Below are 65,889 nucleotides of genomic sequence, written 5' to 3' on the forward strand. Positions count from 1 at the left end.
ATAGCAGCAGGCTCCCAGCCAAATTTACATTGTCAAGTTATCTGCCTAAAAAATGTTACAAGGGCCATGGAGGTGCCCAGAGTGGGAGGCTGCCAATTAGGAGGAGTGTGAATGAGACTTACGGGGCTGGCCAGGGTGACAGGGCCGCAGTCATCATTTGGCAGGAGGCAATTAAAGATAGGTGTCTGACAGCGCGGCCGGGGTTCTCAGGAGCTTATGTTCGGCTCTTGGAACTGCGCTCTCTATTGTAAATTATTGTACTCAGATTAAAAGTGCCTACTGCTCACTCCAGTGTCTGACTTGCATGTATTTATTTATTTTTTTAAGGGAGCATTGGCAAGAACTGACAAAGATAGCTAGAGGAAAGTTTACAAACCGCAAATCATCGACAAGGTACAGGAATAAAATAAAACAAATTCCAAGATCAGCGTTAGTATGATCTTCATCTTTTGTTTTTCTCAACTGTAAAATAACACATTTAACTAAAAATAAGAGCTAAGAGTTTCATGCCCACCCTGTGCTAGTTTCAGTATGTTCTAAGTGTTCTCATTAACTCCTCAAAACCAACCCTGTGAGGTGGGCACTATTTTAATCCCCATTTTACAGATGAGGAAAATGGCGGTAACAAAAGTTAGAAAATTGGCTCAAGATTATATATTCAGTGTAAGTGTCAAGCAGGATTCAAATCAAGTAGCCCAGCTCCAAAGCTTGTTCTAAAGACATCACCAGCTCTAACAACGCAAGATCAACATTGTGATTGGTCATACACAGGTGCGAAATTTGCATTTCTTTTGGTTGAGGTGAGGTCAGAGGGATTGAAGAGAGAGAAGGAATATGGAAATAACTTTAAGCACCTCTCTTCCATTACCTACAGGAATTGAATTCAGAAGCCAACTCCAATCAGGTTATATTTATTTCAGAAATATTTTCCACCATTGGAAAAAAAATATATGTGCTTTAATTATTTACTATTCAAAATTTTAATGATTTAGATTTTTAAAGATGTGTTTACTGTTGCAAAACCATTGCCACAATAACATCATAATGTGGTAAATTATGTTTGTTTGTGTTTTTCTTTTTTAGTTCCCAGGGAAATAACTGATAAATAGCTCTGTCCTTATTTCAGGAGAGTTCTCCATAGACAAGAAATGATTGGAAGGTCTTACTTCTGGGTGGCCTAAGCAATCTAGAGTGGTGTTAACAGAATGATAGCAGTTTCTTTAATAAAACAAAGATAATCGTCATTCCTGGATCATTAGATGTATTTTTAACATACAGGACGAATATCTTGAGTTCATCCTTCCTGTCTAGGTAACTGATTAGTTTTACTAAGATAGCGTCTCAGATATCTTTCCAGCTTAAAGCTACTTAAGAGAATTCCCAAGAGCAAGATTTCCCTTGCTCATTGCATACTTTTCTTTCTTTCCCCTTAAGATCCCCAGCGATAGCTGGCAACATTGTAGACATGGCTGCAATTCTATTAATTCTCAGTGATGTCTGGTGCTCTGATTAGAACCTGTGGTCCTTGTTACACAAGCTACAAATGATAGTTCAACTTCAGAATTAAGCAGAAGCTTACTGGGAGGAGAACTTGCTGGAAATGAGAACTGGAAAATATAGGGGTTCTCCTATATGTGTCCTCATACCTTAAGCATTTCTTTCCTTTTGATCATCCCAAATTTCACCTGATTCCCTAGACCTCTACTTTAAAAATTTGAAAACTAATCACTATTCTCCTTCTCTTGACAATTATAGAGACTTTAATCTTAAGATAATCTCAATATATATATGCCTGCCTTTCCTCCAGACCCCTGCAGACCACCCCGGGTTTCTCTCTTTTGTGCCTTATAGAGGCTGATGCCAGGAAGCTACTCTGAACTGCAAAAGGAGATTGAAACTAAGCATAAATCTTTAATGAAGGAGAATCTACTGCTTCCTTATCCCTCTGGATCCTAGGCTATTCCAAATGTCAGGGAACATCAGAAATGTGAAGTTCAAGGAGGATGTGTCAGTTCTGATTTTGTATTTAGCAAAACTGGCAGCTCCAAAGCAGGAAGAGCTGCATACAATCGGCTTTGGCAAGTTTCTCTCTCTCTTTCTCTCTCTCTCTCTCTCTCTCTCTCTCTCTCTCTCTCTCTCTCTCTCTCTCTCTCTCTCTCCTCTCATTCTCTCTTCCCGCATCCCTCCCACTTGGGAGGAGGAGAGTTGGGACAGCTATGGGAATTTGGCTTTCGCCCTTGCTGTAGAGAAAAAGAGAAGTAAATAACCAATCATGACTAGCTTTGGCTTTGGATGTCCAACAATTATTAAATGCACTCAGGCCTTCAATAAATTTAAAGAGTTGATGACCCACGGGGCTATGCAAACCATTTATGATACTGACATGCTTGAGAATTAAGCTTGATCTTTGTAGCAAGTTTTATGCATATGATTGAGAGCATGTGTAAGAAGAGGAACATGATTCAGAACATGCACTTACTGGAGCCTGTGATTCTGACTCATGGAAACTCTAAACCTTAGACAAATGCTGATTAAATATTACACTCAATAAAGAGCAGGATCTACAGATTCTCCTCAGAAGGTAGTAGGCAGAACTTAGCCACGGAGAGCCTTGTCTGTCCCAGGCATTTTCTAGCACCATCTTTCCCCTGGGCTCAGAAATCCCCCAAGCAGAGCAGCTACTGAGCTTATGAAGTCCATTGCTTCTCCAAAAGGCCCAGTTCAAATGTGTGGAATGTTACCATTAGGAGGTTTCTGCACCTGAGAGAGGATTTTGTCTGATGGGCTACACCTGTTAAACTAGAGCGAAACAAAAACTGCTGAGCGAAACTATTATCCCCTGTATATCGCAGAATAATATTTTTTTCTACAAGTAAGCCTGAAGCTTTGGAGCAGATAATCGGCACCTGTTTGGATCAAATTTATTTCTTCCCTCAGTCTCCAATATTTAGTTCATTCATTGTCTTATTTCATCTTATTTCATTTCTTCCAATGGAAATGAGAGAACTATACATTGGAATCCTCAAAAATCTGAGTTATTTTCAGCGAGTCAAGATTTGCTAGTGAGAGAAAACAGAGACTGTTAGCCACTTCTCTGTACAGTGGGCTTCAAAAAGACTCTTCCGGACCCTTGGGTGGACCCCTCTTAGCGATGCAAATGCAAGGTAAGTAGTCCTATTTTGATATCTCAAGGCCCTTTGGGGAGATTTCCTTCAACGCCCTGAGGATAGGTGGGAAAATTTTTCTAAGGACCCAGGAGCACTAAGGTGATTTGGGAACAAGAACCGAGTACGTGAGGGCACAGCTGCTGCTGCCCGTGCTGACGCACAAACCAGCAAGCTCTGCAGGACAACGGAGGGTGAGAGCGGGGACTGAGGCGACCCTCGTTATTTCGGCTGCTGGCATTGGCAGGTCTCCTCTCGGGCCCTGCCTTAGCATGATTCAGGATCTACTATCTAGTCTCTGTGTCTTGCTCAGTTGGAATCCTTGAAAGAGAAAAAAAAATTTTTTTCGGTAGAACCAGGGCAGGTGTCCACATCTAGGCCGCTCAGCTATGACCAGACAGCTGGGCCAGCTTCTAGAAGGCTGCGAGGATTAAGGCGGGCAGCGTGCTATAGAAGCTGGAGAAACACCTCAATATGAGTCCTCTACCCCAGTCAGCACTTCTCAGCTGGATACTGTGTATCCAGATTCGTGGGATCTTGTTAAAATGCAGATTAAGACCCAGGGGGTCTGGGGTGGGGCCAGAAGTTTTGCATCTCTAACAGGCTTTCAGGTGATATCAATGCTGCTGTTCCATGGACCACACATTCATTAAATAGCAAGCACTACACTACAATATGCTACAAGCTTGTGTGTTTATAGCAACTTTCACAGAACATTTAACATGCACTAGGCATTACTTGAAGTGTATCACGGGCTTACTTCATTTAGGCCTCCTAACAATCGTAGAAGTGGATACATTAATTCCCACCGTACCCATGAGGAAGCTGAGACACAGAAACGTTACATAACCTGTCCAAGGATTGAGTGTTTTATGCTAATTCCATGCTAATATCACTTGCTACTCTGACCTAATGACTCCGAGCAGCCTCTGTACTTTCTGAACTCCAAGGACCTGTTTAGTATCTGGATACAGACCACTGTGGAAGAGCTATGTTTGGCCAAATAACATCAAAACTTTTTCACATGGAGTCAGCTTAGTAACTGTACTTCAGAATTGCACTAGTTAAATAAGTCGAGCTCAACAATATATTACAAAATCCAAAATATATTTTGTAATATATTACAAAATGCTAAAATAATAGGCTTACTTCTTTGAATATTCAACTCTGATGCACCTAAGTATTGTTTTATCTTTTTCTACCAGAACACTCTCTCATCATGAAATAAATACACAAGATTTCTTTTCAATAGTTGGTCAACGTCCAGAACATTTTATCTTGTCAGCACCTTACAGATGTTATAGCAAGCAAAGGAATATAAAATACTTATGAAATGTTCCTCCTGAGTCATAAGCTACGTAAGGTAGCAGTTCCAACTGGTTAGGGTCTAACTCTATTAAATGAATATCTCCTTTGCTCTTAAAACTGCTACAAATGCCTCATGGAGAAAAGTCCAGACATAACTTACACATTCTTAATTCTCTCAGTTGGATGAATAATTTCATTCATTGAGTTTGGTGTGGCTTTGGGTTTCTTTATTATTGAGGGTTCCTATAATTTATTCTTCCTAAATGTTACATAACCTGTCCAAGGATTGAGCATTTTATGATTTTTAGGGTAAATAGTTGAAAATTTCTTGAGTTAGAATACAAGTCAGTAGTACAACTTTTATATTACAATAATATAGCAAGTAACGTTTAGAGATCTAGTTTTTTTGATGGTTCCATATGACTCAACTTAGTTTTTTTTCCCTTCCATCTCATAATCAGTGGCTAATAGAAACTGATTGTACTTATGTAGGAAAATGTCATAGTCATACTCTTTTCCAGAATGGCTATACCATCTTATACTACCATAGCAATACATGACCATCGAGTTTTGCCACATCCTCACCTGCATTTGGTGTTATCACTTTTTTTTTTTTAATTTTAGCCATTCTGATAAGTGTGTTTTGATATACATTGTAGTTTCCATTTGCATTTCTCTAATGGCTAATGCTGCTGAACATTTTTTCATGCATTATTGTCTTTATACAGACAAACTCCTAAGAATGCCCGTTTAAGAGAAACTTAAATCATGGCCAGTGCCTTTCAAGTTGACACTCGCATTGCCTTAAAAAATGTTGTTAGACATGATCAATGAATTCTAACCTGTTCTGTTATTGCTAAAATAGGATTTGGGATACTTACTAATCATCGTATATAATGTGTGACTATGGGGAAAGTCTAAGTCCCAAATAGCTATCTTGGAAATAATACTTAGGGGGAAAAAATCCTAATTTTATTAACTTTTTTTCTGCTATCCCTTAATCGTTCCTCATAAAATTTCAGGAAGTTCAGTTTGTTCACATATTAGAAATTGCCTATTAATATGTTTTTTGCTCATTTCTAAGAAGTTGTATTTATTTGTTCAGTCATTCAGTGAGTATACAGGGAGTACCAGCTAACGTGCTGAGCCCAAGGCTAGGACCTAGAGATAAAATGCCAAGTAAGGCAAACAAAATTTTACTCTAAGAGTTTAGAGTCAGCAAAGTTTTTAAAATAGACAAAAGCAATCATTTCACATTATGTTTCTAAGTGATATTCACCTGCTCAGTTTCAAGTTTAACTTTAGGATATTATTCATGTTAAGTTTGTGAGTAGCTAAAAAAAATCAAATCGAGTGTCTGTAGATTTCATGACATCTTTGCAATAGACCATGGAGAAGAAAAGGTAAGGCTACGGGGCTTCTCTCTTCCGCCTTCAGATTTGCCTCCCCTTTCCACGTTTGACCAGCTACCAGAACAAAAATAAACAAGAGAGGGCTCTTTCTTTGTCCCCTTCAAAACTCTTTACATAGGGCTTGATCGAAGACTAGACCTCTAAAAACTTTCGAAATTAACAGAAGAGTTGCTACTCCTGAAACATAAAAATAATAATAATAAAAAAAGAAATAGCCAGTTTGTTTTATAAATTGAGCCATTAGAAAGTGTACTTTTCATCATAACGAAAAGATGTTGCTTTCTATACTGTACAATGTGAAGCAAGCTATAGAATAGATCTACTCCTCTTTTGATCCATTTAATGAAATTTGTTGTATATGTAGCTCTTATTATGTCATGCAGACTGTTCAAGGTGCTGGAGAGGTGAGGTGAATCATACACTGTCCCATTCTTCCAAGAACTCACCTTCTTGCAGGAAACAGAAATGTAAACAGAGAATTTGAATAAAATGCCCTAAGTGCTTCTGAGTTGTGATTGGTACAAAAAAAAAAGAAGAAAATAAATGTAGCTGGCTGCAGAGTAAGAAATTGGTGAGAAGGGGCTTTCACTATGACATTTTATAAACTATAAATATTTAGAATATGGATCAAACTTAAAGTATAGGTATTTTGTGATGCTCCCCCCTCCCCGCCATTTACAGGTATTTTTGATGTGTTTTTGTTTGCTTTGTGCTTTTAGTAAGTTCCCCGAAATTTACCTCCATGTGCCTTGAAATCCAGATTCTACTCTTATTTCCTGTTATTTTCCAAAATTTTACGTATCAGTTATTATACCCCATAAGAGTCATATGAGACACATATTTACATACAGGCTTTTCCCATTATCTCTAACGTTTATTCATGTCTTTTAGCCAGTTGTACATTTAAAGCAAATATTTCCTTAAATAGAATGGCAACCTGATTTTGTTTTGTTTTTATCAATCTTTGGTGTGGAACCTTGTCAAAACCCTTGTAAAAGTCTAAATAAGTTAGGAACACAGATTTCTCTAGTCCAAATGCGCACTTACCCCCTCAAAGAACTTTGGTTGGGAAATATTGGCAAGAGTTATGTTTCATTGCATAGAATATTCCACCACTGGCCTGTCTCCTTTCTATTCTTAGATTGAAGGGAAAAAAGAGTCCCAAGGCTTTTCTTGGTTTATTTGTATCTTTCTTACTGGTGCATTATTTTAATGAGATAAAATCAAAAGCATAAGTATTTTTAACATCTCAATTTCTTACAGTGAAGCATGTAATAGAATTTCGATAATGGTCTGAAGTTACTATCTTCCTTCCAAAAGTTCGTTAATCCAATTACACAAAAATGCTAAATCTGAGAGCGTAATTATGCATGTGTGCAAGCATGCTTTTGCGTTTATAAATCAACATTCAGATTATCCGAAAGCATGCTTAAGTATTTAATTTAACATAATGTTAAACCCTAGATTTTAATCCAGAGTCATGGACATGGATAAGTCATTTAAAATATATAATTTTAAACTTTAAAATAAAAATTTAGATATGAAGTTATTTTAACATCCTTATGTCAATGATGGCTCTTTTTATATAAGATTGCCTGAGAAACACATATACAAATAGAGAATTCATCGTTTTTTAATTTTTTAAAAAACACATTTATGTTTCTGAGTGATTATTTTTGTTGTGCTATTTTTAATGCTGAATTTTTATTAAGATAGGAAAAAGGCATGCCTTGGTGTTTGTTTATTTTATTTTATTTTTCTGAGCAATATGTTTGCTATTACTCATGAAGTTTTATGTCTTGCTCATTGGCTGTGTTCTGCTTTCTGAGCATAAGCAAATTTATGAAAATGTTACATTCAACCCATTTTGTATTTTCTTTCATGAAACATTCTTTCCTATCTATGTTCTTCAATGTTTATCTGAAGTCACATCCCATTATGTAAAAGAGGAAAGTATTTGGCTTATTTTCACATAATTGTTTGACACTTAAAGGATTAAAGAAAATTTGATTTATGATCTGTAACATGAACTCAAAGAACAGAATGAACAATTTTCTGAGATCTAAATTCAACTACTGATATAAGAATTCAGTTGATTTCCTTTGGTGATGTGAAATTCCTCTTTATCAAAAACAATCTAAAACTATTCTTATTTGTGTGATTTATGGACTATGGCATTAATATTGAAAAAGTAAATAATATATAATATCTTATGACAAATATGTTTCAAATGCCTATTATGTCCCATTTCCATGTTTTAATTATTAGCTTCATGTTTTGCTTATGAAAATCAAAGAGTAGTATTTCCATCATAATTTCTCTAAAGAAATTAATAGAGATCCAAAGACTTTCAAATTCATCTTTGAAAGAAAAAAATGGGTAGATGAAATATACTGAATACTTTCTTTAAAATAAACATAGAAATGTCTGGTGCCAAAAAAAAAAAAACTGATAGTAAAGGTTATATATGTTCTTAATTAATATGTTTATGACAATGACATAATGATATTTGGAAATAATTCTGAGAATAGAATATAAAATACTAGTAGATAGGAGACACAAATTATAGCATTATTCGGCTCCCTAAGAAGTAGTTTTCTTGTCCTCACTAAATCATGTGTGAGTATGCAATAGAGCTTACAGTTTGCTCATTTGCCCTAGACAATAGTTTAATATTCTGTTGAAAAGAAGGCTAAAGGAAAGTCAGTGTAACATTAAGATGACAAGATGGTGTATGTGATATGTCCAATCCTGACATATAACCTCAGACATCCTTTCCAGTGTTTTGTATTTTCAAGACAATCAACTAAAGAGTGTTCTCTTCTGTTGCCTTTTGGTGATAATACAGTTACACCATTCAGAAAAAAAAAAAAAGTATAACATATTTCTTTCTCTTAAAAATGTATTCATTCTTTCGTCAATAAAGAGATTAGTACAAATAATGAGGTAGCTAGTACTTATGGTTTACTTTGTGGCAGTTTTAAAGAGGTGAATTAACATCTCAAGATGAAATGTTTTACTGAAATGAAACCTAGGCAGACTCCAGGGACAATATTTCTAATTCCTTTATATTCACTAGAGAAGTAAAGATTAACAGATTACCGAAATGCTGTTTCTTCCTTGAGGGGTTCTCGGGGAAGTGAGGAAGACAGACAGAAAAGCAAATAATGCAGCAGCCTCGTAAAAGGCAGAACAGAGGTGGTGTAAGGCTCCAAGGGAGACAGGAAAAAGCATCTGCAGCCTGAGAAGGTAACATCTGAACAAAATCAGATGGATAGGAGTTTACCAATTCATCATGATTCAGAAAGGAAAAACCAGGGAAGAGAAGGTCACTCTAGGAGCTGATGAAAGAATAGTCAGAGCTAAAATGAAGGAAAAATGAGCAACGCATTCAGGGAACATATTCTGGCTGGAGTAAATGCTATGTTTAGGGGTGAGAATAGAGTGGACTTCAAAGAGGCAGACAGAGGCCCTGAGAGCCTTTTTCTAAGGCTTGGCTTTGTCAATTGAAGCCACTGAATGAGTTAAACAAAAGAATGAAATGACCAGACTTACATTTTAGGGGAAAATTTCTGACAGCCACGTTGAGAGGATGAGTGGGTTGGAAATAGTAGGGAGGTTAATGTAGCAATAGAAGCAAAATAGAATGAGTCCTGCCTAACAAAAGCAAGACAATGATAATGGGCAGGAGAAGAGATGTGACAGAGATTATGGAGACAGAGCCAACCAAATTTATGAAAAGAAAGGAGATGATGAAGAAAAATAATCAGTAAGATAGGTTCCAGGCTTCATGAATAGTGGCATTGATAAGAAAGACAGAAAACAAAGAATGAAGTAGAAGTTTGGGGGAACCGTTCATGATTCAAGGTGAGGACATGTTGAGCTGGAAGTATTTGTGGAATATCATAATGTTGGTGAGAAAATGGATTTTCAGGAATATGGCTTTAAGGAAATTTGACCATCCCAGCTTATCCCAATAAGAAAATATATGTGAACAGTCAATTTATAAAGAGGAAATCATTTGTAAGCAAGAAATCAAACAGGTTTATACATTATATCTGTACATTGTTATGGGCTAAATTGTGTCTACCTCAAATTTAAATGTTGAAGCCTTAAGCCTCAGTACCACAGACCATAACTACATTTGGAGATAGGACCTCTACAGAGGTTATTAAGTTAGAGTGGGGCCATTAGGGTGGACCCTAACCCAACTCGACTTGTGTCCTTGTAAAGAAGAGGAACTTTGGACACAAAGGGAAACACCATTGAAGCATGTGCACAGAGAGAAGACCACGTGAGGACACAGCAAAAAGCAGCCATCTGTTTATGAATGTTACAGATGTCTAACCAATGTACTTACTGTACACTTGAAACTAATTTAGATAAATAAATTTATTTAAAAAACAAACAAACAAATAAGAAAAACAGCCATCTGCAAGACAAGGAGAGAGGCCTGAGGAGAAATCAAACTTCTGACACCTTGATCTTGGACTTCCAGGCTCCAAAACGTTGAGGAACAAATTTGTTCTTTAAGCCATTCAGTCTGTGGTGTTTTGCAATGGCAGCCCTAGCAAACACCACGGATAGTATCTTGACCTTGTGTACCACCTCTGTGATGGGGCTATGGTTGCCAGGAGGACCGTCTCTTTTCCCTGGAGCATGCTGGAAGTACATGTCAACATCTTGTTCTTCGGGTTTCATTTTCTTGGCTCCATTCTGTCTACCCTATAATTTCTACAGAGAACATCAGCTAAAAAATAACTTTCTTTGTCACGTACACACATTCTAGATTTCTTCCTGAAGGCTGCACCCAGGATACATTTACTGGATTTGAGTGGTCATAAAATGGCCGAGACTCCTATGTTTTCTGAGCATGTATTATTCCAATACCTGACCGATCCATTGCTATTTCTTATCTTCCCTGTCAAAAGGTAACCTTATCTTAACACATTCCATAAAACTGCTCACGTCATCACCCACAGTTACATCTATATTTCTATAACGAGCTGGAACACGGATTTTCCACTCAGAAAAAGCCCACAGTTGTTCAAGTCATTGGTGAGAACAATTTTAGAGGTGTTATTTAAAGGATTAAAATAAATGTATCTAAAATTATTTTAATTTCTATAGATTTAAATATTATATCAGGTGATATCACTTAAACATTAATATATAGATTAGCTTAAAAAAAAAGTTCTCCAATAGATCATATTTGTAACAGTTCATTGGCCTCTTGAAAGAAGATTCTATCCTTGTTTTATGATTTAGAATCACATATTACTAGACAAATTATTACTATCTTCATTCAACAAATATTGATTAATTACCTGCTCTGTGTCTGGCACTGTGCTAGTGCTAGAAATACAGATAAACATGGACTCCACCCCTTGAACCCTTACAGGCTAGCTGGAGTTAAAGTAAAGGGAATCATTAACAGATTACAAAGAGATACTTGGCCTTATTCAACTTCATTCCATTTATTACCTTGACAAAAAACTGTACCTAGTTACAGCATCTTTAATCTACCTTCAAACATACAATGCAAGAAAAGCAGCTTTTGGAAGGCAAAAGTGCTCTTATAGCTTACGATGCTAGGAGTATGCTAGTGATCATATTTCTAATAGCTCTTTTACATTGTAGCTTTTACCACTAGAGATTCAAAATGTCAGCATTAGAAAATAAACATCTCTGGTGTTATGGGCTGAATTGTGCTCCCCCAATATTCATAGTTTGAAGCCCTAACTCCCAGTATCTTACAATGTGACTGACTCTAAATATAAGGCTTCCAAAACAGTGATTAAGTTCAAATGATCCTTAATCCGAACTGGCTGGTGTTCCTATACGAGGAAATGTGGACGCACAGAGGCACCATGCATTCACAGAGGGACAACCATGTGAAGAGACAGCTAGACGGGAGAGCCACCCGTAAGCCAAGGTAAGAGGTCTCAAAGGGAATCGATCCCACCAGCACCTTTATTTTGGATTTTCAGCCTCCACAACTGAGAAAATAAATGTCTGTTGTCTAAGATACCCAGTCCATGGTGTTTTGTTACGGCAACCGAAGCTGACTAAAGACAGCACCAATCAAGGCAAAGCTAGGCAAGATCCATAAAATGAAAACCAATTTGATAGTCCAGCCAGACCTAATTAATTTGGACATTGCCACATGTAAGATATTCAGATAACGCAAACCAATTCACAATTTTTCCTCCACTGTTAAATACAAATGAACACAGCACACTTTCTTATAATTATGTCCTGCTGTTTAAACAATAATAACTTGTACAGAGTGTAAAAATGTTTCACTAGATGAAACAGTACAAAATCTGTAACATTAGTAGCTCAGTTCCTTTTACTGTGGCCCTCTATTTCAATTCTTAATAAAAGTTTATTCAGCAATCTTTCCTTCAGTCTTCTCGATGAACCACAATTATTTCTGGCCCATATGTAGAACATAACAAACTTTCTTGAATTAATAAAATTAAGTCTGTCAGATTTAGGCCAGTTGGGTATTAAATTCAAACTAGACCAAATACTGGCTGAACATAGTTGCAGCTTGTATAGATCAGATTTGGCATAAAATTCAGTTTGTGATGTAATGTAAATTGTCCAAGTGATACTGCTTCAAATTTCGTGTGGTTTATTTTAAAAGTGATATATATCATACAGAAAAATAAAGCTTAACTTAATGTGAAAATAACTACTTAGAAGAACAATAGAATGAGAATGTAAGTTGAGCATTCATTAAAAACTGGCACGCGGCTCTGCATAGTAATCCAGGACTTCATTGTTTCCATTTGGATTGAGCAGTGAAAGGGAGAAGCCTCACTCAAATGCTACCTTCCCTTTTCTTTAATGTGAGAATTAAAAAAAATTTTTTTTTCACTTTCAGAATAGGCATCTTTTACTCTCCTAAGTATAAATTCCCATTGCATTTTTTATGATAAAAAAAAAAACTGATACAACAGCTCCAAGAGTGACTATGTTAAAATGAGCTCAATTAACTTGTTAAAATATATATGCCTTTTCTGTGACAAATTCAATATTGGAGTTTTAAATATCAAATCCATTTCATAGCCGCCATTTCAATGAAATAAGATTCTTGTCAAGGTAACTTTTTGCAGAAACCAGAAAATGAAATTCCAAATGTTCTATAAGATTATTTCAAGATACACATTATAAAGGGACAACTAAACAAGCAAAATGTTTGTGGGCCTAACCTTGAAACTAAAGAGTATAGAGAAAATATAGTCTAAAATTCAACACAAATAGCTATTTTTCTAATTACATCAGCAAGGTAACTATTCATATTTTTATGATTTTTGATGTCCAATTTCCAAGTAAATTTATTTTCATAGTTTCATAAAGTTTAAGTATGACATCAGACAATAAAAATCACTGATTTTGAGGCTTAATTAAAATAATAAAAATATTTATGTAGTCAAATATATTAAACCCTTTTAAATTACCATACTATTAGTTCATTCATTTATACATTCATTCAACAAATGATTTTGGCATGCCTATTACCCGCGGAGGACAGTAGTTCACAAACAGGCACTGTCATTACCCCCATGTGGGTTATAGCATAATGAGAAAAAAAAAGATCCCATAATTAACCTCAAATATAGATAAAAATTTGATGTGCCAGAATAATATGCAAAATACTTAAGTATATTCTCTCATTGAATCCTATTAATGCCCCTGAGGTCATTACTACTTTTAGCTCCATTTTATTCGTGAAGAAACTCAGGCACAAAAAATGAATAGCCCGTCTACAAATGGCAGAGCTGGGATTTGAACCCATGCACTCTGGCTCCAGAGCTTGTTTTCTTTACTACTACTATACTGTACACACTTTCAAATATAACATTGTAAATTATGATGAATGTTATAAAGAAAAATACCATCTCTTAAAAATATATATACACAAAGCCAAATTTAACTTGAGGCTGTCAAGGGAAAACACTTAAGAGCATTAATTTTGAAGCTGAGACCGAAAGTACAACTGAACATGGGGTTGGGGGGGAGACAGTGAGGGGGTGGATAGTATTTCAAGAGAATAAATAACATGTCCTAAGGTCCTAGTGTTAAAAAAAATTGAGAGGCTGCATGGTTGAGCATCCTCCCCGCCAATCTTTGTACTACAAGGGCCGAAGCGTATGCTGTAGTTTTACATTTTATATTTCATTCAAGAAATAAATTCAAAGTTTTAAGCAAAGAAAACAAGGCTGAAAAAAAATTAAAAGAACCAAAAACATGTAAAAACACAGTAGATTGAAAAATTGCTTTGCAAGATACTAATATTTCTAACACATGAAAAATTAATGGCAAAAAATGATAAATTTCAAATGTATTTCCACCAACAAATCAACTTGAATCAAATGTATCCCCCCAAATTGTATGTTTTCGATTCTGTCTTTGCAGTCAGGTAAAGGTGGCAGGTGGAGGGATCACTGCAGGTAAAAAAATAAAGGTATAAAATAGCATGGCTTGTTCTCAGAACTACAAAGAACTCAGATTTGTTGAGATGTGTGCTGAGGTGTAAGGAGGAAAAGCTCTCAGGGAGAAAGATAAGGTTGGACAGGAAAGTAGGAACCAGATTGCAGAGGGTATTATAAATCATATTAATAGTTTTATTCTTTAGGTAATGGAAAACTATCTATCAAAACTTTTCAATTGGAGATTTGCATTTTAGGATGTTCTTAAGAGAACTAGAAGCAGAGAGAAACATGAAAACCAGAAAAAATAAAACCAGACTGTCCAACATGTTAGTCTTTAAAATTCTGTTAATCGATAAAACAGTAAATTCATAATGACAGTATAAGGAGAGGAAAATAAAAACATGTCGTTGTCATCTTGATATCAATATATTTTATTGATTGTAATTTTTTGAAAGGTAATCAACATAGACTCTGTATAGTGACAGCAATGAACTCGATGAGCTAATATATGTAAAAGCACCCAGAATATGTCTGTTTTCCCATTTTCTACTACTAAAGAACTTTCAAATTTTAGCTAGCCATGTGTCTACCTGAAATAGCAATCATTTCTCTGTTTTTCTCTTACCTAAGTGTAGCTGCATGATTAAATTCAGGTCAAAAGAATATAAGAAAAAGTGTTATGTCCTACTTCTAGGATATGTCCTTAAAGAAAAGGGATACGACCTTTCTCTCGCTTTCTCCATCCTGCTTCCTGAAATGTAGACGTGATGGGGTGCCATCTTGGACCGTGAAGATAAGAGCACCAGCATCTAAGCTATGGATGATGGAGCAACAAGACAGAAGGCTCCCGAGTCCAGTTCTGGAGCTGAGCAGCCATGCCAGCCCTATCCACTTACCTTCATACTATTAGGTGAGAGAAACATAGTGTCTATCTTCCATAAGCCACTGTTATTTGGGGTCACTGAATGCAAGTACTCATTAACACGGAAGGAGCCCATGATGTGAGGGTTCTTGTGGCCCAGCTCATTCTCTCTTTCAATCTCAGGATTTCCTTCCTCCTAATAAGATGGAAGCCAGGAAAGTATTCACTGCAAATCAGAAATCAGTTTACATGTTTAACTGGGCAAGATAACTGTTGGAAGTAATTCTAAGTTCACTAAAACATTTATCTTCAAAAACTGGAATGTAATTTTAGCCAAATGGTTTTTTATCTTCTGTGTGACAAAACCAAAATATGCCAAAATATACATCACATTGGGTTCTTCTTGTTTGAAAAAGCATGAGATCAAAAGGCATTCTACATCTATATGCCTGCCTGCCTTTCTTTCTTTCTTTTCTTCTTTCTTTCTTTTTCCTTCCTTCTTTCTTTCTTTCTTTCTTTCTTTCTTTCTTTCTTTCTTTCTTTCTTTCTTTCTTTCTTTCTTTCTTTCTTTCTTTCTTTTCTTTCTATTTTAAATCTATAGAAGATGCATGACTTTGTGAACTAAGTCGACTAATGTCAAAACAAATGTTTTAAGTGAGGATAAAACAAGGCACTTTGCAAATGCCTAGGGGTTAGAATTCACATCCAATGTCCCAGATCATGTAGGATTGTTTTTACATATTCTTTGACTTCTAACTTCTGTTCTAGGCTCTATGTATATCAAATTTTTTAATAGAAATAAAATTAAATTGCATGCTGACATTTCTAATTTTTTATCCTTTTGCTGGCTATTTAAGAGGGTATGAATTTTGAAAAATTCACTAAAATAACCCCCAGTCGTGTCTCTTTATTATAATATTGGAGCAGTATATAAGCTGTATCATCATAAGCAATTGACTTAACCTCATTAAACCTTGGTTTTTCCACCTATAAAGTGGAGATAGTAACTGTACTTGACTCAGGATTGTGACATGAAACAGCGATGAAGCACTTAGAGTGCCTGGCACATTATAGGATCTATGTACATATCAGCTGTTTTTCAAATTATTATTATGACTGTTATTTGTCACAGACATTTACAGTCTCCGTTCTCTAAAATTTGACCTCCTTCTTACAGAATGATGATATCCCTAGACTAATATCTATATACCATCTGCTCAAGTTATTTAGTACAAATGAGTTTATACTGAGTAATCTATATTTTGTAAAGTGGCTGAATGTCGTTAAGAATGAGCTTCCAGCCATAAAATAGAATGAACTAAAGGTGCAAAATAAACGTCTTAATTAGCTCTTTAATTTTAGCTACTTGAAATTCACACCAAATCCATGTGGACTTTTTACATTAATAAAATATAATTACTACTCTATTAACTTTTCATGATTCTAAAAGATCATTCTAAAAGACCATCCAGGGAATATTTTAATTCTTTGTGATTTTTCATACTAAAGATAAAGTAAAGATATAGATAGATACGTATGTACAGATGTGATTTTTTATAATAAATATAGGATAAGATGTTTATATATAAATATATAATATAAATATGTACATAAATATATATAATATATAAATATGTATATAAATAACACATATATATGCAAATGCGTGACCATATGAGTATACTATGCAGTAAAATGAAAGTTTCTGAAAGTTTCTAGTAAATATTATGACTTGGCAGGTAAAGCAAGAATATTTACTTCATGGTAAAATGGAACTGCACGTTTTAAAGTCATGTGTCAAATAAGAAGAGTGAGAAGATAATGTAATGCAGAAATACACATTTGTGAAACAGAGATTGTCGTACAGCATGTTTAATTATTGCACACTATTAAATAAACTCTGGGGTCAAAGAAGTTCTCAAATGTAATTCAAGGCTTGGAAATTGTTCTCAACTAGATGATAATGCCCCCTTCATCTTCATTTTGTTTCTATAAAAATGTCTAACATTAGTGTTTACTCAGCAGATTATCTCTCTCCAATTCCCCTCCCCACACTCACACACTTCCCACCTCTTCCAAGGCAAACCAAGAAAAGTATACATTTCCTTAAAATTGGGGAAAAAAATCAAAAATAAAACTTAATCTTATGTCCTGATTGTTTCTTTTAAAGTACTGAACTGCAGCCATTTCGCTTAATTTCTTTTCAAATCTATTGTATTCAGTGTGGCTAACACATGATACTTATAATGTAAAAAGACTTAAGATACCTAAGGATTATTTTAATAATCCTTATGTGGCTATATGCAAAGCAGATGTTCTATTACACTTTCCAGATGCTAGCTGTAAGCATAATTAATTAAAGACTGTGCTTACATTTTATTTTAGTACATTTCAGTACGTAGTTAAGACTAAGTTAGAGAAAAGGGAGAATGAGTAAAAGCCAAGACTACTTAACTGCAAAGAGAATTGCCAAGAAAGATTAAGTTCACATATGTTATGCCAACAATAGGCAGAACTAAAAAGCAACTGTAACCAAATTTAGAAGTGCTCGCTTGGTGCACAGTGACAACACTGAGAATTGTTAAATACCAGCTTTGTTCACAGCTTTGCATTCTGCGTGCCTTTGGAGAGGTTTCAAGTTACTAGTTATTTCAGAAATCTTCCGACCACCTAAGATGCCAATACATTTTAGGAATACAATAACCTGATAAAACTCAGACTGAATAGTTTTTATGCAATTTTCTAGAAAAGACAATGTTTATATTTCAAACAATACTAATTTTTCCTGTAGTCACTTTACTCTTTTAATAACTGCATGCTAATCAGTCTCTTTTATTGAGTGCTGCCTTGTCTTTAGTTGCTCTACAAATTATTTCTAATATTTAGTTAAACATAACGAATACTGACTACCCATTATGTTCGAAGGATTGTACAGGGGGAGACGGGGACAAAACAGCCAGTTTTCCACTCAGAGGTGGAGTCTTCCTTTAAATATTGTCAAAGTGCCATCAAGAAATTCAGTTCCCAGCTTACCAATGGTACTGATTATACGACCTAAGCAAACTTTAAGTTGAATCTGTCATCCTGGATATACCTTAGTTGTCACAACCTCTATTACACACAGTATCCAATAGCATTTTCCCAAGGCAGAGAATGCGGATAAGTTGTTAATGCATAAACAAGAAAGAAGACTTCTTTAAGATCAACCGAGTGAATATATGTGAATCACTCATTGTTTGCAAAGCATAGTGTTAGCTCCTTAGAAACAAAACTGAAGTAATTAGAAATGGAAAAACCAAATATGTGAAATGACTTAGTAATCATCTGTTGTCTGTTTTTCACCCTTGGGATCCCTAGGAATACGCTATGCTTTCTTTCTACACCACATTGGAGGGAGAAGCCCATTCATCTTTACCCTAAGCTTAAAATAGAGAGATTTCAGTTTACTTTTCTTGGTTAATTTCAGATGTGTCTGCATAAATAAAAATTGAGTAAAATTGAAAACTTATCTTGGATTGCCTGATTAATGTTGAACTTTATAAAAGTTTTAGTATTTAATAGTTTTTGACTTTCATGTAATTCAACCTATAAAACCTGTAATTCATATTTTGAACATACTGTTTCTTGAAATCAGTAATCTGAAAACTCTTACATTTAATTCAGTGGTATTTGAATATTCATACAATTGGCTTGATCACTTCGAATGACATTTTGTTAAAAAAAATAGCAATAGAAAGAAAGACAGAAAAGAACACATAAAAAGTAAGGAGGCTATACTTCTAAAATAAAAGTAAATCTGTGTGATGGATTCAAGAAAGCATCATCTTTCTAAGATACAGGCAATATCCCTAATGATTATAGATGAAAAAATTTTCAATAAAATACTAGCAAATCGAATTCAGCAGCACACCGAAAGGGTCATTTGGGATTGATCTTTGGGATGCAAGGATGGTTCTACATAGAGCAATCAATCAATGTGATTCGTCACATTAATAGAATGAAAGAAAAGAATCATACAGTCATTAAAAGCAGAAAAAGCATTTGACAAAATTCAACATCCATTCATGATAAAATGCCTTAACAAATTAGGCATAGAAGGACGTGGTTCCATAGTATAGTGGTTAGCACGTATGCTTTACATGCAAAAGGTCCTGAGTTCCCGCCCCAGTGGAGCCACAGTACATGGTCTATGGCCATGCCACCCTGAACAAGCCCAAGCCAGGCCTGGTTAGTACTTGGAATGGGAGACCACCTACGAAGACCAGGCGCTGTAGGCATAAATAATAATAATAATAATAATAATAATTAGCATAGAAGGAACATATCTCAACATCATAAGGGCCATATATGACACACCCACAGCTACGTCACACTCAGTGGTGAAAGGTTTCAAGCTTTTCTCCTATGATTAGGAACAAGACAAGGGTACCCACTCTTACTGCTCATATGAAACATAGTACCCGAAGTCCTAGCTAGAGTAATCAGGCAACAATAAGAAATAAAATATATCAGAATTGGGAAGGAAAAAGTAAAATTGTCTCTATTTTCAGATAATATAATTTTATATATAAAAAGTCCTAAAGACTCAGTCAAAACACTATTAGATCTAATTAATGAATTTAGCAAAGTTTCGGGATACAAAATTAACATGCAAAACGCAGCAGCATTTCTTCGCACTAACAACAAAGTTTCTGGGAAAAAAAATCAATCCTATTTACAACAGTATCAAAAACAATAAAATACTTAGGAATAAGTTTAAGGAAGTGAAAAATCTCTACTCTGAAAACTACAAGGTATTAGTTAAAGAAATTGAATAAGACAAATAAATGCAAAGGTTTCCTGTATTCATGGATTAAAAGAATTAATATTGTTAAAATGTCAATACTCCCAAGAGCCATGTTTAGAATGCAAGACCCATCAAGATTTTAATAGCTTTTTTTACAGAAGTAGAAAAAGTACTTCTAAAATTTATATGGAACCATAAGACCTCAAATTGCCAAAAAAAATATTGAGAAGAACAAAACACGAGGTATTAAACCTCTTGATTTCAAGCTATTACTGTAAAACTACAGTCGTCGAAATAGTATGGTCCTGCAATAAAAACAAATAGACCAATGCAACAGACTTGAAAGCCCAGAAATAAACCCAAGTACATATGGTCGACTAATATCTGACAAAGGAGACAAGAATGCCCAATGGAAAAAGAACAGTCTACAGCCATGCCACCCTGAACAAGCCTGATCCCATCTGATCTCAGAAGCTCAACAGGGTCAGGCATGGTTAGTACTTGGATGGGAGACCTAGGAGGACCAGGTGCTGTAGGCGTAAAATAATAAAAAATAAGGGATTGTAAATTGACGAATTCCTTGCAATCCGTGAGGTCAACTAAGAGTTGCCTCGCCTAAAGATAAAAGAAAAGAAAAGAAAAAAAAAAGAAAAGAAAAGAAAAGAAAAGAAAAGAAAAAGGAAAAGAAGACAGTCTCTTCAATAAATGGTGCTGGGATAATTGTATATTCATATGTAAAAGAATGAAATGGACTCATATACCTCTTGTCATAATATATATATAAATCAAACCATCTTACACCACTTATAAAAATTAGCTCAAATGGATTAAAGACTTAAGTGTAAGACCTGAAACCATGAAACTCCTAGAACAAAACATAAGAATAAAGTTTCATGACTTGGGTCTTGATAATGAATTTTTGGATGTGATGCCTAAATAACAGACAATAAAATGAAAAATAAACAAGTGGGACTACAAACGAAAAGCTTCTGCACGACGAATAAAACCATCACAAAATGAAAAGAGAACATACAAAATGGGAAAAAGTGTTTACAAACCATATATCTGATAAGGGGTTAATAATCAAAATATATTAAGAACACATACAATAGCAAAAACAACAAAAAACCCAATAAAAAGGTTGGCAAAGGAGCCGTATAAACATTTCTCCAAAGAAGAGATATGAAAGGCCTAGAGGTATATAAAAAGATACTCAACATCACTAGCCATAAGGCAAATGCAAATTAAAACCACAAGATATCACCTCACACCTTTTAGAATGGCCCTCGCAAAAAGACAAGAGATAACAAATGCTACAGTGGATGTGGAGAAATGCTTGTGCACTGTTGGCAGGATTATAAAAATTGATACAACAATTTGGATAACAGTGTGGAAGATCCTCGACAAATTAAAAATAGAATTACTATATGATCCAACAATTTTGTTTCTGGGAATATATCCAAAGTAAATGAAAACACTAACTCAAAAAGTTATCTGCAGCCCCATGTTCATAGCAACATTATTTACAATAGCCAAGATATTGTGTCCAACCTAAGTGTCTATCGATGGGTGAACGGATAAAGAAGAAATGGTATGTGTATATATGGAATATTATACAGCCATAAAAAATGAGTAAATTCTGTTATTTGCAACAACACGGATGGACCTTGAAGGCATTATACTAAGTGAAATAAGTCAGACAAAGAAAGACATATTGTATGTTCTCACTTATAAGTGGAATCTAAAACAAAAGCAACCCCCACCCGCACAACAAACTAATAGAAAAAGATATCAGATTTGTGGTTACCAGAGATGGGGGGCGGGTATAGAAGAGAGGAAATTGGAGGAAGGTGGTTAAAGGTCAAAACTTCCAGTTATAAGATAAATAACTACTAGAAATGTAATGTACAAGATGAAAAGCATGGTTAATCCTGTTGTCTGACATATAGGAAAATTGTTAAGAGTTCTTATCATAAGGAAACATTTTTTTCTTTTTTTTCTTTCTTTTTATTGTATCTGTATGAGGAGATAGATGCTAGCAGAACCTATTGTGGTAATCATGCCACAATATATGTAAATCAAACCATCATGCTCTATGCCTTAAATTTATGCAGTGATGTATGTCAATTACTTCTCAATAAAACTGGAGAAAATAACCAAGTTGGATACAAAGACACAGTTCCTATAAAATTTAACATTAAATTGATGTGACACATTATGCTGAATATTTTACAGAATTGTCTTTTGCAAATGAATTTAGTTATCTGTTTGCTACAGTGAGGTTCTTGTGAGTTCAGCCTAACTGTAGACTGAAGAATGTTGTATCTGTCATTACATTTCTCTTTTTCAAACTCCTGTAAAACCATCACAAAACAAAAACAATTTTCTGAATTCAAGATTCTTTATTACAATATAGCTGACATTTTTGTAGCAAGATCGATAGTTTACAAGTGATGGAATTGTCTTTTAGGAGCAGCAAAAAAAAAAAAACAAAAAAAACCGGAGGGCTGGTTTTAATCCCATTCTAAACCAAATCCTTTCAGGTAACCCATTAGCACTCACCACTAACAGGCTTTCTCTAATTCCTTTGTTTATTTTACTTGTTAATTGTCTTTCTCTCCCCCCACCCCATTTCTCCTAAAAGGTAAATTCCCTGGTGACTTTGTCTTATTCATGCTAGCTCTCTCTCTAGAGCCCAAATACTATCAGACTCTAAGAGAGCAATAGTAAATACTGCTGAATTAATTAACTATGTAATGAAAATTAGAGTACCGACATGAGTAATACCATCTATGCACATGAAAACCTCAAAATAAGAATGATTTCTTGTTTGTACTTATTTGTCCCTCTCAGTACTCTTTCCACAAACTTCACCTGTTTCCACAAACTGCAAATTTTGCAGATATTTGACCCAACTTCATAACAGTTGGGTTATGAGTAATAAGAAAACATTTTATTAAAGCACTTTGAATCTCTGCTGTATTGTATGTAAATAAGAGGACCTGGACGGTTAGCAAAATGTGCACTTTGAATTCATTAGTTGCCAATTAAACATATCTCCAGGGGATAATACCCACTTGCACACAAATTGTCATTATTACTCCTCATTGGATCTTGTGTTGGACGGTGCACCTGTGCGTTCACAGGTTAGGAACGATGCTCATGTAAGTAGCTAGAATCTGCACCTGCTGGAGTCCAGTACTTTGTCATAACCTTATTTTCTTGTCTTTTATTTTTTCCGTTTTAGCAGACACATCAGTGCTGTTATTTGCCCATTGGCACAGGGAATGTGGCTTGGCAATGGGGAGAGTGATTCCTGTAAAGATTTACTCATTGGAGGCCGCAAAGTGTGATGGTTAAGCACTCGGGCCTCTGAATACAGACTGTTCACAACTAGCTTCGTCACTCACAGAGTGGCCTTGGGCTTAATGTCTCCATGCCTCAGTTTCTTCACCTGTAAAGCAAGGATAACAATAATAATAAAAATATGTTAACCCTTGTTAATAACGAAGTCAACCATTGTGGTTGCTAGTGACGCACTGTGAAATTTCTCCAGTTTTCGGCAAAAAGCTGTATTCCCATTTGATACGGGGCTTGCAAGAGGGCTCCAGCTGGTTAAAAAGCTCCCTAGCGGCTGCAGAACAAAACCCTAACACCGGGGGCATGCAGAGGCGACCCCAACGCCTGCGGGGCTCCGGGGCCCGCAGTTGCACTGGAGGGTGAGCCCTTCCCGGAGCTCTGCGCGCAGCGCCCCCGGGGGCCGGCCGGCTGCTGTCAGGTGGTCGCCCATCTTCTCGGTGAGTTTCACCTGCTCATCCCGGAGGCGGCTCTCCAAGAAGGCACAGACTCGGGAGGTGGCTCTCCAAGAAGGCACAGACTCGGGGCCTGTGCCGGCAGAACCCAGGACGTGCAGATCCCAAAGGGCCAGGTTCAGGTTCTTCTCTAAAACCACTGTGACTTCTGTGGCATTGGGGGCTTTACCGCCACGGCTTCTGCTCATCCCGGAGAGAGTGCGGCCTGCGTTGGTTTTGCATCTTCCAGAGACATTGGACGCCAACGTGCATCTTCTCGGCCAATTCAGGGGAGAGCTGGCCCACGGCCTCCAGAGTCACCTTGTCACTGTGGAAGTGGAAACCCAGAGAGAGGTAGGTGTAGGAGGCCTGCATATGCAGGTTGACCGGGCTGTTGACTGCAGCCTCCACCTCGGTGGAATAATTCTGGCGAATCTGGGAGCTCATGGTCGGTCCACAATAGGGAGCTAACCTCAAAATATGGTGTTGGCTGGTCTCTGAGGCAGAGGGTGGCTGAGGTGATTTCGGAGGCTGCGACTGGACAGGAGGTCGGAGGGTAGTGAGAGGCTGGAAGAAGGGGCGGCCCTGGGTCTGGTCCGTGTGATCACTCTTGAAGTAAGAGACAGATCCGCAGGTTGGCCAGGCAGCTGCCTCCATTTTTTCAGCAGGTTTTAAAACATGTCACCAAGCCTTCCATCCTCAGTGAGGTATCAATTTTTGAAGAATCTCTTTCCTGGATATGAAAATAGTTTGGAATTTAGAAATAAAATCTCCCCAGAAATAGAGCAAGATTTAGTGTAGTTCATATACACCATTGAAAAAAAGGAAATCAAGGAAAAGATTGAGTTTTTCAAAAAGATTTTCATGACTAAAATTCCCTTTGGGTTCTCCAAGTTATCAAAAGTCATGGAGACAAATCTACCAATATCTGAGTGAAAGTATTGAAATTTCTTGTATGTATGTTACTCTAGTCTTTATCATATGAGATTGTTTTTAATAACTGCTTAATTGAGATATATTTCACATGTGCTATAATTCACTCATTTAAAATGTATAATTCAATAATTTTTAGTACACAATCATGCAACCGCCACCAAAACAATCAATTTTAGAATATTTCCATCACTCTCAAAAGAAACTCAATATCCCTGAGCACTCAATCTCTCTATTTTCCTAACTCCCCAATCCTAGACTATTCATCAATTTACTTTGTCTCTATGAGACTTTTTAAAACTAATAGATTCAAACATTAAATCAATTGATGACTTCAAATTACATGACTAAAGTATATAAAAGTTTTTAAACTGAAATTTGAATCATTTCTTGAATACTCAGAAATAAAAGTGTTAAAGATGCATAAGAAATGTGTTATAATCAACACACATGTATGTATCACACCGTGATGCCGAGAATATGAAGGAAAGTAACATGCTATCTATTCGCAATGAGTGAGAAAATAGGACACGGATAATGTAGGAGAACAGTTTAAGTGTTACACAGAAGACTGGGCCATACAGTGTATGGGCATCACAGGTGCTCTGATGACTTGTGACTGAAGGAGGCAAGGAAAAGAAACTCAAACCAGGCAGTAATGGGTGGGTAGGACTGCGATCAGCTGAGAGGAGTGGGACGGGAATTTTAATTATTACCTTCAACTACAGGTAGAGCACGTGCTTTTCTCACAATGCGAAATTTCAAAAGAAGTCACCCAAAATTCTCTGAGTTATCGATTTATATTTAAATTAGTATTAAATGGCCCCATTCTCTAAGTTTTCTTAAAATATTCCAGGAAGTGGATTTTTAAAAGTAAAAGATGTGTGAACAGCTTGTTTTTTCTCACTATAAAATGTCTAATTTTGCCATAAGGATCAGTTTGTTATTTCTGAGATCAAGAAAAGTAACTCTGGAAAAACTACAGAAAGGAACAACAAAAAAAAACATTTTATATTGTAAAGAGATGGTTCTTTAGAGATGGTAGTTGAGTTAAGACTGAGATTTGCACTGCTTTTAAACTTCCTTGTAAATCCATCTCCTCTGCTAGATCTCGAACTTCATTACTGTCTTCAAGCAAAGAATTAGAATGAATAGGGGATCCCCTAAACACAATCCTTTTTCCCTGCCTGGATTCTGGATTAACTGAAAAGTAAGCAGGGCCTAGGGTTGATAAAAGCCACATTTGCTTCGTTACTAAGAGAGCCAGGTTGTAGGCGTGGCCTCTACCTTCAGGCACCTGTGATACTGAACTCTAGAATCAAAATCCCCGGATGGGCAGGAAGATCCTGTGCTCAGAGCAACAGCTGAGAAGCCCTGCTCTCTGCTTGCAGCTCACTCTACAGGAAGAAGGGAACAGCTGAGCGTAGTTTTATTCTTCCCTTTTTTTTTTTTTTCTTTTAGGGTATCAGGTAAATTAATCTCCTTGCCCAGGAGCAGTGACTTAGATGTCAAACTTGAGCACCCTACAGAATCACTTGGAGGGCTTGTTAAAAACAGATTGCTGGGATCCACACAGGGCATTATTGATTTCTGACAAGTGCCCTGGGTGAAGCCGATACTGCTGCTTTGTGAAAAGTGAGGGGAGGGGCTCACCACACTTTGAGAACCACTGGCACAGGGTGATCAACAACATCACATCCCACCAAGGTGGGCAAGAACTGTCCTCCACGACAACTTCCACAATGGCAACTGCTTCTCCTGGTCATATTCTGTGCCCTTTTTCCATTAGTGATGGGCATAGGGCCTGGTACACAGTGGCAATAAGTTGTTTGCTGGATTGAATTGAATGTGAATGTTGTTTGATGTCTGTTTCAACTAGCACGTGAAAACAATTTTTAAGAAATTTTTTAACTGTCTTGAACTTTCACCGATTTTTAAAAGTAAACTTCATATCCTCTGCATTTGAAGTTCTTGATTCTGATACTTACCTGATTCACCACTTCGTGAGGGCAGACAGGATACGAATTAGGAGTAACTTGAGGCTACAGTGCTGCAAACATGCTTATTTCTGCACAGTTTTCTTCTGAAAGTACCAGAAATTTCCCCCAAAAGGGCATCTTCATCTCACTGTTTCTCAGGGGAATTTGTTAGTGTTAGTAACTTGGGGAATTAAAACCAAGAGTTTGACTTTTCTGATATGACTCTAAACAGTAGAAAGTTTACTTATCTTTCCTAACCCGGCAACTTTTTCTGTTTTGCTCCCTCATACGCTAAATAAATCCTTCATTCGACATGTCTAAATTATTTTCAGACTTTTCATAGATACAGAGAAAATTATCATTCTCTGTTTTGCTATGAGTCTTTTAAAAAACAACTTAGGTCACATTAAATTAAAGATGATCTAGTTAACAATACTTCATAAATTTCAAATCCTGAATAATTTAAAGGAAATCAGCACTTTGTAAGGAGAAAATTGTTATAACTGTAACATGAATCCACAACCCAGAAATGATATAATAAATGCACAAGATTTTACAGAGTTGTAGAAGCTTACTTGAAGAAATTTTTCAAGAACTATGTAAAGTTAAAGTTGAATGCTATTAGCACTCTTTGCCTGCCCCCTACTGGCTAAATTTTAACAGAAAACATTTGCCGTGAGATTTTCATACATTTCAGATTTTACAGGTTTATTTTCTATATCTCTATACAACCAAAAGTGATTTCTTTCATTTACCTTTAATCCTTGCTGATACATATCTTGATTTTTCATTTGTACTAGTCACTTTGTTAAAGGGATTTTCAATAATGGTAATAAAAGCGTTGCACTCAGGGATGATCGCAAACAAGGAATTCAGTGTACTGAATCGTTAGTGAGAAAGACTTCTCTTCTTATAATTTAGTGAAAGACTTAGTTTGCTGAGTGCAAGAGCTGCCACAAGGGCTGTATAGTTGAGTTTTGTACCTAATGCTTTGCATGTCATTTTTCATTTTCTTGTTTACCTACATTTATTCATAGCAACCAAATGTGGACTTATGGACATTTTTTTTTTTATTGGAAATGATGGAGTTGTTTTTTTAAGGGTTTCAAGGAATATTAGTGATATGACAAGTCTTAAAAATTTGGGGGTCAGTTGTGGGAGTTAAGTTTAGGCGGTTAATATGAGTTTAGTTTTTAAAGGTTTTAAGTGGAAAACTGTAATCCTGGTATCCTGAGATTTTTTAGCCTGTGAACTGTGAATGTGAATGGGGACAGTTTAGGTATAAATAATGTTTTGCAAGTCAGGCCAATTTCTCTCTCCTGTTACCTGTCACAAGAATTAATACAGAAGGGCTGATGTTCCAAGGGCATGTGATGACCAGTAGGGGTACCCATTCCTTCAATAGTCACTCCAGGGACGTGAGCGCCTGTCATATGAAGGAGGGATGAAAAGTATGTCTCCTTTCCATCAAGAGAGGAAATCGCTTGGACAAAGTGTAATACTACCCATTATAGGACAAGGTCTTTCTGCAGAATAAAAATTCAAGATTGTACAAAGGATAGAACTTACACTATAAACTTGAGAACCTGAGATAGTGTCATTTAACTTTATCTGCTCCAAATCTAAATAAATCTTGAGGCTGAGCCCACATCACAATGAGTTATCAAGACTGAATAACTCACTTAGTCCTTATTCCAGGGCTTCACCTACTCTAGGTTGAGATGAAGATCCCAGCGGCTTTGTGCAGAACCAGATATTGGGAATGGCCCCTCCCATTATCCATCCTCCCTTATTTCCCAGACACCTGTTCAACACCCAAGTCCACATGTTCTGGCTTTGCTCGGGCACAATGTGGGGAGGAGACTGCAGGTCCCCACTGCTCTCAGAAACTGCAGCTGTCCTTCCCCTGAGTTCCAGGGAATCGCCATTCTCTGTACCTTCTAATCACCTCTCTCTTACCCTTTCTGGGTCACCCACTATAATCTCCTTAATGAGTTCAGGCTTTCATTACAGCCAAGAAGAAGGATTGCCAAAAAACTTCTGAAAGGCTTGCAAAGGACCTCCCCAAGGCAGACAAAGCACTAAAGCAGAGAAAAACAAGCAGAGAATAAATAAAACTTGGTTTTCCTTTCTGATTCTTCCACAGCAGTCAAATTAAAACTCATATTGCTACATCATTAAATTATTCTGGCATGTTTTCAAAATCAGGGAGAATGGAATGAAATAAGAAAGATATGAGTCTGGGAAACTAGATAGACGAAGATTTAAATAAATGGCATCGTTTCTCTGGATCTTTGTGAGTCATTGTTTTACCTATTTATTTATTTCTGCTGCCACCTGCTGGTGCACAGGAATTCCTAGTGTGCTGAGCCAGTGAGGGGAAAAACTCATGCTTTAAATTCATTGCAGCCTGTACAGATAGATCTGTAAGGTTCAGAGATAAGTCCCTTCAGGGGATCGTAAAACGTCAACAATAGAATACTGACAATACTTTAAATACAAATCAAAATGTAGTATACTGGGGAGAGGTCTGTAGAAAGAGAAAAGAGATAAGGAAGTAGATATTGCATAATACCAGAGGTCAGTAGGTTGGGGCCAGAATGCTGCTAACAGTAGGGAGATTTTATTAATGCCGTGGGTGCAGTGCTTCAATATTTGTAATAGTGTTTTCTGGACTCCTGTCGTTACTCAGGCAGTTATAGAATGTAAAGTAATCCCAGAGTGTATCTCAGCCGCTAAATATATATTCTGCTGAAGGCTTGCTCACTTTTTGCCCATTTTACTATTTCTCTAAAACAGCACCACCCAGAGTTGATGTAACCTTTTTTTTTAAGCTAGACACGAGTGGGCAGTGTAAAATCACTCTTAAATGCCACCTAGGAACAAATTCTAGAGGAAGAAAATTAAGTAGACTCCATGTTACACACAGCAGGTCTCAGTGCTCAACGATTGGCTTGATGTCAATGAGGGTATGGTCTAGAATCAATATACTAGGAGGCTTCCATTCAAATCTAAACAAAGAAAGGATTCTATACAGAAGTATGTCACATATGTTCTTGACCATTTATGGAGTCAAAACATAGTCTCTAAAAAGATTTCTCACGATCCTGGATTCAGCAAGGTCTAAAATATTTACCGAAAGGATGGCGTCGTGGAAAGCCAACTGCCCATGAGGCCGGCAGTCACGCTTGAGAGATCTCATTCTACAAGAGGAATCGCTGCTGTGTTACAGTGTCAGAAAACTGGCTCCACATTACAAACCGAGAGATTCCGAGACCGCGGCGGAGTCACACCTGTAGCAGTCGTGATAAACCCAATCACGATGCTACCTGAAGGAACTGACTGTGCTGTTTAAAGGATATAGCCAGTGGACTATAGATTTGTTAACACTTATTCACAAATGACTCTCAACTCGAACTCGCGTAGACAAGTGGGAATTTGATGGTTAACAGGATTCAGCTGAAGTTCACATAGCCACATCACAGGAAGACCAGGGATTTGGCTCAGCCTTAGAAATAGCTAAAATAAGGGTTTTGGATGTTTCTAGTTCTCTTCAGCTGTGCCGCTGAATTCGTAATGGCTCCATCTCTATTGCAGAAGGCCTTCCTTCAAAAAGGAGGCATTATATTTTCTGACAGCTTCCTCGCTTCTCATCCCTACCACTCCCGACATGTAAAATTCTTAAGGAAGATTATTGATTGGCTTGAGTCAGGGCTCCACACTTGAACCAACCAACTGAGGCCACCAGAGATGACACGGAGTGATGGTTTAGAGCAGGAACTCTGAATCCCGATGGCCCTGGTGTGATTCTGTTACTCATCAGCTCCATGACCTTGGACATTCTGCTCAACTTCTCTGTGTATCATTTTCCTCGTTGTCAAATAGGGACATAACGGTACCTAGTTCTGAAGCTTATTGTGGGAATTGAAAGAAACACCGCTTGCAAAGTGCTTAAAGCTGTGCCTGACGCAAATAAGTACCACTTCAGTGGCTGTTATTCCACAGAATAACAGTTCTCAATCTTGGTCATAACGTTAGAATCGCTCAGGGAACTTTTAAAAATGCTTGATGCCTTAGTCTCCTCCCCAGATAATTAGTTTGGGAGCATAGCCCAGTATTAGAATTTTTAATGTGCTTCTCAGAAAATTTTACACGTGACTAGGACTGAGAACTACTGCACTAGATTATAAGCTCCATAGGTGTAGGGAAATTCTTTATGCCCACTAATCAATCTTCAGTGCTTAAAACCATGGCGGGCACACAAAAGGTGCTCAAAAATATTTGTGGAATGCAATAATCAAGCAGCTGTAGAAACTGCTATATGTAGTTGAGTAAGGACAGATACATGTGTGTATGCACATGTGTGTGTGTGTGTGTGTGTGCATGTGAGCAGGCACAAGCTAGCCCATATCTGTGAAGCCAGGGTCAGAGTACAAATGACTGTCTCCCTAGCATATTTGTAAATATTTATTATAAACCAAGCTAATAAATGTCTATAAGTAAAATATTTTTATTCTACCATGAAAAAGATAACTCTATAACTACTTAGAGGTCCAGATATAAATTTGGAATTTTAGGACTCCTCCAAGTCCCTCTCCAGAACATGGAAGTCTGAGAAGGGCCGTTCTCTGGCTCCTAGTCCTGACTATGACAACTCTCTGTGCCTCCCACGCCCAGCTCTGTCTCCCGCCGCAGGGGCCCTTGCGCATACATCCAGGTCTCACACCAGACCTCTTTCCACCCCTCCCATGATATCCCCCGGGCCTGCAGCACATACACCATCGCCACTGCCAGCCTCCAGATGAATAGACCAGAGGAAGAGGAAGAGGTAGTGGGCGTGGGTTCACTTGGAAAATCTAGGTGCTATAGGCAGAAGTCGATGGGGCAATTGCATGAGCTGCGGGTGGGTACATCCCCACAAAGAGGAGAACAGCTGGAGTAGGGCCGGAGGGCAGACCTCTGAGCATGGGGCTCACGGTAGGGTTCCTCTTTCATCCAGTTTTCAGAGTAGTCAGTACTTCATGTGTGCGTTTGCGTGTGATGTGCGCGCGCACACACACACACATACACACACTACAGTTAAGAAGAGTAACAGGCCTCTAAAGATTGCAGTACTCTACATAACAGAACTTTAAGGAGCAGCCCCTAATCTAAATGCTATTCAGAACATGTAGGCAGATGTCTCTTGCTTCATCTCATAAAATGGCCACAGACGCGCACATGCACGCCATACAGTGTGACTGCGCTTTAAACCTTTCAGTGACTTCCCATTGCATTTAGACAACAAAAGGACAGGCAGTTTTTATTAGTCACAGTAATTATGTTCTACTGCTTCACCAGGAACAATGAATAGCGAGTACGGAACCCCTTTTCCTAGGCGGTACATAGGGTTGGGTTCCTGGGAGCCTCTGGTCACATTTTCATCAACTGATCAGTACATAATGTGGTTGTATGTTTGATTCTGTTTAAAAACATCTTATTTTACATATTCATAATATATTTAAAAACATATAACAATATAATTATATATGCTATACTAAATACATTAAAAACGTCTCATTTGTTATGTAGTTGATTCATTAACATTTAACTCACAGTCAACAACACTGTAGCTCACGCCAGAACAAAACTTATCTAACACTGTCTAACATATATTTTCTCCACAAGACGCATCACGGCTTTTTTTTGCCTGTAAGAACACTAGACAGCACTTCAGCACTACAGTTGAGGCCATTTACAACAGTGAAACCATCAACAAAAATCACAAAAAGATGAAAAACAAGGTACTAAACAGGCTGTGGAAAGGCTCCTGGTTTGTAGAACGAGAGCTGGAACAACAGAGGTCACCTCGCTCCGTCTGGGCTGGGATCGTCCACGTCAGGCGACGCAAATCTTCTGCACCTCTGTGCAGATCCCATTATGACTCCAAAGCACTGTGAGTATCAATTTTGGAGTGACCTATAAATTTCAACTAGGGGGCAATTCACAAACACTGAATCCCTGAATAATGAGGATCATCTACATTTAACATGATAAAGCCTAAAGTCCTTGACCTGGAATTCACATCTCTCCATGAGCTGGCTACGTTTCGTTTTCCCAGCCTTAATCCCAACCTCCCCAGGTCCCGCCTCCTCGCTCTCCACTCCCGTGTCCGGCTGAAACGAGCCTTCCTCCCTACCCCTGTGCAGCCGCCCTCTCTTCTCTCCAGATTCCGCTGACTCAGGCCAAGATTCACCAGCAATGTGAATGTGTCAGAAACTGCGTGGAGCAGAAGAGAAAGGCTCTTCTCGATGTATGTATATATCGGGATATTATAAACGTGTAGAGGACTGAGCTTTAAATGACAACATTATTGCTCTGACGAGTTGGCAATGCTTCACATAACTTGGATGTACACATTTGAGATATATAATTTATTACCTGTGTGTGAAATATAAGCATTTATATAAATAAGTGTATATATAAACATAAGTACACACATAAATATATATTATATATGTATATATTTTCAATGAACACAAAGCACTTAGCCCGTCTGGCACCTGCTAAGTGCTGTGTATGGTCCTGTAGTCATTCTCGTCACTGCTGTCACTATTATGTTACAAGCAACATCTTTTTTCCCCCATCTGTCCACACCTCTTCCCTTTGGCAACCATCAGCTTGTTCTGCAGATCTATGGATCTGTTTCTGTTTTGTTTTGTTTATTCATTTATTTTTTTTTTTAAGATTCATTTGAAAGTGAAATCATATGGTATTTGTCTTTCTCTGTCTGACTTATTTCACTTAGCATAATACCCTCCAGTTTCATCCATGTCACAAATGGCAAAAGTTTATTCTTTTTTATTGCTGAGCAATGTTCCATTGTATATATGTACCACATCATCTTTATTTAGTCCTTTGTTGCTGAATACCTAGATTGCTTCCATAGTCTGGCTATTGTAAGTAATCCTGCAATGAACTTAGGGGCACATATATTTTTTTTTAAATTAGTGTTTTTGTTTTCTTTGGCTAAGCACTCAGAAGTAGAATTGCTAGATTGTATGGCAGCTCTATTTTTAATTTTTTGAGGAACCTCCAAACTTTTCCATAGTGGCTGCACTAATTTATAATCTCAACAGTGCACAAGGGCTCCCTTTTCTCCACTTCCTCACCAATACTTGTTTATTGATTTATTGATTATAGCTGTTTTGTCAGATGTGAGATGATATCTCATTGTGGTTTTATTTTGCATTTCTCTGATTGTTAGTGATGTTGAGCATCTTTTTATATGTCAATTGGCCATCTGGATGTCCTCTTGGAGAAATGTCTAATCAGACCCTCTGCCTATTTTTAAGTTGGACTGTTAGGGGTCTTTTGTTGCTGCTGTTGTTGTTGTTTGGTGTTAAGTTGTATGAGTTCCTCATACATTTTGCGTGTTAACCCCTTATTGAATGTATCATTTATGAATAATATCTTCCATCTAGTAGGTTGTCTTTTCATTTTGTTGATGGTTTCCATATTTTATATCTTTTAAGACTAGTTATAACTCCCCATTGTGTGAATCATTTTACAAGTTGAAGAAAACCGAAATTTAAAACAAGGAACCAGTAATCCATATGTGTGTGTGTGTTTCCAGTTTTAAGAAGAAATGCAGTCTGGCTTATACTTTCTTCAGTAGACTATTTGGATATAAAGTGTGTTCTTTCCTCATTCAGTCTTTATTGTCTTTAGCTTCAATTTTGGAATCTGCTGTCAGAAAATTGATTTCTAATTCCCTTCAAATAAAGATTTAGAAAACCAGACGTTAGGCTAGGAATTAATTTCAGCGCAAAGAGCCTAAGTAGAATGATGGATTTTCCAAGTTTGCCAGGTCCATATTCAAATAAAATCATTCAGCTTTGTCTTCAGTAAATGCACACATCATGTGCTGTGGGAGGCAAGGAAAGCACCGCCTTTGTCGGTCCTGCTCTGAGATGACGGAGCAGGGTGCCCGTGTTCCAGAAGTCCTTGGCTGACCCCCAATAAATACTTCATGCTCTGCCTTTACCCTGTATCCTTCTTTATTTGTTCTCCGTCATTAGAAAACAAGATAGGGGATCTTCAAAGAGTGTCTGCCAACATGCTCTTATGGTACCTAAGTCAGTCCACTCTCCTCTTCTAGGTCCCAAAGACAGCCTGAAATAAAGGGCTCATAAAAGGCGGGAGCTTAAGCCCACTGCTTTTCAGCAGGATCAGGTAGAAGAGATACCAAGACGAAAGTCTGGAGGGATGTGAAGAGGTGAGAGGGCATCTCTGCTCTTGTTCTCAGGATCAAGCAGAGGAAGAAGTTGACCTGTGATGCAGGATGAGCAAGGCCACAACCGATCTGACAGAGCACCCTGGAGCAAGCAGTGCTTGCCAGGGTGCCTTACATGAGGCAGAAATGAGCAGACTTTGTCCTTCCATCCCTTAGTTACTGGAGCAGACACAGGTTGCCTGAGAAGGCACAGCCCTGCTACCGAGGCAGTCCCTGAAGGAGCTGGCTGCTAGAGCAGGAAGTGCAGATCTGGGCTGTGTATCCTGAGTTCTCGCTCTGTTATGACGATAGCGGGGGTTGGGTGGCATGCTGGATGAGTTCTGTTTTGGAGAAACCATCTGAGAGGAAGTAATCATCCCTTCTCGCTCATTTCCCCTCCCTAATCTGTTCACCTTTTTCCATAAGAATGGGGGTGCCCACAGTCGTCTTCCTTCTGCTAAGTTAAAACCAGTGCTCTTCTCTAGAATTTGCTGAGCTTCGAATTGGCCTGATGATGCTGGACGTATAATTCATCGTCTAACTCTTCCCCAGTGTAGCACCAGAGGAGTAAGTATGCAGAAAGAAAAGGAGAACGTAGAGGGGAAGGCAACAAACCAGATCCACATATACATTCCTTAAGTCCTGGATCTACAGATCTAACCTGAGACAAAGGGACTAAGAAGTTATGGAATTTAACTAAGATTCAGTTAAAGGAGATTGCCGCCTTGTTGGAGAAGATACTAGCAATTACTGGAAAATAAAACCACTTCATTATACCTCAGTTCTGGCACCTGCAATCTCAGAGGAGATTCTTTGAAACTGCATATTTCCTTCTTTTTTTTATTCTACAAAGTACCTAATTTAATAAATAGCTAACATCAGCTTGGATGATTTATCCACATTAAATGTAGAGTATGGTTTGGACCTACAAAGATAATTCACTCAGCACTGACAAAAAAAAAAAATTTAAAAGATGTGTAGCTAACAAAACACGTGAGAACTCAAAACACCTATTTGGCAGACTAAAATGCTAAAAAAAAAAAAAAAACTGAAATCATAAGGCAATTATGAAATATATGGTTAGTGGAATCCTTGCTATGATTTAGTTCTCACTTATACTTGGCATAATTAAGGAAATGCTGAAGGCTTGTACTTGGTGGCTTAAAACATGAATATTTAAAACAGTTTGATGTCAATATCCCTCATAATTTATTACATCATTCTTTTAATGTGCAGAGTGCTGATGATTCAGAATAAAAAGTCAATTATAATAGACATAAGTATTTGAGATCTAGAAATGTTTCTTCCATTCTATTGTGTCTATGACTGCACTTACAAGAAATAATTCAGTAAAGCCACTAAAATAAAAATAGTTTTCTTCCATAGAAAAGTGTCAGAATTTTGATTGTGACATGTATACCAACCCAGACTTAAAATATGATTATTTCATTATTCAAATATAGGGCAGAGAAGAAATGAGTCTAACTAAAAGCAAACTATAATGCTGGATTTCTCTCTATCGATCCATCTATCCATCCATCCATTTATCCACTACCCACCCATCATCCATCCATCCATCCATCCATCCATCCATCCATCCATCCTTCCATCCTTCCATCCATCTATCCACCTTAGTTACTGGAGTAGACAAAGGTTGTCCTACCCATTTCCACTAAAAATTCAGCTATTCTTTTTTGTTGTAATATATGGTCTCTGCATCCTGTGACATATCTGGAAACTTTCTGATACCTAACACTTTTTAACTCTCCTTTTCAAGTAATCAGTATGTGCTAAGAAAATTAGCTAATTAATTTCTTCTTTCATTTGACACACATTAACATGAGCAAAGCGCTGTGTTAGATGTTGTGGATAAGACAGTTTCATAGAGCTTACATTCTAAGAGAGAAACAAACGTCACAGAAGTATTTACCAAGGGCCCCATAAGTCTAGCAGCTGGAACCCCTACTTAGAATCCCACTGCCAGGATCAAACCCTGACGCTCTACAAGCAAAGAGCTTTGTAACTGAAGTGTGAATATTAACAGTGTCTCCCAGAGTTGTTACAAGGGATTAAATGAACTGTGCTTACAAGAGTGCCTGCTACATGGTCAGAGTTAATACATGTTGGCAATTGTTATTCACAAGCATGATAACTGCCATGAGAGGAGAAATTCAGGATGCAATATAATTTTAATATCAACCCATATAAAATATGAAAAATTCCCAACTTAAAAAATAACATTCTATATGGCATTCTATAGTCAAAATTGAGTGTATCTGAACTATTTGTGTGCATTTAAACTTCTGCTTGTCCTTCCTTCCTTTCTTCCTTACCTACCTACCTACCTACCTACCTACCTACCTACCTATCTACCTGTTAATCCTGACATGCCTGTGCTAGACTAGGGGTGCAGGGTAATTGCTGCCCTGCATCCTTGGAGCTTACAGTCTATCTTGGGGGCTAACCAGAGGCGACACACTGCCTCACAGACACAGTGGCCACTTGACTAGGAGTGGTAAATCTGAAGAGAAACTTTATGAATACATGAAACCGAAACCTACCAAGTTTTTCAGGATATATAAATCCCTTCAAATTCACATGTCCCTTAGAACTGGTCAGATTGCTTACTTCAAAATGCAATCTCTCACCTCATTCCTCCTGCTCTTGGTACTTATGAGCTCGCTATTAAATTTTTATAAGATTTTAAAACTTGAAAGCAAGGTACCGTAGAAGTACCATTAAAAATTCATAAATCTTGTATAAAATATGTCATAATCAGACAGCTTACTTATCATCCTACAGAGCTAACACCATTTTAGGGTGGCCAAGTTCCAACTTTCTGTTCAATAAAGGACGTTAGTGGATAAGCTGTGGAATAAAGACAAAGGCAATGTCCTGTGGTTGCCAGAGTCCCGGTCGTGGATTTTGAAGGCCTTGTTTCTTTTGCTCATTTAAGCGAATATGTACTTAATATCTATGTGGTGGATCTCTCTGCTATTTTAGCCTGTTCAGTATGTTTTTGCCTTCCTGAGAACATCACCCTCATACTCCTTTGGAAATGGAGATCAGCTGACCCCACCCCAACTTCAGTATAGGCATGTTACTCAGGGCAGCCAAATAAGCATATCCCATCTCGGTGGTTCAGGGACATGGCGCAGAACACGATAATCAGTCCTAGTGCTCTGAGAGAGCTGTTGACAAAAAGGAGCTCTCTTTCCCCTCGAGTTGCTAATCCATTGCATGTATGCCAGAAGCCTTCCTTAGAGCCTGTCCAGAGCCTGCCTGATGACAAAGCCAAGCAGGAGGAAAATGGGCCAAAGGTGGAGCATGACCGTATGGAAAAAGAGAGGACGAGAGGAAGTCTGAGTGCTGAGTGCTGCTGACTTCTCTATGCAGTGGGTACAAACTTGGTGGGGCAGGGGGTGGGGTGGCAATTTACATTCTGCTTCCCATAAGTAAATGTGATTTCTATCTTAACTTCTCATTTCACCTGATGGCAAAACAGCAACTCTGAAACAACTCAGTGTATCAGTCAACTCAGGGCCTTCCCTCCTGAGGTTGATTCAAAGTGCCACAGCATCAGTGCGAGGGAGGATTCCATCAGGTGCCACATCTCCCTCTGAGAAGCCCACGACTCCATGGGGCCCTGCTCGAAGTCTACTCAGATCTCTCTCTGTCCTTGTCTCCACCATGTGGTCCCTCCAGATTGTCTGGCTGTCTCTTGACAACCCCTCGGTCCGCCGGAAAAGCTGTGTGTCTCTGCCCTGACACACCAAATGACCTTCCTCCCTCTGTTGTTTACACACAGGGTGTCAGAGTGCCTTCCGGGGTTGAGATGGACATGACATCACCGGTGTCCCTTCTTCCTCAGTCCCCAGATGGGGAGCTTTCTCACATCTCTCCACTCTAGGACTCACCCAGGGCCATTCTTGTCTCTTGTCTCTTCTCTAACTGCCTCTTTGGAAACCTAGGGTGGGAAAATTGACTTGTACGTGGTGACCTATTCTTCCCAGATCTATTCCTTTACATAAACTTTGTCTTTCGAAACTAAAAAAACAAAAAACAAAAAACAACCTTGTCTCTGGTGAGAGTTTCTAAAGCCTGCTTTGAAGTTTGAAACCTAATAATCTCCACTCTAGTCTCTAAATGCTTCATGCCTGAAGTCAAGGAAAAGAAGGAAATGGCTGTTAAAGGCAAACTCAGATCTTCTGAGATTTGCTTTAAATTAATCCAGGAAAGGGCCCAGGGATGGAGGAGTGGGAAAATATAGATGGAACAAGATGAGCCATTCATAGATAACTGTCGAAGCTAGATGATAGCCCACAAGGGTTCAGCATACTAATTCTTTCCACTGTCTTACTACTATTTTCTCTATGTTTTGATTTTTGGAACACTTTCATATTGTAAAGTTTTCTTTATATTAAAATAAAAGAAACTTTCAAAAGGAGAATAGGACTCCTTGGAAACTAATCTAGGAAGGTTAAAAAAACATTTCTTCCAAAAGGTTCTGGATCTACCTCAATAGCTTTTGCTTCTTGTTCTTTTGTTTCAAATTCCACAAAGGCAAATCCCTTTGGATCTCCGGTTGTCTTATAATGTGGTATACTTAATGAACAACATTGCCCTATTTCCCAAATACTCATTCAATCCAGCTGCAATTAACATTTTTGGAAAGTAAATGCTATAATAAATTAGAAGCAATATTAAATATGTAAGGATTTATACTCAGGAGGTCAATAAATTTTTACTTTATTCTTAAAAAAATAATAAAAGAAAAATAAAAAGAAAATGAAGAAAAATAAGTTAATATGCTATGCCACTCTGAACAAGCCTGATCTTGTCTGATCTCAGAAGCTAAGCAGGGTCGGGCCTGGTTAGTACTTGGATGGGAGACCACCTAGGAAGACCAGGTGCTGTAGGCATAAAAAACAAAAAATAAAGGATAGTCAGCTGACAAGGTCCTTGCCTAAAAAAAATTAAAAATAAATAAAAATTTTAAAAAATCAACAGAACATCATTTAACTGTGGGACAACCTCAATTATAACTGTAATCCCCAAAGAAAAAGAGAATTGGAGACAGAAAAAAATAAAAACAAAACAAAACAAAACTAGACTGAGTAAATGTTAGGATCTAATTGGCTTTATTAAGGGATTCATAGAATCCTGTCTAGCAGGTAGAAGGGAGCTCCAAGAAGTTGTACAGAAATGGAAGGATTTCACAGTAAGAAGTTTGGGGCAAGGGAGTTTTCAAAGCAAAAGAGAAGAAAGCATTATTTTTTTGCTGGGATATCTTCTATTCTGAAGACAAGGGACCAGCAAGGGTTTTCATCATGCAGACGACCTCTTCTTCATCTGTGGGAGCTGGAGAGGGCCACCTGACAGATTACCTCATCGGTGTTGAGCAGAAAACTCCAGACTGGTTGATTAAGTTTCTGTTTCTGGGAGATATTTAAGCTACAATTAAATCAGGTAGTAGGTCTAGGTTTAGTATCATGGGCTTTAGCCCAAGTGATGCCATTTTGGGCCTGTGGTTTTTCCCTTTAATGTTCCGTTATGCACTGATGTTTAGGATTTAGGTGCTAGAGAATTATTCGAGAAAATCAAGCTGATGAAAAACTTGGATCAGATTTGTAATTTTGAAAGGTGACTCTGGCTGTTGTATGATCGAGAGTGTGTCTAGGCAGGGAAACTAGAGGAGACTAGTGCCTTGATCGAGAGGATTTGAGTCAGGAGGCAGTAGAGCTGGAGGGAGGGGTCCAGGCAGGGGCCCTGCGTCTTACGTCTTACGCAGGGAGGATAATGGAAAACGCTGCATCGGTGTTCCTGCCAGATTTCTGCTTGGGTTACAGGGGGAAAGGCAGGGCCGTTTATCCATACGGGGAGTTAAGAAGTAAAACAATGATTGAGGAGAGAGAGATTTGGCTCAAGCCTTGACTTTGCTGTGAAATTTTTGAGGGGCCTTCAGAGAGCCAGCTAATTCTGTGTTGAACTTTTGTACATGTGAAATTGTGAGAATAATATAAAATAATTCAAAATATTTTAAACTGTCAAGGATGATTATACCCTATGGTCGTTTTCTAAAATATATATGGTATGTTATATGAACCAAGTAAATAATCAAAGATGGAATCAAGAATATTTCACAGTCTTGCTCTCTAACTCCTCTCCCTGTACAGATGGAGATAATAGTAACACACTTGAATGGGAACATTTGGAGAGAACACAGTTTCAGATGCAATCAGTAGAATTCTTTGACTTAGCTTATCAAAGAAAGTATATTGATTTATTTTTATAATGTGTTAATTTCAAACAGCTAGAAAGAAACAAGATGAGTGTTGAAATTTGAATGGACCTAGGGCTATTCACGTTCGCCTAATAAGAAAGAAAATAAAAAGACTTCATTCAAGATAGACAGTATTCATGCAGATACCAGCAAAGAAAACATTTACTGGTCTATCTCCTTGCAAAGGAGTAGGCAAAAGCAGAAAATTATTTCCAAGCCAGGAAGCATTTAGTGCATGATATTGAAAGCTGACTTTAACACCTATGTTTTTGGTTTTGTGTTTTTGTTTTTTGTTTTTGGAATTGGCACTTCAGGGCTAAAATCATCATCTTAAAATCATTTCATTTCCTTCTGATAATTTTTTGGGTATCAATCCTCAAGGCTTTTCTTAAGATATGAGTTCTGTGGCCCAACTTACACAAATGTTATTATAAGAATTCCTTTTGTCTTCCCTTTAAGAAAGTCATGGCTATTTTTCATAAAGAAACATTGATAATTTATTCCTGAATTACAAAGCATTTTCCAGCACTGCAAAGACTGGAGATTCATTTTGTTATACTCCGATGTGCTTACATTGATTTAAATTCCCAGCATTCTGTTTAAGTCTGACCTCTGTCTGATGCGGCCTTTATTTCTCTCATCTAAGAGGTTCCTGCCGGGGTCTGGAATGTCACTACTGAGAGAGCATGTCAGCAGCATTTCTTAGCAAAACACTGCCAGAAATACAGAAAATAAACATCTTTGAAAAATAGCTGAGTTGAAGTGCTTCCAGATTCAACTTCGGATAGCTAAAGTCCCTTAAAGCCTGTTACATATTATAAAAATCAGGTCATTAACTGTAGTTCAGCCCGCAGATTGCAACATGACTTAGAACCACTGAAAACTAAAAGGCAGGTTTGATAGCAGCCCTATTGATCCTCAGACAAGACAATCTCCTATGGACTTTGGGTTGGAGAAGAAAGAGGCTGAGAACTCAGTAGGGGGTCTTAGGGGGATGTAATGTCTAAATTTGGGTTGGCAGGGGTTGATAAAGAGCTCAGCACCTAATTAAAGCTGCTTTGCAAACAGCTCCCAAAGCAGGAAAAAAATGTCTCTATTTGGAATCAGTGATTACTCTCTGGGGAGTCATCATTAGCCAAAAATTAGAACTTAGCTCTTTGGAAAATCTTCACCCTAAAAGATGGTAACCCAGAGTGATGAAAATCACAAGTTCTGTATTGGAGTCCTGGAACGAGGTCATGTTTGTCTTATCTGCACAAGCATATCTTACTCAACTATCGGGCTAGGGATAAATAAAGCCTGGAAAATGCACAAGCTCTAGGGAGCGAGTAATCAGGCTTTTGCATGGTGGATAAGAGTTCACCCATGAAAATCCACGTCCTGAGCAATAGCTATGCTCCATCAATACAGGCCTCTCTGAAGGCGCTCCAAGGTCCTCCGCGCCAACAGGGAGAACATTCTATGCCTCCCTACAGGCATGTGAGTGTGAATTTTTAACCACCACTTGGGAGTATAAGGGATATCTCATTACCACCTTTAAATCATATTCAGACGTCCAGCTCCATGATTCCATGCAGCCCGAATGGCGGGGAATGAACACTCCATCTTCATTTACTCTCTCACTAGTTTACTTGCCTCTGAGTTTCTTTAGCAGACCGAAAAGTCTAGATGGGGCCACACAGGTCACAGCTGAGATGCCCGGCGGCATCCTGAAGGTCAGCCAATTGTGCAACTCCCAGGCCACCCTGGGCACGCAGCGCTTGATGTACGCCTGGGTAAACAGACCGCCCAGGTACCACACAGCACCTCCGCGGGGGGCTACTTCCAGGGGCGCACACACGGTTCCCATACCTCTCCTCATATGGAGCGTCCCCTGCTCTCTATTGTCCCTTGCCCCCTCCTCAAAGACAGTCAATTCTGAACAAGCCAGGGCTTCCAGGAAAGAGAGGCAGAGTCCTCCAGGGGCTCCCGAGGTGGGCTTCCCAAGCGTGGGAAACACAGTGGCCCCAGCTGCCTTTCCCCAGAAGAAAAAGGCACCATTCACTTAACGAATGAAGAAATCAAGGCTCAGAAATGTTTGGTAACCTCCCCAGATGAAAATGGTGTGTGACTCGTGTGGGACCCATCTGGATTCAGGTCTGTCTGAATTCAAAACCTGAGCTTCTAAAACTTTTGTCAGAAGCAGGAAAAAAAAGTCAGTATTTCAAAAGCTCACTTGTAGGGAGGTAATCATTATTTAACAACAGCAACAACAAAAATGACAGACACTTAGAGAACATAATGTATTAACAAGAAGATGCTGCTGATGGTAGAAAAAGCTGACCATAGGGCTTTTGGTTTTTGTTGTTCTTTTTCTTCAAAGTAAGGTATAGAGCACACTTTAAGCTAAGGAGAAGGGACCAGAATCTCAGTTTGTTGATGTGTTTTATTCATAATCTATTCCTGACTAACAAATTACTCAAACACCTAGTACCTTAAAACAGCAAATGTGGAGCTGTCGCATCCTCTGTGGGTCAGGGATCCAGGTGTGGTGTAGCTGGTGCTTCTTGCTCGGCATCTCACACGAGGCTGCAGTCATCTCGAGACTGTGGCGGGAGCCCCCGCCTCCTGGTTCGCACTCGTGCTTGCCAGCCAGATTCTGTTCCTCGTGGGTTGTTGGGATCGTCATGCCTTGTAAGTCTCTCCACAGTGCAGCTCGCAACCAGGAATCTGGCTTCTGTCAAGCGAGCAAAAGAGAGAGACCGAGAAATGGAGAGAGAATAAGCAGTATAGAAGCCACAGTCTTTTGTAACCTGTCTTAATCTAGTCAGGATGATATAACAAAGTACCAGACACTGAGTAGCTTTTTAAACAGAAATGTATTGCTCACAGTTTCAGAGGCTGGAGTCTGAGATCAGGGTGCCATCACAATCGGGTGAGAGCCCTGTGTGGGAGACTCCACGTGGTATCCTCATGGGACAGAAGGTGCAAAGGATCTCTCTGGACCCTTTTTTAATAAGACACTAACCCCATTCAAGAGATGTCCACTCCCATGAGTAAAGCACTTTCCTGGGGACTCACCTACTCCTGCCATCCTTTTTGACAGTTAGGATTTCAACATATGAATTTAGGGGAACACAGATGCTCAGACCATAGCATAACCTAATCTTGGAAGTAACATCTTATTATTTTTGCTGTACATTCTTCATTAGAAGCAAGTCTCTAGGCCCAGCCCACACGCCAAAGAGGGAATTAGACAAAGGCACAAATATCAGGACACGGGGATTACTGGGGGCTTCCTAGAGGCTGCCTACCACATGTGTTGATGGGGTTGATGGCTATTAGACTACTCGAGTTCAAACCTTAGCCTTTTTTCTTGCTAGCTATGTGAGCTTCGGTAAATTACTTGAGTACTTTGATCCTCAGTTCTCTCTTCTGTGAAATGGAACTAAATATGGTACCTACTGATCTCGATTCAACCTGGATTAAATGAATAATTAAGAGTCAAAACCTGGATAAATGTCTGGCACGTGGTGAGCATTCAGTGACTTTTAGTTAGCATTATATTAATAATTATATCAGTTATAAAGTAGCTTTTCTAGCTAATAATGTATACTTGGATGAGGAGGCTTTTAGCTTATGAAAATCATGTAACATAAATGAAGTTGTCACAACAGAAGCTAAAACAACAACTATTCTTAGAAAAATTGAAAAACTTCACCTGTGTAGGCACTGAGCATTACTCTCAAAGTAGTAAAATATCGAACAACTAAAACGATCTGAGGAAATGGAGTACTTTATTACTCTATCACTCCCACGATCTATTTCTTCTCTGATTTCATAAATATATTACTGCCCAGATGAGAATATTAACCGCCCAATGAGGAATGGAGTGGCTTCCTTGACTAATGTTCCCCTGTCATTTGGTTCTGAGGTATGACCCCTTCCTCCCCCTTCCCTTGCTGTAGATCCACCGCACCCCCCCCCCGACTCCTGTACACATTGACCCACCCACAGACATGCAGACAATCAGACTCACTCAGAGACATACTTAGACCAACTTCTCATCCCATGTTGCTGCCTGGTCTCAGTGACAGCAAAATGGGTAAATATCTCTGTAACTCACAAAGTTCTTCATGAAAATTACCTGCAGCCCTCATCCCTGTTGAGTCAGACCTGATCCCTGGAGCCAAGCTGAGCCAGAGACCAGGCAGCCCTCCCCATCTGCACTTTCTGACCCTCTCCTGAACTAGCCCCAGACTTCCCTCTTGGAGGGAGTTTTCTGATTGCTTCATGCAGAGAGATCGCTGGTGGCAGGGTGACACAAGGCCGGCCATGCACTGCTTTACCATTTACAGCTAAAGTACAATTTCCAGTTTAAGTTCAGCTGGAACACCTTCTGGCAAAGAACTATCTTTCTGTGCAAAGGTACTACCCTGAGAAGGGTAGGATATCAAAATGTTATTGTCAATTTAACATGAGAAAAAACTGGTAGGGAGCAAAGCCCTTCCACACTGGGACTTAAGATAGGTTTTACAGGAGTAGGGGATCCATACATGCCTAAGGCAAGTAGCAGTGTTAAGGCGTTGACAGATGGAGCCCCAGAGTAAGAGGTCCTGGGCTGCCGAGGAGTAACATTAGGACTCAGGGTGATTCATTCCAATTAATTTTGCAATTTTAGGTAGATGACAGTGTTCTCTCAGGAGCCCACACGGGTCCCTTTAAAGGCAGGTACTGCAGCTGGGTCACGGCTGAGTCATGTCTGCCAGCTCATTCATTCTGGTCTCAGGCAGGTTCAACTTGCCTCTACCTCTATCACCTGTCCTGCACCTGCCATGAATAGATTATTTTTCCTTCATCTCAAGTCATCAGGTATGACATGATCTTCCCGAGATGGACCAGAGCAGGTGAAGACAAAGCAATGACTTTCTCTCTATCATAGAAGACAGTGTCAGACATATTCTTAGATGTCAAGCAATTCAATTTTTGCCAGTTATAAAATCCATTACTTATCACAGGAATCGCATGTTTTAGTCTTTTCAGCATCCCTTTCTCTCATCTTTTGGTAGCTACTCCCTTATTTTATTTTGCAGAACCAGCCCTCCTACAATTTAATTTCATGTGGTTATGGTGAGGCTGATTCTACATCTGTCTTCAGTGATAGGTGTCATTTATCACCAGTCCCAGAAATAGCAACTGAAAGTATCTCATCTCCATTACTCGGTGATTGGCTAAGGCTGGGCATGTGGCCCATGCCAACTAAACACAGGCAATCCTGGAATGGTTGCTGGAATTTTTAGTAAAGAGCAATGCTTCTTTCTTTTAGGATTGCTAATCAGACAGGATACAGTACCGAAGCTTCTGGAGGCCACATTGCTTTCTCGGGAAGGCAGCCTGTCTTGGAATGAGGTTGGGACAGAGAGAAGCGGAGGTTGTGGTTGGAACCAGTAATGTTCCTGTGGACTCAGCCTGCTGGGACTTCTGGGGACATTCCCCTTCGGGCTAAGGCAATTTACGATGAGTTTCTGGCCCATACGACCCAAAGCAACCAATCACTTTCCACAGCTTCACTGGCAGGAGGTTATTAGCCCTAAATTTAATCATCCCAAATGGACAAACTTCCATTTTCAGCCAAGGCTCTGGATTTGGAGCTCTGATTTTCACTTCTTCCTTGTATTGAGCAAAATCTGCTGTCTTTAACCTCGTGTCTTAGCACTCCATGTCTCTGTTCATTTAGCTCCTTGTCCAGTTAGAGAACAGTGACTCTGAGAGCCCCGAGGTGGGTTTGACTTTGATGTATCAAAGGAACAGCAAAACCCAGTGTGTCTGAACCCTTGTGAGTGTGTATGATGTCAAATGGGGGTGAAGGCCAGCGTAAGAAAATTGGATTTCTTTGTAAGAAGAGTGAGAAGCCACTTTGTAACACAAAGGAATTATGTGATTTGAGTTACAGTGTTTCAAAGATTCCAAATGCTATCCATGGAAGCACTAGAGGAGGCCAAACCTCTGTCACCTGACAGTCCTTCAGAAAGCTGAAGTCACTGGTGTTGCCCACAATTTTCCTCTGTTCTAACATAAATATTTCCAGCTTCTTCATGTAACAAGGTCTCCAAGCTCCACAACAACAGGTGTCTTCCTCTGCGCTCATCCTGGTTTGTCAGTGCGCCTCCTAAATGCAATTCTCAGACTGACTCCTGTAACTCCAGATTATGGCCCAAGCAATGAATCGGTCTATGAGTTCATTATCTTCTCCATCCTCTCCCTCTGCTCTTATAGCTGCAGTTTAACCTGCAGTCCCATTTTAGGCTACCCCGTTCACTTCCATCTATGTATGTACGTATGTATGTATGTATCTATCATCATCATCTATCTATTTTTCTATTTATTTATTTAAATTGACATATAACATTGTATTAGTTTAAGATGTACAACTTGATTACTTTATATATGTTTACAATGCAAAATGATTACCATAATGAGTTGAGTTGACCTCCATCACCTCACATAGGTACAAAATTTTTGTGTGTTAAGAAGCTTTAAGATCTAACTTCTTAACAACTTTCAAATGTATAATACAGTACTGCTAACTATAGTTACCATGTGGTACATGTATCCTCAGAATTTATGTACCATATAACTGGAAGTTTATTCCTTTGTCCCCCACCCCCCGCCCCTGGCTCTGGTAAGCATTTATCTGTTTGTTTGTATGAGTTCGGTGTTTTAGACATAAGTGAGATCATATAATATTTGTCTTTGTCTGGCCTACTTCACTTAGCATAATGCCCTCAAAGTCCATCCACATTGTCGTAAATGGCAAGATTTTCTTTTTTATGGCTGAATAATATTTCATTGTGTGTGTATTTCATTGTGTGTGGACACTTAGCTTGTTTCCATATCTTGGCTATTGTAAATAATGCTGCAATGAATGTGGAGGTGCAGATATCTTTTTAAGATAGTGATTTCATTTCCTCTGGATGTATTCCCAGAAGTGTAATGGCTGGATCATATGGTAATTCTATTTTTAATTTTTTGAAGATCTTCCACACTGTTTTCTAAATGGCTGCCCCAATTTACAATCCCACCAACAGTGCACAAGAGTTCCCTTCTTTCCACATCCTAGCACAGTTGTTATCTCTTGTCACTTTGATGACAGCTGTTCTAACAGATAATAAATGATATCTCACTGTGGTGTGTCAGACGTGATCCCCGAGAGCCTGCCCATCCTCCTGTTACCTACCAGCTGGTAGTTTACAGGCAACCTTGGTATTTTCACTTCAACTTTCAAAAGGTCATATATAAAATCCATTTACCTCTTTCAGAACTACGAGTATAAGAATTGCCAGAGGTTTCGTAACTAGAAAAGATCACTTGTCATTTAGAGGCTATTCAGATTTGTGACAAGCTTGAATCATTTTAAAAGTCGATGTTCGATACACAGTCAGTTTCTTTCCTAGAGTCAGCAGTTGTTTCAATTTGAGTCCTTCATGCCTTTTAATTGGGCCACTGCTTCAAGTCTGCAGCTTTCAAAAATCATGATATCTGACCCAACTTGATCATTAAAATCAATTTTAAAGCATCATAAAGGGCATTAACTTCATAATTAGAAACATCTTTAACAATATCATTGAAATTTAAAGTTTGAAGGTCTTTGTTTTACAGAGGAAGAAGCCAACATCCAGAGAGGCAGGGGCGGGCCTAGGTTCACCCATCCAGGCCGAAACAGCCAGAACCAGAACTTAGATCTTCTCTCTTCCGTCTCAGCACTCTGCCAACCATAATACCTGCCTCTTTTCTTCAGCTCTGACAGTAGGCTTAGATTTTTTACTTTCCCAGATGTCTGTCATTCGTCGTGAATGAATTGGAGGAGAGTAAGAGTGAATGTGGAGAAAGCAATCTTAAAGGTTGTTATAGTGACGTAGGCAAGTCCAGCGTTCTGCACATATTCCAAGAAGTAGGAAAGGACAGAATTCCCAGAGCGAGAAAAGAGGAGAAACAAGGATGAGAACGGGGTTTCTAACATGAACAATGAGGTGGTTTGGTTAGTAGCACCACTCATGGAACTAGGCTGTGCGGTGGAAATCAAGAGACTGGTCTTGCCCGTGGAGTTTGTGTCACCTTCCACAATCAAACTGGGACTCTCCTTGAGGTATTTATAGACACGGGCCTGGGTTTCAGGAAGATAAATGCAGTGAGTGTGTCGGCTACTCTTTCAGCAAATACGATGCGAACACTTTTAACATTGTGCTTTGCACAGAGAACACAGTGAGAGGCAAGGCAGGTTGGTACCGGCCGTCTTGGCATTTTCATGGTCACAGGACAGTGTGATCCAGTGAGCATTCCTGGTTGCATTATTCCTTGTGCATATCAAAGGTACAACCACAGTGCACTATGATTTGCCTCCAAAGGCCACATTATTCCCTGCAGAGGTCAAAAGAACAGACCCAACAGAGTTCAATGATTTGCTCCAAATTACACTCTATGGAAAATGGCAGCACCAGCGCTCTACTCCGCCTTTCAGTGGCTTGTTTGGGCTCAGACTCTGCCCTTCCCTCCTCATCTCCTGCATGGTCTGGAGAGGAACTTCTTTAATTAGAAACGGAGGGGTCCTTATTCCTTTTTGAGTCCCTGTCCCAGCTCAAGTTTGCACAGATACTTAAGACACATTTTAAGGATTTAAACAGGGACTTCCTTCCTGCCTCATGCACTGCACTGGTCACAGAGCCTCCCCTCAGCGCCGGGGCCTGTGGTGCTGGAGTGAATGAGGCCCATGACTTTGAACTCTTCTCGTTTTTTACACTCCTTCCTCTCTTGTTTGAAGTAAAATATCTTTGATGGCCACATGCAAATCATTCCTCAGGCTACAGTGCTTAGAGTGGAGGATCTTGCAGTTACTGGACAGCAAACCAAAAATTTACATTATAAAAGGTTGTTTAGGCAGAATTAAAATGTATGGCAAAACACAAGTTATCCACCAGTCATTCTCAGCTTTATCATCCTAACAACTGCTATTTATTGAAGACCTACTATGTGCCAGACCCTGTGCCAAGACTAAGCTATATGTAAAATATTTTATTTAATCCTTACAACTTTCTTATTTGACAGATATAATAGCTGAAACTTAATAAGGTTAAATAAGTTAAGATCCCATAGCTAGTATCAAAACTGGAATGTGAATCTGTCAATTCCCTCCAAAACAGGCTCTTAACCACTAAACTGAATTAAATTCCTGTGCATTAAAGTTTTCTCTAAATGTGATTCTGAAGTATGCTGTTTTTCTCTGATCATCACATAAACTGTTCATGACAAAGGCTTTTTTCCCATTTCTTTGACCATCTTGACCATCAGCGTAAGTCGCATGTTGAATGTGAATTGTCCTTTACATGTTTCCTGTGGTACAGACATTGCATTAAGCAGTCCTAGGGAGATTTGATGCAGAAGGAAACAAAAGATTCAAGTTTTTAGAATAATTTGTTTACATTACAAGCTAATTTAAAATAATTAGTGTCACATCTCGCCTGAGGGAACAAGAAGTTAAACCGTAGATTATTTTTAATAATCCAGAGATGTTGAGTGATATCTCCTTTGCAAACAAAAGATGTAAAAGGAAATAAAAGCTGGACAAATTATGGGGAAAATGGTCTATGCTGTTTGGTGTAATTAAATGAGAGATTGTTTTTAGTATACAATAATAAAATGAACCAACTGGAATGACTCAGTTGGAGAAACCTGTTGGATTTTAATTTATAGAAACTTTGAATGGGAGATAAATACTAAGAAAAATATATTTTTTAAGGCTAAGAATAATAGCGAGTGAAATTTTATAATTTTGTTTGATTTTATGTTCTCGAACTGCTCAGCCCTTTCATGACATGAAATTTCAACCCCAAGCATCCCCACATGCGTTCTCTTTGGCTCAAGACAGCATGTAAAGGAAACAAACAGATGCTCCAACATTCTGCAAAGTCGAAGGCTTCAGGTTTTCAGTGTACAGAAATGCTATCAATTTGGGTTTGAGTAGGTGTCGCCTTATACCACAATTGACCACTAGATGGCAAAATATAACACAAAATGGAGGCTGCAGACAAAGTCGAAAGTCTGACTTGGAGTGGAAGTAGAAAGAGTTAGTGAAAACCTGTAATTGTACTATATTCATAATACGCTCATTCCTAAGTCTTCTAGTTAAAAACACTTACTGTTTCATTTAAACTCTTGTCTAGAAGTTCTAAGGCAATGACCCAGCTGACCTGACTGCAAGGCTGGTTCCAGAGCTCCACTCCCGAAAACCTGAAAACCCGTCTCTTCCTGTCCCTGCCAGTGACCCTCCCAGGGACTCGCTGTTTAGCAGTATTTCTCAGTACCAACTACCAGTTTGCCTGGGTCCCAATTATCATCATTTCCTGTCACATTCTCCATCATTCTTCTCGACCTTTCTCCAGCATCCTTCATCACTTCCTCCTCGCATATTTGCTTGGACTGAGCCTAGCTGTGGTCATTCTTTTAGACGTTTTTGACTCGTTTTTGACTCTTTGGGGGCCGAATGAACTCATTTCTCAACATTGTACCTAATAGGATACTATATTCCAGGTCCTAGCCTGAACCAAAATGAGCCCCAAGATGCGAAAGGAATGTTTCTTAAAAAACCCGGTTCACATATATGTTACAGGAAGGCTGACGGAGAGAAAAAGGATGAGACTCAGACCAGTTAACAGCTTATGCAAAGTTTCTTATCAGTAATTGCTAAAAATAGAATCTGATACTCCTGACACCTGATTTGGCACTCCATTTGGTCAATAGTATCTTTCTTTGATCATTCAGTGAAAAAACAGAGTAGCAGTTTTGGGGGAAAACCCTGCCAAGTAGACTCAATAATCTTTTCCAAGTGCTATCAGTGAAACCAGTAATAGGGAAAAAGTTTTCTGCTAGCCTCTCTGCTGTTCTGGACTTAATAATTTCTATAATACTTAACACCCTGAAATTAAATCATGTTACTAGAATCTCTTGTTGGAGATTAATAAAGTGAAAGTGAGACTGAAATTTCCCAGAGTTAAGTGCTCTTTGTGAAAAACCTCCTGTGCAATGCATACCATGTCATTTTATACGCAGTTATTTTAAAATGTTGAAATAGGCCAGCAACATTCTCCATGAAATCTTCCCTAGCCAAATGTACCTAACTTAGACCAACCTCATTTCCTTTGAGCCTGGCATGTAACAGATGCTCAATTCACACAAGGAAGGAAGAGAGGAAGGAAGAAATGAAAAGGAAGAGGGAGATGAGAGAAAAGATATATCTATTGAAAAGATATAAACAAATGCTTGTAAAATCACCAAGAAGCATGCTTTCTTTGTCTAGTCGAGATGAAGAAATGTCAGCTCTCTTCTCGTAACTGACTGTTCTAGGCATTGTAAAGGATATTTCCTAATCTTCTTTCTAGACTAAATGATCCCAGCTTCTAAAGATTTCCCTTAGCACTTTCATTAATTGCTTTCGTGTTTATCTACACCAATTCTGATTTTTCTTAAAAGACAAAATTATTTGAGGTTATAGTCCACTGCTTTTTATGATCCTTTTAAATGCTATCCTCATTTGAGTAGATATTTATACTGTTAAAAGAGAAATCAGATGAAATTTGTAAGTTTTTAAGGAGAATACATATTTTGAAGCCTGTGGAAAAGTAGGTTATCGAAACAACTACTTTTTAAAAATTCAACCTAATTTTATCAGAATAAAATTATTTTTGACAAAATAAAACAGATTTATTTTTGAATCTAGATTTTCCCATCTCCCAACATGACCTTCACACACACTCTCTCTTTCTCTTCCTATGCTATGAAAAAGTAGCCAAACAATACTTTTCCCGTGGTAATAATATTTAATGAAATAACCTATTAAAAAATTCCCCTGATTTCATGACCTTCAGAAAGAATTTGTTATATAAAAATTCAGAAAACCTATTGGCAAATATCGTTGGGAACATACAGATAAGTTTTCCAGTTTAAGCATTTTTCTATTTTTAATCAAGCTGTTATCTACTTTTCTGTTTTTAATCAAGCTGTTATCTGATGAACCACTTTCATCAGAATTACCTTGTAGAAGGTACTTCAGCAGTACTTCTTAAAAATTCTGATTCCTGGTCTTCATTCCCACCCTACAAAATAGAATCTCTAGAGTTGAGTCCAAAAACTTGGCATACTCCCCAGATAATTCTTATGAATATTTCAGTTTCACGGGATACTTAATTAAGCTTCGATCTTTTCACTTGGAGCAGTCTTCCCCTCCCCACTCCCCGAAGAAGTACAGAGATTTTATTTTTTAAAGTTGCATTTAAACAGTGATGGTAAAAATGTGAGATATATGCTTCCTATCAAGCAAACACCCTGGATCTGGCTAGCAACCTTATTATTGTGAAAAGAGAATTGAATCGTGTTGCTAGGCATCTATAAGGTACTTTGATCTCCCAGAGACTAGCTTTCTTTTTGGACGTTGATGTAGGGTAATCCCATAGGGTAATCTCTTTTATAATTCACTTGCTTGGCCAAGTTTGTATCTCACATTCATTTCTTTCTTGTAGTAAGCTCTAATTGTCTTTTTAATAAGGAAATAAGAATATTTATATTTTGGTTGGCCACCATCTGCAAGGTAGTTGAAAAGTAATAAAAATAATGCTGAGTTATAATTGCTAAGAGTCAGTGGTTTGAGTCTAAGAAATGGGATTCCGAGGTTCTTATTCTTCTAGCTTCCATCACTTAGGTCACCTTCAGTTTATTTTCTGAAAAGGTGACATATTGCATTATGTGATAGCGTAGAATTTATGTGATGGCAATTATGTGATAGTTTAGAATGTTGTCCATATTTATGCTAGAATCTATCAATAGAGTTATTCTCTAAAATACACTTTAGCACTTTTTTCTTCATTTTTGTAACATATTTTCTCCTAAAATGAATATATTTTGAAAGCTCTATGGCTGTGACTTATTAGTTGTTTCTCTATGATAGTTTTCTTTTGATTGTGTGTTCCATGAAATTTTACTGATATTTGTTTTTCATATCAGTGTGCCCTTTATCAAAAACTTTCAGATCCATTTGATTCTCACAACCAAAGTATGGCAGAGAACAAAGGTGTTTTGAAAATTAACTTTGGTATAAAGTTAAATTAACAAGAAAAATATGTTTTATCTTGTGTTAATGCAGAATGAGAGAGAAACTTATTGATGTAAAATCTCTCCAAATTGCATGAACCAAATTTCTTTTTATTCAATTTGATATAAGGACAAAGCTTCAGGCTTCCCTGGCTTATAATACTATCTCTGTCATTAACATAGTCCGGTAGGTAAGTTTGATTATGAGTAGGGTTTGTGCCTCAGTGTGCCCTGCATTGACCCATTTTACACCTGTAGCTCTAGCACTCCAAGAGTATTCAGAGTGAACGATATATTAGATGATTGCTCCAATTATAAGTTCCTTAGCCACAATTTGACTGAATATAACATGAAAGAATTTGACTACATGGTTTAATGAAAACTTCTGACCTTAAGACCCAATGGAGGAAATCTCTGTGCTAATTTATGTCATTTAATTTAATATTTATACCACTTGTCTCATAGGAGTGTTATACCGTCGATGAAGAAGACACAGAAAGTTAGGCTAAATAGGAACACGGGTTGCCAATTCACAAATAGATTGGGTGGTAGAATACCATTTCAAGTTGATAGCTTGGAAACTGGAACATTCTCCCCTATAAACAATGTTATAAATTGTTATTTAATTACAAAGTTAACTCAAAGTGTATGTAGTGGGGCTACCCCGATAGAAATGAGAAGTGGGTGCAGTAAGCCAGCTTACAGAGAAGAGCTCCGTGGTGATAGCTGTACATTCAGGCAACTGCATCCCAGTCTCAGGTGAGGGTCATGAGAAAGTTTATTCCAAATGCCAAAGAAGACAATGAAGCAGGGTAACTTCCAGCCCTCTCCCCACCCTACCCCCAACCTTCTTCTGGCTTTGCCCAGTCACGGTTCTCCTCATTTAGGACATCTGTGTTTCTCCACTGGGAGATCTCAAAAACCAAAAGATAAATAGCTTCTAAAGTAATCCCTTCTAACCAAGTTAATAAGTTAATAAGGACAAAACTTGATTTTGATCTGAATCTTCCCTTGGCCCAAAGGACCTGGAAGGTTTGTTGGTTTATGATCCCTGTTGCTGCTTTCTAGTAAGTGGGGTTCTTCCTCTTTCCTCCCTCAAGGGTTTCCTCCAATCAGACAAAGCACGGTGACCCAGCGAAAGTCCACCCTCTCTGGGGCACCACTCCTCCTTATCTGTGATATTTGAGGAATATTTATAAATTTGATGTTTTACATCAAGGGATACGTGAATTATGTTACTTCCAAAATATAGCACGCTTATTCTGATGATGGTGGTGGCCCTATTGGGGTCTGTGTATGTGTGTGTGTTCACTTGAAACTCTCTGCTATGAATTTTTCTTATGATTTGCCTCACTTCCAGGAAAGTTAAGGTTCGAGTGCAGAGATTCTGGTTGTGTGTTGCAGATTCCTAGACTGTTTTATTTAATCTTATACCAAACTTAGGCCAAACCAGATAATCACGGTTATAAATTGAGAGATGGAGTTCCTTAGATGTGATGTCACTCTGTCCTGTCGCTAGCGCTGTCCTGCTCCAGAAACATATTTTATGAATGTTGAATGAGCTGGTCTGAGGGGGAGCACAGAGCAGATTCACAGTTTGTCTTTGTAAGGAATTCCAGTACCTAGAACACTCCAGGAAGAAAGAATAAGAATTAACAATTTTTTTCTCAATGAATTCTGCTATGCATGTTTCTCCATAATGATTAAAACAATGTACAGTGTCTGCCACTCAGGCTTATAAGATGAATTTAATTAAAGCCAGAAAACATACAAAAAATAAAATTCTCTCTAAGCACTCAGGAGATAGAAAACCATGCCAGTTTGATTTGGGAGCGCTTAGCACATTAGAGAATATAAACACATCTTTCTATCATGATACCCATATTTAAAATAGCCATTTTATCTGGAAACAGATTGTCTCTGGCTCTAGTTTGAATCAGGAATTAATAAACTAGGTTTATTAGGCAGCATACTGGCCTTTTATTAAAATGATCACCCTTACTAATATGTTCGCTTGAACATCTCACATGCACCTACTAATGGAATCCATTCTGTCCTTCCTAGGGACTCCTGACACCTCAAAAACTGTTCCTCCCACTCTTCCTTATTTCGGTTAATGACTCTGTCATCTACCCAGGTTCTCAACCCAGAAAAATGGAGTCACCTTCAACCTCTATCTTAACTAAGACAGCTTGGTGAGCAGAACCGAGTTCCTTATTTACCACCACAAACAAGGCCTTCTAGACCAACGTTTAAATGATTTTTTGTGATTAACCATCTCTATATACTTAGGCAAGACACAAACTTTCTAAGCTCCAATTTCTCCACCAATAAATCCATAGATATGGACTATAGAAATATTTCTGAGGTTCTCTAATACAGTATTGCCACTGCATTCATTCAGAGCTTCCTCAACAAAAAGATGGTAATCAATTAGTTGCCAATACTTTTTACATGCAGTTTTCCTATGAGTTGGTTTCCTTTTCTATATGCGTTCTAAAGGGTTCTGTGTCTGATTCCATCACAGCTTTCCACATTCTCAAGCACAACTTTCTGTTTATCATCCTTCTAGTAGATGCTTAGATTCCTGAAAGTTAAAATTCACACATACACATTATGTCCTTTATTACTTTATCTCTCCTTCCTAGCATAGCACTTAGCATATAGAACATCTAAGACAGAGTTGAAAGCATTTGAATCTTTCCATTCCCACTGGCCTCCCTAGTTTGAGTCGTCTTCCTCCCTCCAAGGGAAGATCGAAAAAAGCCTTTTTTTAGCTGTCTGCCCTTAACTCTTTTGCCTTTCGTATCCCACAGAGCAGGCAGAGTGACCTGCCTAAAGCCCTTTCTTGGCATCCCACTGCATTTCGTAAAGGCTCAAAGTCCTTCTCCCCGACCACTTCACCATCTCACCTTGTTCCACTCACACCTCACTCACCTGCTGCAGACACACCACCCTCTCTCACTCCCTCCCCACTGTCTCCAGGCCTTCGATCACACTGCCGTATCTGTCTAGCATCCATGGGAGTTAACTTCCAGGAAAAGATATGATACACCTTGAATACTATTGTGTGAAATCGTCTTCAGAAGTAGCACATTAACCCTTGATTTAAGCTAATCTACCCATAGCTGCTTTAGTTAGAAAACTAAAGAGGATAAGAAGTTAATAGTATATTGCACTTCAGGAGTACCTTTATCTGCAGTCAGCTAAGTGGAATCTCAAAAATCTTTCGAGCCTAAAGCAAAATTATCATTCACTTCTGCTTAAATGCAACCACTTCTGGTGCAAAATAGCACAGTGTTTAAACATTTTATTGTACTATGCACTGGGGTTAGAATTATCCATGAAGAGGACATGGTTCCATAGTGTAATAGTTAGCATGTCTGTTTTACATGCAGAAGGTCCTGGTTTAGTACCCCAGTGGAGCTATGGTCCATGATCTTCAGCCATGCCACCCTGAACAAGCCTGATATCTGATCTCAGAAGCTAACCAGGGTCGGGCCTGGTTAGTACTTGTAGTACTTGGATGGGAGACCACCTAGGAAGACCAGGTCCTGTAGGCAAAAATAAATAATAATAATAAGAAGAAGAAGAAGAAGAAGAAGAAGAAGAAGAAGAAGAAGAAGAAGAATTATCCATGCAGAGCACCCAAAGATTGTCACTTAAGTTAGTGCTATTCTTTGTAGAAATCATAAACTATCCTTCTTGCCCTTTATTCAGCTCCCAAGATCATATTACACTTCTAACATCAGACTATATGGCAACATACTGTCTTGTTACTAAACAGAGAGCTCACACCCCATGAGGCAGCGTGACGTTCATGTGGAAATTTCTCAGTGATGATTTCAAATATTTCCAAGAAGAAAATGTTTCAAGTAGAAGAAACAATCACTATAACCTGGTGCTTTTTAGATATAATGAACGTATAATGTTATATAGAGTTAATAAGTGCCTTTCCACTCTAGGTAAAAATCAAATTTTTATTTTTCTTCCACTTGCTTAGAAAACCTAGAAATAGCATGTACAACACTGTCATCTTATTTATACTTAAAAGTAAGTCTCCTTTCATGAGACTTAATGCTGTCCTTTACCAAAGCATTCTCGAATTAGAGGGAAGTTACATGAATTAGAGGCTATTGGAGGCTTCTTTTCAGTTATTTGTGCCCCATGTTTGTTAAGTGCTGATGCTGTTAAAATCACTAAATAATGGAGACACTCATGTGTGTATAAACAGACACCACCCAAACACCAACCATCAGCAGCTTCCAAAACTGATGTGAATTCTTCTAAACTCATTATTTAGAAACAGAAACAGCAGAAACATTGACCTTCGAAGTACTTGGGAAAGCGGCACACACCTCTGGGTCGTTCTGAGCCTCTGCCCTATGAATGTATTTACGTAAGGATTAACTCTCCTGACAACTATCCGGGTTTTGATTTGGGAACGGAGTAGGACTCCGCTACAAAGAGCCACTGGATCACAGACAGTGTGTTCTTTTAATTTACTTCCATAAACAGGCAAAAATTGAAGTCAGCTGTCAGCAGAAACCAAATTAAAGAGCTGAGTGTCAGAGCCGCAGTTGAATCAAGATCAGTTTTGAGAAGGGGGGAGGCTAGATTTTTAAGCTTCCAAAGAAGACATATCGTTAGGTACAAAGCTATGACTTTCGTTTTCACTGTGGTTTAGATGTACCGTGCCTTGTTTACTTTTCAGAAATTAAATTTAGACTGAAACTAATATCGTTCCTTAAAAACTTTCCTTACTTAAATGATGTACATGATCTCAAATATAATACAATAAATGCGCAAACCATAACCATCCCTCGTATAATTAAAGCAAATATAGTTCAGTCTGCTAGGCTTGCGGACTCTGAATCTCCTTGATATGGCTCATCGCAAACTCATGGTGCTGCTTTTACTGATTTTAACAATTAATCAAATTCTGTCCTGGTATTTTTTGCTTCTCTTTTTATCTCACAGTGATCGTGCTTCTATGTCAGTCTGCTGTGACAGAACATTGTGATTATGATTGGGAGAAGAAAGTAAGCGAAATCTCAAGCTTGGAACCTGTGATGATTCAATCAATAGTGCACACATTTATCATGTCAGTTAAGGTACGTGCAGACATCGGTGGTTATGTGCAATGCCTTAAAATTTGGTTAACGTAGGTATAGTTGCAACTGGGGGAGATATAGCGTAGTGGTTAAAGTACACTGGCTGTGGAGTCAGATTTGTGTTCGATTTGCAACTTGGCCATTTAATGGCAAATTAGTTTATTTTTTTAATTTTAATTTTCTCATTTGTGAAATGAGAATAATAGCATTTCATCAGGTTATTATCCTCGAAATGAAATATGATAATGTATATACTATGCTTACATAAAGCCAGACACATAGAAGGCACTCAGAAATAGTCTTATTATTCTATTATTAGCTTGATTCAGTAAATAGATTGTTAGGGCCTGCACTGTGGGACCAACAAAAGAAGCATGGCATAGTATTTCTGTCCCGAAGAAGCTTATAAGCTAGTTGTTCGTTTTAATTACAAAAATAAGCTGTAGTGCCTGGAAAGAGTAATGTGTCACTCTGTGGGGAAGCGTCTAAATGAGTTGGGGGGTGGGGGTGGACAAGAACTACAAGGGATCAGAGAAAGAAGAGGCCAGTGTGAGTTGAAAGAGTAGAGAAACACAGCATGGAAGGTGTTGGAATTACGATGAGTATTAGAAGTGGGCCTTCCACACATGGAGTGGTTGAAAGGTGATCGAAATGAACATGGCCTCTTTGAGGAAGAAGGAGCTTCACCACAGCAGGCTTTGTGCTTGGAGTAAGGGGGAATCAGGCTGCAAGGGGCAGCATTTTCCAAAATGTGTCCTAAGAAAGGGTAAGTTAGCAGGATAATCAAAGTTCTCTCTCTGTCTCTCTGTCTCTGTCTCCTTCTTTCTCACACGCAAACACTGAAAATATTGTGGAATGTTGGGCAAAACAAAGTGAAGCACATATCTTCCTTACAAAACTTCTCAGAGATTTAAAATGCTAATGCATGTAATAGAAATGTAATTCATGGTAGTGTTGAAGTATACAGCCTCGAACTTTGCCCTGAGTGTCATACTTTCCATCAGCGATGAAATACATTTATATACTTTTCTCTTCCTCTTGAAGGAGCTTGTAATGAGGGGGAAAAGGTGAGACTCGATAGAGCAACAGACATTAACAGAGTGCAGAAATGACTTCAGATGCAGAGGGAAGTCCTGATTTGAATTATTGCAAAGACCGGAGATGGTTGGATTACTCCAAATTCAAAGATGCAAAGGCTTTGGGGTAAAGGAAGGTTGGGGAAGAGCTGGGGATGGGAGGCAGGTAATGAACAAGCAGCATAGCAAAGAAAGGAATATTCAGTACTTTATTCTAAGTCATTTGAGTAAATGTGATGTGTAAAATTCAACACCCATAATAGCCAAATGCAGTCTGTGCTACACAAAAGCCTTCTGCATCCATCAGCTTTGTCAGCTGGGCACTGGCTGGTGTAGGGTAGCTTCGGCTGGGATGGCTCATCTCTGTTCCATATGGCCACTATTCTCCATTGGACTAGGCCAGGCTCATTCATTTCTCTAGAGAGACCAGAAGCACTCAACATCTCTTGAAGCCTGATCTTGAACTGGCCCACTGTCATTTCCCAGCTTCCTGTTGGCCAAAGCAAGTCACAGTATAGCAAAGATTCAAGGGGTGGGGAAATCGTCTTCTTTTTTGATGGGAAGAGCTGCAAAATCACATTGTAGAGGGGTGAATATAAATGGAGAGAATTGTGGTCATTTGTACAAGCAATTTACAATCTCTTACTCAAATGATTTTCTCATGAAAACGTTCAGGGACTTTGTTTAACACTTGGTAGAATAAGAACAGGATGCTCAGAAAGTTGAACCAACTCTCTGAGCCAAGAGTGCCTTTGAGAAGATAAGCCATTTGTGAAGTCACTATTACATTTTCTGGAAGTCATGAAATGGGGTGCTGAGCCAATATTGCTTAGCTCTTAGGGACACTCTGACACCAAATCAGAGATGACTTAGAGTTGGGTATTACAAATGTCCAAAAAGTTACTACAGGATATAGTGTGCTCTTGGTTTATTTGACCATGGAAAATTTCTCTCCTTCTCCTCTCCTCTCCCTTCTTCTCCTCCATTGTTTTTTCCTTTCCTCCCTTCCCATCTCTTCTCCCTCATTCTACTTCTTATATAAGAAGTGGAAATTATATGGGAAATAGTATAATATCAAAATGAAGCATTTAATACAAGCTTGTAGGCAGTGGCCCGTCTTTGGAAAATTTAGGACACAAAGTTTATGATCGAATTTGGGAGGATTCATCTTTGATCAGTGTTGTTTGGTTGGTCAGAAGGAAGCCCTGTTAATGAAAGTGTGAAGTAAGTTACACTAGCAATTTCTAAAAGAATTAAGACAGGTACAAAACAAAGGTACACCTGCCTGCTGGGTACCCAGGCACCCAAGACATTCCACAGATGTGTATTGACCAACTGCTCTGGGGACATCCATGGGATTGGATGATTTTCAAAGGGATTCAACCAATAAAAAGCCCCGATCAGGCTTCCTTTTTTAAGTGATGTTGACCATGTTTTTTTGACCCTCTAGGCATCAGAAATATGAATTCAAATGTCAGTCAGGTTCAATTGATTCAAGTATATTTTTTAAATAATAGAAGAGAGGCTCTTTTAACTCCCAACTTCATAAAGATAAAAAAGAAAGGTAAGAATGATAGAATCCTCTCCATGAAACGAACTATACACAATTAAGTGAACAGTTAACATAAACACACATCATAATGAGCAGTTGTTACTGCCGTATAATTTCATTATAAATTCTAATCATCTTTTATTAGGCTTTAAGAATTAGTTCTTGTCCTCTCTAAAGTAACTTACTTAATTGCTTTATTTCTGTATCTTTCATTTTTCCTGGTTGGCATCAATCATTGGTAATTCTGTCTGTCATGATTCTTATGTGAGAGTTGCACATAGGCAAAAATATTTGATGGAATTTTTAGGTGCTTTGTCCACAATTCTTCAAACAAATAGAATCTATACTTTTTCCCAGCACTTTCTATTTCCTTTCCTATATTGCTATTATATAGACATACCCTGGAAACTCAATCCCCATTCATTCTGCAAATTTTTTATACCTGTTGTACCTGATCAGCTGAACTGGCCTGCTACAACATGTAGCATTTTAACATTAGGGTGGTTATAGACCTTTCTGCATTTAGGCTGCAAAGGTCCCGGAAAAAAGAATTTCACTATGGGTGCTGACTTCAAAAGTTCTTTTCATGTCATTTTTCCCTTTGTAAAATGTATATTCAGTTTCTTCATAATTTTTTCTTTAGTGGTACTCTAAAACATACCCCCAACATCTCCCCGAGTAGCCATGGTTTCAGGTTTAAAATATCAATACATTGTTAGATGATTTTTTTTTAACCATTCATGTTCATTCTAGGTATCATAGACACATTCATATACACAATCAATAAAAACCAATAATTAATAATAGCAAATATTTATTGAGAGTGTATTGTGTGCCAGACACTGTGTTAAGAGCTTTTTGATGCATTAGCTAATTTCATCTATACACCTAAAGTTTATCCTTCACTCACTATCTAGAGTCATCTTTTAAAAGTGTAGATCTAACCAATCAACCTGCTTATAATGTTTTTTAAAATAAAATCTGACCCTTTACCATGCCCTACAGAGTCCTCCATCATCTCCCCTTTGCCCATCTCCCCAACTTTAACCTCTTTCGTGCTAACACTAGCTTTCTTTCCCAGCGGCCTTTGCATCTGGCTTTCCATCATCCTAGAACCTTCTTCTCCAGACTTTCCCACAAGACTGCCTTCTTTGCATGATTTAGGTTTTTAGCTCAAGTGTCATCTCTCTAGAGAGGCCTTTTTGGACCATCCTAACCAAAGTATCATGCTGTTTCCCTCCATTACTCATTCTCCATCCTGTCAGTATGTTTTATGTTCTTTGTAGAATGTAGGATTATCTGAATTTATCTTTCTTTTTCATTTGTTTACATGCTTCTATCTGTCCATCCACACTCAAATGTTAGTCCCAGTCAAGGTCGGATTTGTCTCTGTCCTCTTCATGGCTCTGTCCTCTGTACCTAGAACACTAAATCATCTTTTTATTAAATGAACACTTAGCGACGATAGTGGTATTGGTTTCTTCCAAATCATGTTTGTGCTAAGTAATTTTTCCACAGTCACACAGATGATACATTTGATTTTGAGCAAGTCACTTAGTCTCAATTTGAACTCAAGAAGTCTCAAGTTCAAATCCCATGCTTTTAACACCTTTGGTACCTTGTATGATGTTTTAATACTTCTATTCTGTGTAAAAGCTGAACAATACCACCCCACTCCCTTTTCAGTAATTATTGACTGGATAATTTGATACAAAAAGGGGGCTATTTTACTCCCATGTCTTATCCTGGATCTGAAGAGAAGAGTACCTAAATATTCTGGATTGTCATGTAACTTCACTTTGGTTCTGGAGGACTTGTTGGAGAAGGCAGGGAGACGAGGAAAGAAAGTGAACTAAGAGGTTTGGAGCCCCTGACGTTCGTGAGTCGTGTGGTAAATGTTACAATGATTAATACTTACGCCGTTCATGACAAACACCACTGTCCAGATGGAGACACGGCGATTCGGAGAGTTAAGAAATGACACACAGCTTGGTAATAGTAGAATATGAATGTTGTTCTGCATGAATCCAAAGTCCATGAATTTTCCATGGCACCAGCATCTTAATGAGTGGTAGCAGTGTTTGTAAGAGTAAAATGTGAAGAGTTTTACTGTTAACACCAGCTACGTTTCTTCTTTTTCACTGACATTTGAATATTCCCAGAATATAACATGATATTTCTTTATCAAAACCCTGACTTCCCTCTGGTTCAGTAATAACAGAAAGTTATGCCAAATTAAATAAAGCCACATTACTTAAACAGGCTCACCAAAAGCAAGCCAGAAGGCTGGACAGTGCTCAGCAGTGGATGCAATTTTGAATCTCCCAGGCAACTAAGGAATTTATTTTTCCCTGTGGTGATGTAAAACATGAACTCTCTTCTCTTTTATAAAATGAATCAAGCCAGATCTGTGTGGCCATTTTACCTAGAATTCAACAACTGGTCCCAAATCAGTCAAGTAGAACTGGACTTCAGTTAAAATAGCATCACACGGATGATAAAGCCATTTACAAAGGCTTTTTAACTAAAGCCCGGGTTTGAGGCTCCTGCTACTTTTGTGGAAGGTGGACCGAGGACCCACATGCATGTGTCACATGACATCAGCCTGTCACAAGACAGCCTAGAACCATCAAAACTTGGAATTGATGTGAAGGGAACTTCTGTTTGAGGGAATATCCGCTTTTTCTGATTTCTCAGGGTGCTTGATGAATTTAGAGATAACAGCACAGTTCAGCTCGTTGTCCCCCATGGAATCAGGGCTTGCAGACAGTGACAAAGTGAAAGGTCTTTCAGTGCCCTGCCTCAGAATCGTCACCGTGAGAAGCAAGGTTGTGTGAAAGGCATCCGCTCGCATTCGACGACATCTCTTCCTGCTGGCAGCTTTGAGTTTCCTGGTGGAGCATCTGTTCCCCCATCTTCTGGGAGCAGGGCTCTTACTTCATCCACGACGTCTATCTTCTGGCAAGTGGCTCACCCTGGACTTAAACCTTTTCGAAACTGTTTCCCTTCCTCCTCATGTTTCCAAATGAAACCACTTCCCTGCAACTGCTCTCCTGGCAGCCTTGAGAAGACACATTTAGACACTCTGGTCCAGCCAGAAGGTCACCCGTGACAATAAGCAGCAAACAAAACTCAGATGCACAGGCACGGGGGAGTGCCGACACACGGCGTTGTTGCTGGCCGCCTCCCTATCGGAGCCAGCTGTCCACGTCTATGCTGACAGCTAACAAAACTCTCCAGAGCACTCTGCCTGAAGCCACATCCCAGGGTCGTCTGGTGCCACAGAGCACCCATCACACTTCTATTAACACAGGACTGCTCTCTGCTCCTTTCAGTGGAATGCTCTTCTTCCGGAGGCTCCTTGACAAACAAACAACTGAACAAAAAGTTCTACAGCTGAATTCTTAAACAATTCTTGCCTTCTAGAAAAACTTTGGGGTTCAGTGCCTAGAGAAGTGATATTGCTTTGCTGCTGTGTCTATAAAATCTAGTCTTGATTTTTTTCTTTTTATAACGCATGGTATCATTTTGATCATGACTTAAAATCCCATGGTACTTGACCTCTTCAATATCATCTTTTCCTGGTTATAGACGGAAAATTGTCGTCTGGGAGGCCAAACCCTGTGTCTTACCTCCAAACCACTTGGAAAGAACTCAGATCCTTTGTTCATGAACAAACCACCTTGGAATCTATCATACCCCTCCCTCTGGTCTTTCATTCAGATGTGCTCTCCTCTCCTTCCTTGGCTGTAGTTAAAGGTGCTGGCCCTTTCTTGATCTACCCTCTCAAACGTCTGCTCTTTTCAGGGTCAGGC

At 38.5% G+C, this 65,889-nt stretch overlaps 2 pseudogenes; both read left to right on the top strand.

The window, feature by feature from the left end:
* The first annotated feature begins 20,399 nt into the window (after positions 1-20,399).
* Positions 20,400-20,515, top strand: LOC118612236 (annotated as a pseudogene).
* A 19,220-nt stretch (positions 20,516-39,735) lies between these two features.
* Positions 39,736-39,855, top strand: LOC118612190 (annotated as a pseudogene).
* Positions 39,856-65,889: the final 26,034 nt, after the last annotated feature.

This window comes from Rousettus aegyptiacus, unplaced genomic scaffold (genome assembly GCF_014176215.1).
Source record: "Rousettus aegyptiacus isolate mRouAeg1 unplaced genomic scaffold, mRouAeg1.p scaffold_m13_p_15, whole genome shotgun sequence".
Classification (NCBI taxonomy): domain Eukaryota; kingdom Metazoa; phylum Chordata; class Mammalia; order Chiroptera; family Pteropodidae; genus Rousettus; species Rousettus aegyptiacus.